The sequence below is a fragment of the Oncorhynchus gorbuscha genome, linkage group LG13 (assembly GCF_021184085.1).
Source record: "Oncorhynchus gorbuscha isolate QuinsamMale2020 ecotype Even-year linkage group LG13, OgorEven_v1.0, whole genome shotgun sequence".
Lineage (NCBI taxonomy): Eukaryota > Metazoa > Chordata > Actinopteri > Salmoniformes > Salmonidae > Oncorhynchus > Oncorhynchus gorbuscha.
Genome location: NC_060185.1, coordinates 57,268,517 through 57,340,605, shown reverse-complemented (window position 1 = coordinate 57,340,605; position 72,089 = coordinate 57,268,517). Strand labels below are relative to the sequence as shown.

General features: G+C 43.2%; 1 long non-coding RNA gene across 1 annotated transcript; it reads right to left on the bottom strand.

The window, feature by feature from the left end:
- Positions 1 to 43,359: 43,359 nt before the first annotated feature.
- Positions 43,360 to 64,430, bottom strand: LOC123993522. Its single transcript, XR_006831462.1, has 3 exons — positions 64,271 to 64,430; positions 60,895 to 60,946; positions 43,360 to 43,633 (listed from the first exon to the last, which is right to left on the bottom strand). It is a non-coding gene; the product is annotated as an uncharacterized LOC123993522 (long non-coding RNA).
- Positions 64,431 to 72,089: the final 7,659 nt, after the last annotated feature.

Sequence of the window (72,089 nt, the reverse complement as noted above, 5' to 3'; positions counted from 1 at the left end):
AAAATGCTTTTCGGCGAAAGCATGAGAAGCTATTATCTGATAGCATGTATCACCCCAAAAGACCCGCAGGGGACGTAAACAAAATAATTAGCATAGTCGGAGCTACACAAAACGCACAAATAAAATATAAAACATTCATTACCTTTGACCATCTTCTTGGCACTCCTAGATGTCCCACAAACATCACTATTGGGTCTTTATTTCGATTAAATCAGTCCATATATAGCCTAGATATCGATCTTTGAAGACTGTGATCAAGGAAAAAAATAGCGTTTTATAACGTAACGTCATTTTTTTTAATTAAAAAAGTTGACGATAAACTTTCACAAAACACTTCGAAATACTTTTGTAATGCAACGTTAGGTATTAGTAAACGTTAATAAGCGATCAAATTGATCACGAGGCGATGTATATTCTATAGCTGTACGTCTGGAAATAATGTCCGGGTAAATCTCAACCAAAATATCCAGTCGGAGACCGGAAGAACTGCGCTGCCTTGTGTCTGTTTGACCAAGAAACAAATCGTAGGCAAATGACAAGACTGTTGACATCGTGTGGAAGCTGTAGGTATTGCAACCTCGGCCCCATTTAATGTGGTTCACATTTAACAATGGGTTGAAGTGGCGATATATTTTCCCATTTCCCATTTTCAGTGATCAGATTTTCCTGCACTTTTCGATGAAACGCACGTTCTGTTATAGTCACAGCCGTGATTTAACCAGTTTTATAAACGTCTGAGTGTTTTCTATCGACACATACTAATCATATGCATATACTATATTCCTGGCATGAGTAGCAGGGCGCTGAAATGTTGCGCGATTTTTAACAGAATGATCGAAAAAGTAGGGGGTAGGAGTAACAGGTTAAAAGAGAATGTTAGAAAGTGTAAGCAGAATGAGTTGATAGGCGTAGAAATGGAAGTGAATGAGGGCGAAGTGTGGTAGGTGTGGTGAAGTTCTCGGGGGCCGAGACTTTTACCGAGGGTCAGGATAAAGATGAGTCTATGATAGTAGGAGTGAAGTTTTTGGAAAAAGTGGACCCTTGCCTTTTGGCTGATCCATTTGAGGTTTCAGGATGGTTGAAAATATTTGGGTGCTGTGGAATCGGTGAGGGTAACCAGAAGTGGTCTTGTGATAATGATATGCGTTTCTGCTGGTCAGAGGGAGCAGGTGCTCCGTGTTCAACGAATGGGGGCAAGATATGTGAATTGTTTTGCTCTCAAGAAAAGGGTGCCATTTAAAGGACTGATTACTGGGATAACAGATAATGTGAAATCTGACCAACTGAAGGGGAATATTCCCGTTTTTTTCTCGTTGTTTCGTGCGAAGCAGACAGGGTGGTGTGAGTGGAGAAACTGAAAAGTCATTGTCAGTTCTTTTGAGTTCTGATGTTGAGTCTTTCCTGGACAAAGTGATTTTAGGATATCCTGTACAAGCTTTTGTGCAGACTACATTATGTTGTTACAGGTGTCAAGCTTATGTGTATGTGGCAGCAGTGTGTTGGAGGAAGGATCCTAGGTGTGAGAAGTGTGCAGAAGGGCATGAGACAAAGGAATGTGCAGCATTGGGGAATGTAGTGGTATATGTTATTTGTAGGGGTGTCCATGGGGCTGGTGATCAGAAATGTCCGTAGTGAGAGAGGCAGGTTGAGGTTTCCAGGGATAGAGTAGTGCAGAAGTTGTCGTATGCTGAGGCAGTGAAGAAAGTAGAGGAAGATGGGGGAGGGATCCTGAAAGGAGGGGTGACATCAGAAGAGTTACAGGGTGTGTTAAGAGGTGGCATCCCATCCTTTCAGGCTGGCCCTGAAGTAGGACTAAATATATTTAAATAGTTGAGTATGGTACGTTTGAGTGTAGTCTTTGATGGTAGGGTATATTGTATTATTTTTATTTTTTGGTAGATTTTTTTATAAGGAAAAAAATTAAGCAAAGTATAAGGGAGTTATACTCCAGTCTAGGAGGTGGTGGTAAATGCAACATTTATTCGATGCCGACCGCCGTTAAACCTCATCGAAGAAGAAGTGGGTGTGTCGGGAATGGGAGACGCAATCTTGACTACATTTTGTGATTGGAAATGTTTGGTAAATGTTTTAGTTTAGTAACACTTTAGTTACTTGACTAAAACAGATTCTTAAGTTTGCATTTTTATTTGTGATTCAGAGACTGAGCCAATACATTTGATGAAATGTTTGTATATTTATGTTTAATTATGTATCCTAGCTGATTCAATTGTGGAACACATACGTCATGCCCTCACTTATTATTGACATGCCCTTACTTATTTGTCTATTATAGGTGTTGGGTTTCGTGATAACTGTATGTTAAAACTGTTTAAAATGTTTAAACTGTCGAATGAAATCAATCAACCACTCAATCAATCAAAATGTAATAAGATTGATTGTTACCAAATGTTAGCGTTAGCTTTGTTGAATACACATGGACATCTTCTCTCTGTGCACAAACATATGTAGAATGTAAGAGTAGACACATGATAAGAAAACATACACTAAACCTTTTCCCAGTAAATTTACAGCATTATGCTGGCACCAGAGTTGCCATCTTAATACTGTAATTTTGCTTAACAGCAGAGATGCTGTAATATACACTGCTCAAAAAATAAAAGGGAACACTTAAACAACACAATGTAACTCCAACTCAATCACACTTCTGTGAAATCAAACTGTCCACTTAGGAAGCAACACTGATTGACAATACATGTCATATGCTGTTGTGCAAATGGAATAAACAACAGGTGGAAATTATAGGCAATTAGCAAGACACCCCCAATAAAGGAGTGGTTGTGCAGGTGGTAACCACAGACCACTTCTCAGTTCCTATGCTTTCTGGCTGATGTTTTGGTCACTTTTGAATGCTGGCGGTGCTTTCTCTCTAGTGGTAGCATGAGATGGAGTCTACAACCAACACAAGTGGCTCAGGTAGTGCAGCTCATCCAGGATGGCACATCAATGAGAGCTGTGGCAAGAAGGTTTGCTGTGTCTGTCAGCGTAGTGTCCAGAGCATGGAGGCGCTACCAGGAAACAGGCCAGTACATCAGGATACATGGAGGAGGCCGTAGAAGGACAACAACCTAGCAGCAGGACCGCTACCTCCGCCTTTGTGCAAGGAGGAGCAGGAGGAGCACTGCCAGAGCCCTGCAAAATGACCTGCAGGCCACAAATGTGCATGTGTCTGCTCAAATGGTCAGACACAGACTCCATGAGGGTGGTATGAGGGCCCGACGTCCACAGGTGGGGGTTGTGCTTACAGCCCACCACTGTGCAGGACGTTTGGCATTTGCCAGAGAACACCAAGATTGGCAAATTCGCCACTGGCGCCCTGTGCTCTTCACAGATGAAAGCAGGTTCACACAGAGCACATCTGACAGAAGTGACTGGAGACGCCGTGGAGAACGTTCTACCGCCTGCAACAACCTCCAGCATGACCGGTTTGGCGGTGGGTCAGTCATGGTGTGGGGTGGCATTTCTTTGGGGGCCGCACAGCCATTAGGTACCGAGATGAGATCCTCAGACACCTTGTGAGACCATATGCTGGTGCGGTTGGCCCTGGGTTCCTCCTAATGCAAGACAATGTTAGACCTCATATGGCTGGAGTGTGTCAGCAGTTCCTGCAAGAGGAAGGCATTGATGACCTCCATGGGTTGATAAATTCGATTTCCATTGATAATTGTTGTGCGATTTTGTTGTCAACACATTCAACGATGTAAAGGAAAAGTATTTAATAAGAATATTTCATTCATTCAGATCTAGGATGCAGTGTATTTTACAGTACTATTTCCTTTACTGTAAAACATATTACAGAATCCCTGCTGTAAATGTACATGGATGCTGTAATGTTTTACACTAGGGAAAATAGTACAGTGAAATATATTACAGCAAAATTACAGTATTAAGATGGCAACTCTGTTGCCAGGATAATGCTGTACATTTACAGTGAAATTCTACCTGAAATCTCAATAAGAAAAACAATACATGTATTCAAATTGGTAACAATATTAACAAATGAACAACAAAATGTACAATATAAGTAACAACACGCACATATGTAACCAAAATAAGAGCATCATTACAACACTAGAGAGACAGAGAGGGAGATGGAGTTAAAATTGGGATTGGGTACAACGTAACAACCACCCTGGGGCGGCAGGGTAGCCTATTGGTTAGAGTGTTGGACTAGTAACTGAAATGTTGCAAGTTCAAATCCCTGAGTTGACAAGGTACAAATTTGTCATTCTGCCCCTGAACAGGCAGTTAAACCACTGTTCCAAATAAGAATTTGTTCTTAACTGACTTGCCTAGTAAAATAAAATAAAATAAACTACCCAGCAGCTGCTGAAAATATTATTCCACTTCATAGCCACTTCCAGAAGATATTTACTAAAACTGAGCTTCATGTGTCTCACCCAACAGCATGAGTTTGGTGCCTGAAGTTGATAATTTTAATCTACAGTAGGCATAAGCTCCGACTGTAAAGAAATACAGTATGTTAGAGTAATTTTACACGCTTCCAATTAAAGTTAACAGTATTTTTGCCCATAATGCAGTGCAATCTAGAGCAATAATGCTGTAAAACACATTCACAGTATTTTACTGTTGAAATGACAGAAAATTCTTACAATATATTGGATTGCACTGAGAGGGAATAGAAAAGTATTTCAGTGATAAACACAACCTAAAACTATTTGAATAAGCCCAACCCTACCTGGGAATCAGGCCTAGTGGGAGTGGGATGCATCATGGTGGTTCACTGCGGTGTCCTACACTGTAGACCTGGCACAGTCAGAAGGGTGAAGAGGCCTACTACCCAGTGGACTAGATTGAGTGCACAATTTGACAAGTCAAAGGTCTGCTGGAAATAGTTGCAGAGCAAGAGTTGCTCCCGCTGTTGTTGGCTGTCTTCTTGTCAAGCTTAAACTTACAGACATTGTGGTATGTGCTCTAGCTGAATGTGAATGCATTATAAAAAAGTCTCTGCAGGCCCCTAAGATCTTGTCAAGATGACATATCTTCTGATGTGCCGTACCGATAATTTAGGCTAAATGCATTCATTATCATTATTTATAGCATTGCTTGGCTAACATGCCCATTGGATGTAGCAAAGTATTGATGTAGATTTCCTTGGAATTGCTTCAGTCCACACATCTCTGTTGGAGAACATAGATGTAGCCAGTGGCACCTGGTGTCTGATGTGAGAAGAGTTTAGATTTAGGGATCAGTAGTGAGACAGGACTCTCGACTAGCGAGCAGGTGTTTCTGCTATGGACAACACAACAGGGTGCACACTCCTTGTCCATACCCAGAGGGTTGTGTTTGTCAGAGTTGGTTCAACAGTTGGTAAGCTAAGTTTTGTAAATTTTTCTGTAAATGTTGTACTGCTTACTCAAGTAAACAAAAGGCATCTGTAACATTGATTTGTGTTGCTGTGACATCTTCAATTCTGCTTTCGGGGAGATGCGGCTTGGAAGCCGGTCGTGAGTATATGGGTTGGGAACAGGGTATAGCCCGGGAACATTAAAGGTATGCATATATTACATGGGAATGTGAACCAAGTCTTTAATGTTTTCCATTTAATAAAGTATTCAAGTTTAAATATTGCTGTTATAATTATTGTTTCACTTTGCATAAAGTTCGAGAAGCCTTTCACTGCTCTCGGTGTTATTCGTTTGTGTCCGTCCATTGCATTAACATTAGGTAGCTAGGTAGTTACTTCGTTTGTCTAGTCCGAGTGGGCAAATTAGCTGGTATTCAGGCAAAAGACTTGGGATTGCCCTGGCTGGTGGACTAGTTTTAATTTTCTTTCTTATATGTTAATGAGTCTGTTTTATTTTGTCACCACTTCCCCAGAGACCTCCAGGGCTGGCTGTATTTAGGAGGGAGTGATTCACAGTATTTCAGAGAGCAGAGGAAAGTCCCATTTACACATGTGTGCAAGCTAATTATTACAAGTGTTTTCTTCTTGCCAAGAGTGTATAATCACGAATGTGCTATTCTACAAGAATTGGATGATCACAAGTGTGCTATTCTGCAAAGTATTTCAACACAAGTGTGCTATTGTTAAGAGTGCCAGTAGCAGTGTGTGGGTAAAATCACTGGGGAAGCCAAGCCAGGAAAACATTGCCATATTACAACCTACTGTATGTGTTGTGATAATTTAATTGTTTGCTCTATAACTTGTTAGTTCATATCCCTTACGACGATGATATATAGGCTTAAGGCTGAGACAAATAAAAAGACACAGTGGCAGAATGAATTTAACCACACCTTTGTTTCATCACAAAACCAGAGTGCAACATTTGTCCGGTGAAGTCCACAAAGGATATTGCATGTTACAAACAGTTACATGACCTACGGCATGGTCAAGTAAGTTAAAATTTCAGACATTTTCGCAATACTAAACAACTATTGATTTAGAACAATAGAGAGTTAGGCTACCGCAAGTCGCAAAGCAAACAGGAGCTGCCTCCACTATTCCATCACCTGAGAGAAAATTATGAAGCACAGTGAGATGAAGATAAATTATTTTATTTTGTGTTAGTTTTTTTAACCATTTTTGGTGGAAGCTTGGCTTCTTTTGGCATCCATGAATACATGCCATTGAAAAATGTTTTATCTCAAGTGTGTTATTGTTTCTTGCCAACCTGCTGTGTTTGTGTAATCCTAATATTCCCAGACAGTGGGTTGTAAAGCTGTTGGAAAGGTGACTCCTGTTTTAATTGTATTTATTACTGCGCATGACAATAAACTTCTGTACTTTGGTAAACCTTTCTGAGATCTCGATCTCTGTAGCTGGTGTGAGTAAGTCCTTAAACAGGTAAACATTCACAAGGCCATGTGGACAGATGGATTACCAGGACGCGTACTCAGAGCATGCGCTGATCAGCTGGCAAGTGTCTTTAGTGTCATTTTCAACCTCTCCCTGACGCTTTCTGTAATGTTCCAAGCAGACCACCATAGGCCCTGTGCTGAAAAACATGAAGGTAACCTGTCTAAATGACTATCGCCCCATCGCACTCACATCGGTAGCCATTAAATGCTATGAAAGGCTGGTCATGGCTCACATCAACACCCTGGGCCAACTCCAATTCACATCCTGCCACAACAGATCCACAGATGATGCAATCTCTATTGCACGCCACACTGCCCTATCCAACCTTGATAAGAGGAACACCTAAAGTATGTAAGAATGTTGTTCATTGACTACAGCTCAGCGTTCAACACCATAGTGCCCTCCAAGCTCAGCACTAAGCTCAGGACCCTGGGACTGAAACCTCCCTTTGCAACTGGATCCTGGACATCCTGACGGGCTGCCCCCAGTTGGTGAGGGTAGGCAACAACACAGCCGCAACACTGACCCTCAATACGTGGACCCTCATGGGTGTGTGCTTAGTACCCTACTGTACTTCCTGTTCACCCACGACTAAGTGGCCACGCACGACTCCAACACCATCATTACATTTGCTGACTACATGATGGTGGTACCCCTAATCACCTATGACGATGAGACAGCCTATAGGTAGGTCAGTGACCTGGTAGTGCGATGCCAGGACTACAACCTTCCCTGAAAGTCAGCCAGACAAATGAGCTGATCGTGGACTACAGGAAACAGTGGGCTTAGTTTATCCTCATCCACATCGACAAGGCTGTAGAGGCGTGGGTCAAGAGCTTCAAGTTCCTCGGTGTCCACATCACTAAGGAATTAACATGGTCCACACACACTCACACAGTAGTGAAGAAGGCACGACAACGCTTCTTCCCCCTAACGAGGATGAAAATATTTGTTATGGGTCCTCAAAAAGTAATACAGCTGCACCATTGAGAGCATTGACCTGCTGCATCACCGCTTGGTAGAACAACTGCTTGACATTCGACCACAAAGCACAACACAGGGTAGTTTGTGCGACCCAGTACATCACTGGAGCCGAGCGCCCTGTCACCCAGGACCTCTATACCAGGTGGTGGCAGAGGAAGTCACTACAAATTGTCAAAAACTCCAGCCATAGGCTGTTCTCTCTGCTACTGCACATGAAGCAGCAACAAGTCTGGAACCAACAGGACCCTTACCAGTTCCTATCCCCAAGCAATAAGACTGCTAAATAGTTAACCATATATCTACATTGACGTCCACTTTGTACTAACTCTTTTGACTTTTGTGACTTTACTTTAAATAACTGTCTTCAGATTAATGTTATCTAAATAACTGTTTAATTGATGAGAGTAGCGTAATATGATGGTTTGAGCAGAGTATCAGGATGGTGCAACTTAAATTAGCTTTTCAAATGTGCTTTACTTCATATCAAATCTAAACAAATGTTATTGGTCACATACACGTGTCCAAATCAAATCAAATCAAATCTTATTTGTCACATACACATGGTTAGCAGATGTTAATGCGAGTGTAGCGAAATGCTTGTGCTTCTAGTTCCGACAATGCAGTGATAACCAACAAGTAATCTAACTAACAATTCCAAAACTACTGTCTTCTACACAGTGTAAGGGGATAAAGAATATGTACATAAGGATATATGAATGAGTGATGGTACAGAGCAGCATACAGTAGATGGTATCGAGTACAGTATATACATATGAGATGAGTATGTAGACAAAGTAAACAAAGTGGCATAGTTAAAGTGGCTAGTGATACATGTATTACATAAGGATGCAGTCGATGATGTAGAGTACAGTATATACGTATGCATATGAGATGAATAACGTAGGGTAAGTAACATTATATAAGGTAGCATTGTTTAAAGTGGCTAGTGATATATTTACATCATTTCCCATCAATTCCCATTATTAGAGTGGCTGGAGTTGGGTCAGTGTCAATGACAGTGTGTTGGCAGCAGCCACTCAATGTTAGTGGTGGCTGTTTAACAGTCTGATGGCCTTGAGATAGGAGCAGTTTTTCAGTCTCTCGGTCCCAGCTTTGATGCACCTGTACTGACCTCGCCTTCTGGATGATAGCGGGGTGAACAGGCAGTGGCTCGGGTGGTTGATGTCCTTGATGATCTTTATGGCCTTCCTGTGACAACGGGTGGTGTAGGTGTCCTGGACGGCAGGTAGTTTGCCCCCGGTGATGCGTTGTGCAGACCTCACTACCCTCTGGAGAGCTTTAAAGTTGAGGGCGGAGCAGTTGCCGTACCAGGCGGTGATACAGCCCGCCAGGATGCTCTCGATTGTGCATCTGTAGAAGTTTGTGAGTGCTTTTGGTGACAAGCCGAATTTCTTCAGCCTCCTGAGGTTGAAGAGGCGCTGCTGCGCCTTCTTCACGACGCTGTCAGTGTGAGTGGACCAATTCAGTTTGTCTGTGATGTGTATGCCGAGGAACTTAAAACTTGCTACCCTCTCCACTACTGTTCCATCGATGTGGATAGGGGGTTTGTTCCCTCTGCTGTTTCCTGAAGTCCACAATCATCTCCTTAGTTTTGTTGACGTTGAGTGTGAGGTTATTTTCCTGATACCACACTCTGAGGGCCCTCACCTCCTCCCTGTAGGCCGTCTCATCGTTGTTGGTAATCAAGCCTACCACTGTTGTGTCGTCTGCAAACTTGATGATTGAGTTGGAGGCGTGCGTGGCCACGCAGTCGTGGGTGAACAGGGAGTACAGGAGAGGGCTCAGCAGATATTCTTGCGGGTGTAGTGAAATGCTTGTGTTTCTAGCTCCGACAGTGCAGTAATATCTAACAATGTCACAACATAAACTAAATACACAACAATTTAGGAATGTCATTAAGAATATATAAATATATGGCCAAGCAATGTCAGAGCGGCATAGACTAAGATACAATAGAATAGTACAGAATACAGTATACAGTTCAAGTCGGAAGTTCACATACACCTTAGCCAAATACATTTAAACTCAGTTTTTCACAATTCCTGACATTTAATCCTAGTATTAAATCCCTGTATTCGGTCAGTTAGGATCACCAATTTATTATAATAACGTGAAATGTCATAATAATAGCAGAGAGAATGATTTATTTCAGCTTTTATTTCTTTCATCACATTCCCAGTGGGTCAGTGTCACGCCTTGGTCATTGTATTTTGTGTTTTTGTTATATGTTTGGGTAGGCCAGGGTGTGACATGGGTTTATATATGTTGTGTTTCGTATTGGGGTTTGTAGTAATTGGGATTGTGTATGATTAGGTGTGTGTCTAGTTAGGATTGGCTGCCTGGGGCGATTCTCAAACAGAGTCAGGTGCTTGTCGTTGTCTCTGATTGAGAACCGTATTTAGACAGCCTGACTTTCGCGTTGTATTTTGTGGGCGTTTGTTCCTTTCTTAATGTTGTAGTCACCAGATAGGTTGTAATAGGTTTCACGTTTCGTTTGTTGTTTTCATATACAGTTATTTCATGTACCGCGTTTATTTTCATTAAAGTCATGAGTAATCTACACGCTGCATTTCGGTCTGACTCTCTTCATACAACAGACCAAAGTCGTTACAGAAACACCCACCACTCACAGACCGAGCAGCGTGTGAACTGGCAGGATCTAAAGGAGGACGTTATGGACGGCAGAAGCATGGATTATACGACGTGGGAAGAAATCGACTGGTGGGCGGCCGACCCAGAGAGAGTGCAGGCGCCCGCCTGGGATTCCCTACAGCAATGCGAAGAGGGCTATAGACGTATGGAGTCGAAAAGGAAAGCACGGCTATACAGAGCGAAAACCAAAAGTAACGGGGGAGAGCGCAGAGAGAGAGTGGCTGAGTCAGGAGTCAGACCTGAGCCTACTCTCCCTGTTAATTGTGAGGAGCAGCAATATGAGGATTTCTGGTCTTGGGAGATGATATTAGAAGGTAAAGGACCTTGGGCGCAGCCAGGAGAATATCGCCGTTCCAAGGAGGAAATATAAGCAGCTAAAGCGGAGAGGCGCAGGTATGAGGAGGCAGCACGGCGACGCGGTTGGAAACCGGAAAAACAGCCCCAAAAAATATTGGTGGGGGCTAGAAGAGAGAATAGTTATGCCAGGTAGGAGACCTGCGCATACTCCCTGTGCTCACCGTTGGGCTAGAGAGACCGGGCAGGCACCGTGTTATGCTATGGAGCGCACAGTGTTTCCAGTGCGGGTGCAGAGCCAGCTGCGGCACATACCAGCCCTTCCTATTGGCCGGGCTAGAGTGGGCATCGAGCCAGGTAAGCTTGGGCAGGCTCGGTGCTCAAGAGCTCCAGTGCGCCTGCACGGTCCGGTCTATCCAGAGCCACCTCTACACACCAGTCCTCCGGTAGCAGCTCCCCGCACCAGGCTTCCTGTGTGTGTCCTTGCGCCAGTACCACCAGTTCCAGCACCACGCACCAGGCCTCCAGTGCGCCTCGCCTGTTCAGCGCAGCCAGCGCTTTTCTCCTCTCCTGCGCTGCCGGAGTCTCCCGCCTGTTTAGCGCAGCCAGAGCCTTTCTCCTCTCCTGCGCTATCGGAGTCTCCCGCCTGTTTAGCGCAGCCAGAGCCTTTCTCCTCTCCTGCGCTGTTGGAGTCTCCCGCCTGTTTAGCACAGCCAGAGCCTTTCTCCTCTCCTGCGCTGCCGGAGTCTCCAGTCTGCCCAGCGCCGCCATTGCTCCCAGTCGGCCCAGCGCCGCCAGTGCTCCCAGTCTGCCCAGCGCGGCCAGTGCTCCCAGTCTGCCCAGCGCGGCCAGTGCTCCCAGTCTGCCCAGTGCTCCCAGTCTGCCCAGCTCCGCCAGTGCTCCCAGTCTGCCCAGCTCCGCCAGTGCTCCCAGTCTGCCCAGCGCCACCAGTTCTCCCAGTCTGCCCAGCGCCGCCAGTGCTCCCAGTCTGCCCAGCTCCGCCAGTGCTCCCAGTCTGCCCGGCGCGGCCAGTGCTCCCAGTCTGCCCAGCTCCGCCAGTGCTCCCAATCTGCCCAGTGCTCCCAGTCTGCCCAGCACCGCCAGTCGGCCCAGCGTCGCCAGTCTGCCAGGATCCGCCAGAAGTGCCAGTCTGCCAAGATCCGCCAGAAGTGCCAGTCTGCCAAGATCTTCTAGATCGGCCAGACAACCTGAATCATCCAGTTCCCCCAGCCAGCCAGGATTTACCGGAACCTACTACCTCCCTGAGCTTCCTCTTAGTACTGAGCTTCCTCTTAGTACTGAGCTTCCTCTCAGTACTGGGCTTCCTCTCAGTACTGGGCTGCCTCTCAGTACCGGGCTTCCCCTCAGTACCGGGCTGCTTCGGTCCCGGGCTGCCCCTCTGTCCCGGGCTGCCCCTCTGTCCCGAGATGCCCCTCTGTCCCGAGCTGCCCCTCTGTCCTGAGCTGCCCCTCTGTCCTGAGCTGCCCCTCTGTCCCGAGATGCCCCTCTGTCCCGAGCTGCCCCTCTGTCCCGAGCTGCCCCTCTGTCCTGAGCTGCCCCTCTGTCCCAGGCTGCCCCTCTGTCCCGAGCTGCCCCTCTGTCCCGAGCTGCCCCTCTGTCCCGAGCTGCCCCTTGGTCCCGCGCTGCCCCTCAGTTATGTGGGGATCAGGGTGAGGACTATTAGGCCATGGTCGGCAGAGAAGGTGGATTATCCCAGGACGCGAAGGGGAGGAACTAAGACATTTATGGAGTGGGGACCACGTCCCGAGCCAGAACCGCCACCATGGACAGACGCCCACCCGGACCCTCCCTATGCTCTTGAGGTGCGTCCGGGAGTCCGCACCTTAGGGGGGGGGTTCTGTCACGCCTTGGTCATTGTATTTTTGTTTTTGTTATATGTTTGGGTAGGCCAGGGTGTGACATGGGTTTATATAGTATTATATATTATATTTATATATATTATATATGTTGTGTTTCGTATTGGGGTTTGTAGTAATTGGGATTGTGTATGATTAGGGGTGTGTCTAGTTAGGATTGGCTGCCTGGGGCGATTCTCAATCAGAGTCAGGTGCTTGTCGTTGTCTCTGATTGAGAACCGTATTTAGACAGCCTGACCTTCGCGTTGTATTTTGTGGGTGTTTGTTCCTGTCTTAGTGTTGTAGTCACCAGATAGGCTGTAATAGGTTTCACATTTCGTTTGTTGTTTTCATATACAGTTATTTCATGTACCGCGTTTATTTTCATTAAAGTCATGAGTAACCTACACGCTGCATTTCGGTCTGACTCTCTTCATACAACAGACGAACGTCGTTACAGTCAGAAGTTTACATACACTTAATTAGTATTTGGTAGCATTGCCTTTAAATTGTTCAACTTGGGTCGAACATTTTGGGTAGCCTTCCAAAAGCTTCCCACAATAAGTTGGATGAATTTTGACCCATTCCTCCTGACAGAGCTGGTGTAACTGAGTCAGGTTTGTCGGCCTCCTTGCTTTTCAGTTCTGCCCACAAATTGTCTATAGGATTGAGGTCAGGGCTTTGTGATGACCACTCCAATACCTTGACTTTGTTGTCCTTAAGCCATTTTGCCACAACTTTGGAAGTATACTTGGGGCCATTGTCCATTTGGAAGACCCATTTGTGACCAAGCTTCAACTTCCTGACTGATGTCTTGATCTTGCTTCCACATATCCACATAATTTTCCTGGCTCATGATGCCATCTATTTCGTGACGTGCACCAGTCCCTCCCGCAGCAAAGCACCCCCACAACATGATACTGCCAGCTTCACGTTTGGGATGGTGTTCCACGGCTTGCAAGCATCCCCCTTTTCCTCCAACCATACCAATTGTTATTATGGACAAACAGTTCTATTTTTGTTTCATCAGACCAGAGGACATTTCTCCAAAAAGTACGATCTTTGTCCCAATGTGCAGTTGCAAACTGTAGTCTGGCTTTTTTATAGTGGTTTTGGACCAATGGCTTCTTCCTTGCTGAGCAGCCTACCAGGTTATGTCGATATAGGACTCGTTTTAATGTGAATACAGATATATTTGTACCTGTTTCCTCCAGCATCTTCACAAGGTCCTTTGCAGTTGTTCTGGGATCGATTTGCACTTTTCGCGCCAAAGTACGTTCATCTCTAGGAGACAGAACAAGTCTCCTTCCTGAGCGGTATGATAGCTGCGTGGTCACATGGTGTTTATACTTGCGTACTATTGTTTGTACATATGAACGTGGTACCTACAGGGGTTTGGTAATTACTCCAAAGGATGAACCAGACTTGTGGAGATCTGAAATTATTATTAATGTTTGAGGTCCTGGCTGATTTCTTTTGATTTTCCCATGATGTCAAGCAAAGAAGGTAGGTAGGCCTTGAAGTACATCCACAGGTACACCTCCAATTGACTCAAATTATGTCAATTAGTCTATCAGAAGCTTCTAAAGCCATGACATTTTTCTGGAATTTTCCAAGCTGTTTAAAGGTACAGTCAACTTACTGTATGCAAACATCTGACCCACTGGTATTTTAATACAGTGAAATAATATGTCTGTAAACAATTGTTGGAAAAATGACTTGTGTCATGCACAAAGTAAATGTCCTAAGCGACTTGCCAAAACAATAGTTGTTAACAAGAACTTTGTGGAGTGGTTGAAAAACGAGTTTTATTGACTCCAACTTAAGTGTATGTAAACTTCCGACTTCAACTGTATGCTGGCTTCGAGGCAAGTAACAGTGAAACATGCATGAGAGCATCAGCTGTTCTGGATGACTGTGTGATTACGCTCTCCGCAGCCAATGTGAGTTACACCTTTAAACAGGTCAACATTCAACAAGTCTGCAGGGCCAGACGGATTACCAGGATGTGTATTCCGAGCATGCGCTGACCGACTGGCAAGTGTCTTCACTGACAATTTCAACTTCTCCCTGTCTAAGTCTGTAATAGCAACACATTTTTCAAACAGACCACCATAGTCCCTGTGCCCAAGGTAACCTGCCTAAATGACTACCGACCTGTAGCACTCACGTGATTTGAAAGGCTGGTCATGGCTCACATGAGCATCATTATCCCAGAAACCCTAGACCCACTCCAATTTGCATACCGCCTTAACAGATCCACAGATGATGCAATCTCTATTGTACTCCACACTGCCCTTTCCCACCTGGACAAAAGGAACACCTATGTGGGAATGCTATTCATTGACTACAGCTCAGCGTTCAACACCAAAGTTCCCTCAAAACCCATCACTAAGCCAAGGACCCTGGGACTAAACACCTCCCTCTGCAACTGGATCCTGGACATCCTGACGGGCCGCATCCAGGTGGTAAGGGTAGGTTACAACACATCCCCCATACTGTGTCCCTGGTGCGCAGGGTGCTTGGTCGACTGTTGGAGCATGACCTGTAAGTCAAGGCTGAGAAATGTCTGTTCTTCCAACAGTCTGTCTCCTTCCTAGGGTACTGCATTTCAGCCATGCGTAATTGACCGACTCCCACCACAGTAAAGGAAGTGCAGCGGTTTCTAGAGTTTGCCAACTACTCCCGGAGGTTTATCTAGGGTTTTGGTCAGGTAGCAGCTCCCATTACCTCACTGCTGAAGGGGGGACCGGTGAGGTGAGGCTGCAGTGGTCGGCTGAGGCAGACAGGGCTTCTGGCTCATCATGATCCCTCTTTGGAGTTCATAGTGGAGGTGGACGCGTCTGAGGCTAGGATAGGAGCTATGCTCTCTCAGCTCTCGGGTACAGCACCAAAGCTCTGCCTCTGTGCTTTCTTTTCGAAGAATCTCAGCCCGTCGGAGCGAAACTATGATGTGGGGGACCGGGAGCTGTTGGCTGTTGTCAAGGCTCTGAAGGCGTGTTTAGACAATGGCTTGATGGGGCTAAACACCCTTTTCTCAGGCGGCATGGAAACTGAACCCTCCCCAGGCAAGGTGGGCTATGTTCTTTACTCATTTTGTTTTCACTCTATCTTACAGACCAGGTTCCCAGAACGCTAAGGCAGACAAACTGTCCCGGATGTGTGACACAGAGGAGCGGTCCATGGATCACAATCCCATACTTCGGGCCTCTTGCCTGGTGGCACAGGTGGTGTGGGAGCTGGTGGCACAGGTGGTGTGGGTCCCCAGTTCACGTCCTGGGTCTGGAGAGCATTCATGGGGGTCTCAGTCAGCCTTATCTCAGGTTTTCACCCCGAGAGTAACGGGCAGGTGGAGAGAGTAAATCAGCATGTCGGTAGGTTTCTGCGATCATATTGCCAATACCGGCCGGGGGAGTGGGCGACATTCATCCCCTGGGGAGAGATGGCCCAAAACTCACTCCGCCACTCCTCCACTAACCTCTCTCCTTTACAGTGTGTACTGGGGTATCAGCCGGTTCTGGCACCGTGACATTAGATCCAGATCGAAGCTCCTGCGTTGGACGAATGGTTCAAGCGCTCCGAGGAGACCTGGGAGGCCGCCCACGTGCTCCTACAATGGGCCGTGAGGCGGCAAAAAGTGAGCACCAACCGCCACCACAGCGAGGCCCCGGCGTTCGCACCGGGGGCCCGGGTCTTAAAGAAGTTATGTTTGTTTCTAATAGCACAAACTCAGGACACATAGAGTTTAAAGAGATTCCGAAGGGCCGTGGCAGAGGTTGCTGGTGTTATTGAGTTCGATGCACCATAAGCTTGTGCTATTAGTACGTAAAAATGTGTGCTAAATTATACATAATTAATGAGAGACTGGGTTGAGCTGAACGATCGATGTTCTTCAGGTCATGGTACCCACCGTTTGACCAAGTCTCAGACTCTCCAAAAAGCAGGTAAGGCCAGCAATACAGGCAGCTTGATGAAATGCTCCCTGTTAACCAGCTATACCAGTTGATATTGAACACCTTCAACTTTTAATGTTTCTTTTTAATTTAACCTTTATTTAAAACAGGCAAGTCAGTTAAGAATAAATTCTTATTTACAGTGATGGCTAAACCCGGACGACGCTGGGCCAATTGTGAGCCGTCCTATGGGTCTCCCAATCACGGCCGGATGTGATTCAGTCTGGATTGTAAGTCGCTCTGGATAAGAGCGTCTGCTAAATGACTTAAATGTAATGTAAATGTAATTCCAACCAGGGACTGTAGTGATGCCTCTTGCACTAAGAAGCGGTGCCTTCGACTGCTGTGCCACTCGGGAGCCCTCTTAATGCATCCTTCTTTAAGAAACTGATCTCAGGCAGACGTCGACGCTCGCTTTTAATTCACACCTTTTCCGTGTACCCCAGGATAGGGGAACACCCCCCTATCCACATCGATGGAACAGTAGTGGAGAGGGTAGTAAGTTTTAAGTTCCTCGGCCTACACATCACAGACAAACTGAATTGGTCCACCCACACAGACAGCATCGTGAAGAAGGCCGAGAGACTGAAAAACAGCTTCTATCTCAAGGCCATCAGACTGTTAAACAGCCACCACTAACTTTGAGTGGCTGCTGCCAACACACTGACTCAATTCCAGCCACTTTAATAATGGGAATTGATGGGAAATTATGTAAAATATATCACTAGCCACTTTAAACAATGCTACCTAATATAATGTTTACATACCCTACATTATTCATCTTATATGTATATGTATACACTGTACTCTATATCATCTACTGCATCCTTATGTAACACATGTATCACTAGCCACTTTAACTATGCCACTTTGTTTACATACTCTTCTCATATCTATATACTGCACTCACTACCATCTACTGTATCTTGCCTATGCCGCTCTGTACCATCACTCATTCATATATCTTTATGTACATATTCTTTATCCCCTTACACTTGTGTCTATAAGGTAGTAGTTTTGGAATTGTTAGCTAGATTACTTGTCGGTTATTACTGCATTGTCGGAACTGGAAGCACAAGCATTTCGCTACACTCGCACTAACATCTGCTAACCATGTGTATGTGACAAATAACATTTGATTTGATTTGATTGGAATGAAGTGCTGGCCATTCTACCATTCTGGTTGAGGAAACTGCACACTCGTGCTGGTAGCAAGCTAGCTACTGAAGTTAAATACATTTGTCAATGGGTGTATTAGAGGCGAAGTCAGGTGCAGGAGAGTAGAGTGATGTAAACAAGTGCACTTTTATTTTATTTCCAAAAACGAGAGCACTACATAAATCAAACGCGCTCAAAACACGGAACATAACAAAAGTAAGGTGCGTAATAAAACACCACAATAACATGAAACAATTACACACAAAACATGATGGGAAACAGAGGGTTAAATACAAGTAGATTGATTGGGGAAATGAAAACCAGGTGTGTATGGAACAGGACAAGACAAATGGATATATGAAAAATGGAGAGGCGATGGCTAGAAAGCCTGTAACGTCGATCGCCAAATGCCACCCGAACAAGGAGAGGAGCCGACTTCAGTGGAAGTCTTGACAAAATTGCACTAACTGGACAGAAAAATAAAGTTCTGAAACCAAGAACACAATTTATAATATACCCCTTCCGTCTCCTGTAATTTGAAAAAAACGAATTTGATTTGAATAATATTCAAAAATGATCAACTATCACTTTTAATCTCTAACCAACAATGTCAAAGCTTCTCAACACATAGATCCCCCTATAATGCTGTGGCACAATCCCAATACAACACAGTAGATTCATTCTCTGATCCTATTTATATGATTGGATGGACAACATGTCATGCAGGTGAAAGAGGACCCAAAAGCGACTTGGCGAAAACAGAGTCTTTAATCCAGTAAAGTAAATACAAACAAAAAACACAACTTTCACTCGAAATGACGAGGACAAACTGGAGACTCAATCTTGAACAGCAGGTGAACAGCAGGTTGCCTCGGGAAGGCACTTGAACCAGACAGACTCAGACACCTGCTCACCACGCAGCATCTGAGGAAAACACGACACGACAGGGCGATACACAAACACAGCACGGTGAATTCTAGACAAGGAACCGACAGGACAGGAACGGAACACAAAGGAAGAAATAGGGACTCTAATCAGGGGAAAGGATCGGGAACAGGTGTGGGAAGACTAAATGATTGATTAGGGGAATAGGAACAGCTGGGAGCAGGAACGGAACGATAGAGAGAAGAGAGAGCGAGAGAGTGAGAGAGGGAGGGGGAGAGAGAGGGATAGAAAGAGGGAAAGAACCTAATAAGACCAGCAGAGGGAAACGAATAGAATGGGAAGCACAGGGACAAGACAAGATAATAAATGACAAAACATGACACAACATGTCAGTTCATACTGCAAAAGCTTTGATTGGTTGGAGGATGTCCTCCTGTGGCTATAATTACCATGCATGTCTATGGTGGGGGATGAGGCCTACTAGCCTCCTAGGTTTTGTATTGAAGTCAATATAGACAGAGGAGGACAGAAGCTAGCTGCCCTTCGGCTACGCCATGGTGCTACCCTAGTGCTGTTGAAGTTACTGTAGACCTTCATTGCAAAATAGTGTATTTTAATCAATTATTTGTTAACATATGAATATATTTAGTATAGTCTTATCTAAAAAGGATCACCTTTTTAAATGTTTTTATTTTCATAAAAATTTCACTGAAGAGGATGGTCCTCCCCTTCCTCCTCTGAGGAGCCTCCACTGGTGTTTCCAAACTTTTGACCGAAACTGTATATTTATATATTTGTAGAATAGACTTGATTGGTCAACCCATAAAGCATAAGAGCCAACATAACCAGTGACTACCCGCTTATTACACCCAAGCAGAACGCACTGCATGCCAGTAAACACAGCAGAGGTGACAGTGCACATCCAATTACGATTGGCCATGAGCTGGTAGGGAGGTTTCGACAATGAACCTGCAGTCTCATACATTAATTATTCGAAGGAAATGATAAGGAATTGTCTAGGTTTAACATTTTTCAGATAGCACTGTGATTTCACACACCTAGCTGGGTGCAAGAGGGATATATAATATCGCCCCACTCTCGAACTGGTATGTACTGAGAGAGCCTGAAAATACTGAAGACTCCATTTCTGGTTCAATGTTCATTGACAGCCTGTGATATAGTGAAATAGAGGCAAACTCGGTGGAATGGATTAAACTGAAGTCGTATGTTAAGTCTGTCTTTAACTGGAGTGCGTTGGATTTGTGTTAGCAATGACTGAGGGGTTGAAAGCATATGGGTGAGATCTCAAATGCAGGCAATGAGATGAATTAAGCAAAACAGCTCTGAAGAGTAAGAAATAGCTGACATCACAAATAAGTAATGTTACAACACATTCTCGTGGCTGAGAGGAAGTTGAACAGTTAGAGTTGATTCATACTATGAACAAACGTCCCGAAAGTTTAAGCTTGTATTTGTATTTTTCACATCTTACATTAGTGTTTCTGCCTCTCCGAGGAGGCAGAAACACTAATGTAAGATGTGAAAAATACAAATGTTTCAAGTTGTGCCTCGCTGACACCAATTAGTTCATTGATAAATAAATCTGATATTCTGTCTTGATGGGTAGTTTTGAAGAGGCCATGATTAATTTTGCTATGTAATTTAGCCATCACATAACTTTTGTTACTAAGAAAGTTGTGTCTCCAACTAGGTGCATCTCCATATGGAGATTTTGGCAGACAGAGCATTTCATGTGGATTTCAACTATCTAAAGTATGGGTTGACCTTGCTTGCTGAGATAGGGCCATCATACTGAAATAACATATTCTCTGCTGCACTCCTGGAGGTACTTGTGTAAGTTCTATAGAAGGCTATGAGCATCAGCAAGAATACCTACTTCTTGATAACGATCAATGATAACATGTAAGAGCAATAACATTTCATACTAACATATGTTTAGATGGATGCTTCCTTGAAAGGTAAGATGAGGTCACTACTCAACAGGGGACTGTGCAAGCAGATCATTTCCCTCATTATGAAGATCTTGTCCATGTCTTTCCAAGTCTTTCTTTACCATGTTTGAACAAAATGTGAATGTTTATTATACCAGCTCATTTCAACATGTTTGCATTCTATAAGCCATGACATTATTTTTGCTCTGCCTCTATACATTGGCTATATGGCAGCGCTACACTGTTCTGACATGCATAACTTTATTCCCTATAAGAATGTGTCATAAACATTTCAATGTTAACAAAATGTAACTTGTTCCCTTCTAAACTTGAGAATAATATTATTGAGAACATTAATTTATAATAACTTTGGTTGACAGATCGGGAAATCACTAAAAATAAGGTCCGGGCTTTGACATACAGTATGAAATATACACAACCACATTGGATGTGTCCCACAGGTTCATTAGAGACCTTAACAGAGGCATTATGAAATAATTTCACATGTAGAGATCAAATGTTTGCAAAACCACAAGCATCCAGGCCGTTTTTTACTTGTTTTACTTACTCACCACTTACCCTATATGTAAAAGTCCCCCTAAAAGCTTGCACCCTGCATCAAATACATATCTCGTTAGCAGAAATAAATTATTTGTGTCAACTTCAAAACTGTGCAGGCCCATGCTATTCTCTTGTTGTTATTGTTATCTATGTTAAACAGACTCACCCCATCGCGACGTCCTCCAAAGGCTATCTCTCTAGCCCTCGCTATCTCCTTGCTTGCTAATTCGGCATGCTAACTGCTAGCTAGTTTATCCCAGGTCCGCTAACTACTACCTTGTTTACCACGGCCTGCTAATCTGTTAGCTTGTTAGCACAGGCCTGCTAACCGTCTGCATCGCAGTGGCCCATATGTACTTTCTATCTCTTCCCGATTTTTAAAATTTGTTTATACCTTCCGGAAACCTGCCTCACCCAATGTGATACGGAATCGCTATTATTTTTTATTTTTAGAACACACTCAAGAACCTCCAGAAGCGAACCAGCTAACTAGCTACAAGCTACTTAGTCATTGTTAGTTTTTTTTACCTGGATAACACTCGCCAGTCCAGCCCCCTTGCCCCATCCACCGCTGCCCCTGGACTCTGATCTCTTGGCTAGATAGCTGATGCATGCTGGAATGTCCATTAATCACGGTACTCCATTCTGCTTGTTTGATTTATCTGTCGGCCCCGTTGCCTAGTCAATGCCATTTTACCTGCTGTTGTTATGCTAGCTGATTAGCTGTTGTCTCACCCACTGTTTTAGTTAGCTTTCCCAATTCAACACCTGTGATTACTGTATGCCTCGCTGTATGTCTCTCTCAAATGTCAATATGCCTTGTATACTGTTGCTCAGGTTAGTTATCATGGTTTTAGTTCACAATGGAGCCCCTAGTCCCACTCCTCATACCCCTGATACCTCCTTTGTCCTACCTCCCACATATGCGGGGACCTCACCCATTACAACCAGCATGTCCAGAGATAAAACCTCTCCCATCATCACCCAGTGCCTGGGCTTACCTCCGCCGTACCCGCACCCCACCATACCCCTGTCTGCGCATTATGCCCTGAATATATTCAACCATGCCCAGAAACCTGCTCCTCTTATTCTCTGTCCCCAACGCTCTAGGCGACCAGTTTTGATAGCCTTTAGCCGCACCCTCATACTACTCCTTCTCTGTTCCGCGGGTGATGTGGAGGTAAACCCAGGCCCTGCATGTCCCCAGGCACCCTCATTTGTTGACTTCTGTGATCGAAAAAGCCTTGGTTTCATGCATGTCAACATCAGAAGCCTCCTCCCTAAGTTTGTTTTACTCACCGCTTTAGCACACTCTGCTAACCCTGATGTCCTTGCCGTGTCTGAAACCTGGCTCAGGAAGGCCACCAAAAATTCAGAGATTTCCATATCCAACTATAACATCTTCCGTCAAGATAGAACTGCCAAAGGGGAGGAGTTGCAGTCTACTGCAGAGATAACCTGCAAAGTAATGTCATACTTTCCAGGTCCATACCCAAACAGTTTGAACTACTAATTCTGAAAATTACCCTCTCCAGAAATAAGTCTCTCACTGTTGCCGTCTGCTACCAACCCCCCTCAGCTCCCAGCTGTGCCCTGGACACCATTTGTGAATTGATTGCCCCCCATCTAGCTTCATTGTTTGTTCTGTTAGTTGACCTAAACTGGGATATGCTTAACACCCCGGCAGTCCTACAATCTAAGCTAGATGCCCTCAATCTCACACAAATCATCAAGGAACCCACCAGGTACAACCCTAACTCTGTAAGCAAGGGCACCCTCATAGACGTCATCCTGACCAACTGGCCCTCCAAATACACCTCCGCTGTCTTCAACCAGGATCTCAGCGACCACTGCCTCATTGCCTGTATCCGCTACGGTGCCGCAGTCAAACGACCACCCCTCATCACTGTCAAACGTTCCCTAAAACACTTCTGTGAGCAGGCCTTTCTAATCGACCTGGCCCGGGTATCCTGGAAGGACATTGACCTCATCCCGTCAGTTGAGAATGCCTGGTCATTCTTTAAGAGTAACTTCCTCACCATTTTAGATAAGCATGCTCCGTTCAAAAAATGCAGAACTAAGAACAGATAAGAAAGTCTGGGACACTGTGAAGTCCATGGAGAACAAGAGCACCTCCTCCCAGCTGCCCACTGCACTGAGACTAGGAAACACGGTCACCACCGACAAACCCATGATTATCGAAAACTTCAACAAGCATTTCTCAACGGCTGGCCATGCCTTCCGCCTGGCCACTCCTACCTCGGCCAACAGCTCCGGCCCCCCCGCAGCTCCTCGCCCAAGCCTCTCCAGGTTCTCCTTTACCCAAATCCAGATAACAGATGTTCTGAAAGAGCTGCAAAACCTGGACCCGTATAAATCAGCTGGGCTTGACAATCTGGACCCTCTATTTCTGAAACTATCCGCCGCCATTGTCACAACCCCTATTACCAGCCTGTTCAACCTCTCTTTCATATCGTCTGAGATCCCCAAGGATTGGAAAGCTGCTGCAGTCATCCCCCTCTTCAAAGGGGGAGACACCCTGGACCCAAACTGTTACAGACCTATATCCATTCTGCCCTGCCTATCTAAGGTCTTCGAAAGCCAAGTCAACAAACAGGTCACTGACCATCTCGAATCCCACCGTACCTTCTCCGCTATGCAATCTGGTTTCCGAGCCGGTCACGGGTGCACCTCAGCCACACTCAAGGTACTAAACGACATCATAACCGCCATCGATAAAAGACGGTACTGTGCAGCCGTCTTCATCGACCTTGCCAAGGCTTTCGACTCTGTCAATCACCAGATACTTATCGGCAGACTCAGTAGCCTCGGTTTTTCGGATGACTGCCTTGCCTGGTTCACCAATTACTTTGCAGACAGAGTTCAGTATGTCAAATCGGAGGGCATGCTGTCCGGTCCTCTGGCAGTCTCTATGGGGGTGCCACAGGGTTCAATTCTCAGGCCGACTCTTTTCTCTGTATATATCAATGCTGTTGGTCTTGCTGCGGGCGATTCCCTGATCCACCTCTACGCAGACGACACCATTCTATATACTTTCGGCCCGTCATTGGACACTGTGCTATCTAACCTCCAAACGAGCTTCAATGCCATACAACACTCCTTCCGTGGCCTCCAACTGCTCTTATACGCTAGTAAAACCAAATGCATGCTTTTCAACCGATCGCTGCCTGCACCCGCATGCCCGACTAGCATCACCACACTGGATGGTTCCGACCTTGAATATGTGGACACCTATAAGTACCTAGGTGTCTGGCTAGACTGCAAACTCTGCTTCCAGACCCATATCAAACATCTCCAATCGAGAATCAAATCAAGAGTCGGCTTTCTATTCCACAACAAAGCCTCCTTCACTCACGCTGCCAAGCTTACCCTAGTAAAACTGACTATCCTACCGATCCTCGACTTCGGCGATGTCATCTACAAATCAAATCAAAATCAAATCAAATGTATTTATATAGCCCTTCGTACATCAGCTGATATCTCAAAGTGCTGTACAGAAACCCAGCCTAAAACCCCAAACAGCAAACAATGCAGGTGTAAAAGCACGAAAAAATCTAAATCGCACAAAATCGCTTCCAACACTCTACTCAGCAAACTGGATGCAGTTTATCACAGTGCCGTCCGTTTTGTCACTAAAGCACCTCATACTACCCACCACTGCGACTTGTATGCTCTAGTCGGCTGGCCCTCGCTACATATTCGTCGCCAGACCCACTGGCTCCAGGTCATCTACAAGGCCATGCTAGGTAAAGCTCCGCCTTATCTCAGTTCACTGGTCACGATGGCAACACCCATCCGTAGCACGAGCTCCAGCAGGTGTATCTCACTGATCATCCCTAAAGCCAACCCCTCATTCGGCCGCCTTTCGTTCCAGTACTCTGCTGCCTGTGACTGGAACGAATTGCAAAAATCGCTGAAGTTGGAGACTTTTATCTCCCTCACCAACTTCAAACATCAGCTATCTGAGCAGCTAACCGATCGCTGCAGCTGTACATAATCTATTGGTAAATAGCCCACCCATTTTCACCTACCTCATCCCCACAGTTTTTATTTATTTACTTTTCTGCCCTTTTGCACACCAATATCTCTACCTGTACATGATCATCTGATCATTTATCACTCCAGTGTTAATCTGCAATATTGTAATTATTCGCCTACCTCCTCATGCCTTTTGCACACATTGTATATAGACTCCCCTTTTTTTCTACTGTGTTATTGACTTGTTAATTGTTTACTCCATGTGTAACTCTGTATTGTCTGTTCACACTGCTATGCTTTATCTTGGCCAGGTCGCAGTTGCAAATGAGAACTTGTTCTCAACTAGCCTACCTGGTTAAATAAAGGTGAAAAAAAAATCTAATGTGATAAAGGAACTGCAAATTAGACATCACGACAGGACGGACAGCCTTGCATGCGCTTAGTAATTAATAAAAGAGTCTTTCTTTTTTTGAACTCATCTCTCTCATCTTGTAGCCAGTACTTGTGTTCTATTCTACTAGCCACTGAGATTTCTGAGTTCTCAATTTGAAAGGACCGGTGCTGTATTATAGAGACTTGCAGCAAAAGGCATCAGTAAACTGTCTAATACTTTCTGCTGAGGAGAATAGAGCAGGGCTGAGATAGGCTTTCCCACAGAATTAATGAGGCCTGCAGTGAGAGACAGCCAAGACTAGGAAAAAAGGATGGACCTGCAGCCCAGGGATTTCTATTCATTAAGATTTATTGCAGACGAGCAGATCCCCTCAACCACTGTTATTATTCTCAGGAAATTGCAGCATCCTCTGGGGATAGTTTGGGTATTGTGTACAGGAGACGTCTCCTATGCGTGTGTCTCTCTGCTCTGTGTTTGATGGGCTGGTGTGAAGGTAGACGAAAGAGGAGGGTTGGACGCTGCCACGTAAAACACAATTTCCAACAGAGGAGCACAAAATACTTCACTGTGGACAACAGATACACCCTGAAGGACGAGTGCAGTGGCAATTGCAGCATGTAAATCTTGGTGGGGCAAAAAAAAGAAGGTGGGATGCAAAGCCACTACACAACACTAAACAATACATTAATTGCACTATAAAGTGACAAACAGTGCTCACAAACTGTTAGGGCCTACTGTACATAAATCTGTACCAACAGCTTCCCACTGCTACACCTGGCTATCAGCGTAGCTTGTCTGGCAGAGAAACAGTTAATTCAGCCTCATTTACTGCCTTTAAAAAAAACATAGCTGATATGGCTGACTTACTTAAACAAATGTGGTTCTACTGACAACTGCGATGTGCAAACTATGGCATAAGGGGACGACAAGCAGATAAGAGGGAATCAATCATTTCGATTAAGACACGGAGGAGCGAGCCAGGACTGACTAGTCAATGTAACTATTTGTTCAGCACTTTTGAAATATACAGCGACAGAATTCAGAACGTGGGCCGTTGTTACAGTGTTACTTTCTTAGCTACAGTGTACATATCTCCATGGCATATTACATCATTTATGCAGCAGCATATAAGACATTTTTGGGCACACGTTGTTGTAATGTGCTCACTTGAAAAGGAAGGTGACGCAGCAGTCCTTCGCGGGCAAAAGAAATATAAAGGATTTACAATTCCAAGTTGGATAACCGTTCAAAACGTATTTAGCTAGTTTATTCCCGACTTCCCAGTTGCAATGCTTGCAGTTAGCCGCTGTCACTGACTCCATCCAAACCAATTTTTATAGAATTTGCGATTTCCAACTTGTTGAGTAATGTTTATGTCCAATGGCCGATGAACACCGATACGTTTTATCTATGTTTTATCTTCATTATTTATCTTCACATGACAAGGATTATAAAGGATTTGGCCGTAGATTGTCTACTTGATTCATGATGATGTAGGTGGCAGGTAGCATAGTGGTTAGAGTTTTGGGCCAGTGACCGAATGGTTGCTATATCGAATTCCGGAGCTGACATAGTAAAAATCTGTCGTTCTGCACCTGAACAAGGCAGTTAACCCACTGTTCCTAGGTTCTCATTGTAAATAATATTTTTTTCTTAACTGACATGCCTATTTAAATTAAAATGACTGCTAGCTAAGATTTTGAAATTAGGACTTTAACAGTCCAATCAAAGCAATTGTAGATATAACGTGTTTTGACGTCATTTTATCTGTGGCCAATGACCTTGAGCCTTCTTGGAAGGGCACTTCTAATGTAAGTCTATGGCAGGACACAAAGGGCTTAAATTTAAAAAAAATATATATATATATTTTATTTTATTTTTATTAACAACAAATTAATACAGGAAGTACATGTAGGAACACAAGTATATATAAATGATATGCAAAGGACAATTGAACTAGGGGGTACAATATCACATTACACAAGGACAGGCTTACATTTTTTTATGTCTACCCTCACTAAGGGCAGGTGACGTAGTGTCCCCATGAGTGACACAACACTAGGCCAACAGAAAATAGGAGCGTTGCACCAAATCCAAATCAAACCAGAAAGCACTGAGCTAGGCTGAAATACCTGCATTTTGGAGCTGCCTGTTTTTATGCGGTTTAATTAATTAACTCAATGATGAATTTTTTTTACATTGTTTGCGAACTGATATGTGACACGTATTAATGCCAAAATAACATGCAAAAGAGGCAAGCCCCTGCCCTGAATGACGGGTGTCAAGTGCATTACAGTATGTCTCTATATTGTATTTCAAACACATTCCAATTCCCAGAGACTTGTCAGTAGATGTCTTCTTCCATGCATGTAGTGTATAATACTGTCCAAAATAATACATCCAAAATAAGATACAGGAAGTCCAAAAGAACTCAATACAAAGAACTGTGATTGCTGCGTTAAGATTCAATTAAAGTTTATTTGCTAGCTTTGCTATACTGTGTATACAGCTACAGGGCACCAACATTGCTTTGTCATTTAGAAGTCTTTTTAATTAATAGTAGCTTTCACATATAGGCTACATTTTCCTAAACTGTCTACAGCATCTTCAAAAACCACATTATGTTTTGCAAGTACAATCTCATAATGTAGAATGCAAACTAAACAGAGCACCTCGACAGAGGAAAAGAGACATATCTAGTACATCAGGTCTGAAGTACGCACCAATTCTTGTGTAAAAGTGTCACACCCTGATCTGTTTCACCTGTCCTTGTGCTTGTCTACACCCCCTCCAGGTGTCACCCATCTTTGCCATTATCCCCTGGGTATTTTTACCTGTGTATTATGTCTGTCTGTGCCAGTTCATCTTGTTCCGTCAAGTCAACCAGCGTGTTACTCCTTGTGCCTGATTTTTCCTCTTCTCTGTTTTTTGCTAGTCCTCCCGGTTTTAACCCTTGCCTGCCTTTACTCTGAACCCGCCTGCCTGACCATACTGCCTGCCCTGACCTCGAACCTGCCTGCCACTCTGTAGCCTCTGGACTCTGACCTTGTTATGATCTTTTTCCTGTCTACGACCATTCTCTTGCCTACCCCTTGGATACTAATAAATATCAGAGACTCGAACCATCTGCCTCCCGTGTCTGCATCTGGGTCTCGCCCGGTGACCTTATATAAAAGTGTGATATTGAATCAAGCTGCCTGGAGATAGGAAAAAACAAACTACTATAGTGGGTACATTACTCATCTGCAATGATAACCTCCCCATGGGCACAGATGAAACTGACCAGATTGTCCTAAGTTGGGATCATTGTGCTAGAAAAGAGTGCCAGCTGTGATGAGCTATCAAGTCTGGCTAACAAGTTACTTTAATATCTGAAGACAAAAGTATATGGTTCAAGGGCTGCACACAAACTGTGCAAAATGAAAGGCTTTTATTACTCTATTAACCCCTTCTACTGACTGAGCTTAATAGCCCTAGGACTCAATTGGCAAACATATGGTCAACAATATTGACAAGCAAAGCGATTAGATACTGTTTATAAAAAGTTGTTCATGATAAGGTTACACCGTTTCAAAGCATCACTCTGCAAACATGTTGCACAGGAAAATGAACCAGCTACAGTAACTTATTGAATTATCAGCATCCGTGACGCATATAAGGCATGTCATATCCCGGAGACATAAACCTTCCTTAGTTATGACAAGATGTAGAGAGGCCGCCTCTTCACCTAGCTTCTGTTGAGGTATGCTGCTAACTGCTCTGCACTGCTATGCAGTTCAGAGGAATCACATAGAAAAGGTAGATCACACACTGCGTTTGCCTGAGACAGCTTTGAGCATTGTTTGTCTTCTATTACATAACGGGCTCAATCCTAATTGCCAGATACATGCACAAGATGAAAGCTTCATTGGAGATGCGCAACAGTCAGAGGAGCATTCTGATAAAAAGGAAATGGAAGGTACAAGGGGAGGTGGTGGGAGGGGGAAGGGGTTTACAAAGATCAAAATGTGGCATAGCAAGGTAGGTCTGTGAGTTATTTAAAACATTCCACAGGCAAGTGATTCCAGGATATGTCATGAGTGTCAGAGAGGCAGCGGAGGCAGACAGTGGTGCATTAGGTACATGGGGATTATGAGGAGGTACAGAGATTGGACAGGCAGTTTCTGAATTGAACCATTCTACCCCCTACAGTGGGGCAAAAAAGTATTTAGTCAGCCACCAATTGTGCAAGTTCTCCCACTTAAAGGTATGAGAGAGGCCTGTAATGTTCATCATAGGTACACTTCAACTATGACAGACAAAATGAGAAAAGAAATCCAGAAAATCACATTGTAGGATTATTAATGAATTTATTTGCAAATTATGGTGGAAAATAAGTATTTGGTCACGTACAAACAAGCAAGATTTCTGGCTCTCACAGACCTGTAACCTCTTCTTGAAGAGGCTCCTCTGTCCTCCATTCGTTACCTGTATCAATGGCAACTGTTTGAACTTGTTATCAGTAAAAAAGACACCTGTCCACAACCTCAAACAATCACACTCCAGACTCCACTATGGCCAAGACCAAAGAGCTTTCAAAGGACAACAGAAACAAAATTGTAGACCTGCACCAGGCTGGGAAGACTGCATCTGCAATAGGTAAGCAGCTTGGTTTGAAGAAATCAACTGTGGGAGCAATTATTAGGAAATGGAAGACATACAAGACCATTGATAATCTCCCTCGATCTGGGGCTCCACGCAAGATCTCACCCCGTGGGGTCAAAATGATCACAAGAACGGTGAGCAAAAAAATCCCAGAATGACACGGGGGGACCTAGTGAATGACCTACAGAGAGCTGGGACCAAAGTAACAAAGCCTACCATCAGTAACACACTATGCCACCAGGGACTCAAATCCTGTAGTGCCAGACGTGTCCCCCTGCTTAAGACAGTACATGTCCAGGCCCGTCTGAAGTTTGCTAGAGAGCATTTGGATGATCCAGAAGAAGATTGGGAGAATGTCATATGGTCAGATGAAACCAAAATATAACTTTTTGGTAAAAACTTAACTCGTCGTGTTTGGAGGACAAAGAATGCTGAGTTGCATCCAAGGAACACCATACCTACTGTGAAGCATGGGGCTGGAAACATCATGCTTTGGGGCTGTTTTTCTGCAAAGGGACCAGGACGACTGATCCGTGTAAAGGAAAAAATGAATGGGGCCATGTATCTTGAGATTTTGAGTGAAAACCCCCTTCCATCAGCAAGGGCATTGAAGATGAAACATGGCTGGGTCTTTCAGCATGACAATGATCCCAAACACACCGCCCGGGCAATGAAGGAGTGGCTTCGTAAGAAGCATTTCAAGGTCCTGGAGTGGCCAAGCCAGTCTCCAGATCTCAACCCCTAGAAAATCTTTGGAGGGAGTTGAAAGTCTGTGTTGCCCAGCAACAGCCCCAAAACATCACTGCTCTAGAGGAGATTTGCATGGAGGAATGGGCCAAAATACCAGCAACAGTGTGTGAAAACCTTGTGAAGACTTATAGAAAACATTTGACCTCTGTCATTACCAACAAATGCTATATAACAAAGTATTGAGATAAACTATTGACCAAATACTTATTTTCCACCATAATTTGCAAATAAATAAATAAAAAGTCCTACAATCTGATTTTCTGGATTTTTTTTCTAATTTTGTCTGTCATAGTTGAAGTGTACATATGATTAAAATTACAGGCCTCTCATCTTTTTAATTGGGAGAACTTGCACAATTGGTGGCTGACTAAATACTTTTTTGCCCCACTGTATCATGCCGAAACACTGAAAGAATGAATGGGTATTGCCTCGTCAGCTTGTTAAACCTCCTCCTCTCTCTTCTTTGCATATTGCACAGAAATTATAAAGTTGTCAAGAGGACAACAAGTTGTCATTGTAGGGGTGATCTGGAATTTGTCATCTGTCATTGTGATTTGATTAAACAGGCTGTCCTGTGAGGACTCACAGACTGCAATTGACTAGCATCTGGAGACAATGGACACATTCATTGGTGAACTCTTAGGTAATGCTTTGGAGAAGCTTGTCCAGGGGACAAATCAATGGAGCTTTTATTTTGGGCCAGTTACATGCCAACATTTAGCCCTGCGCTGTAACTAACGTTCGGGCACAGCAAGCCTTCACCGATGATTATCACAATACAGTAACAGGTCCGAATGCTGCTGGCCATGCTCAGAGGAGAAGGCCTAATTAATAAGACTATAACCCGGGCCAGGAGGGGGCTGCTGAAAGAAGAGAGAAAGACAGAATGACGACCGCAGGGCCAGAGAACTCCTCAGAGCTCACACTGCATACTGCTGCTGGAGTAAATTCTTTTTTTTTAATCAACTTTCCATCTCAACATTTGGGTCAGCGCTGATTATTATACTTTAAGTAATTGTTTAACTAAACATTTTTATTCCATTAAATACATATTTTATTCCAGGCAGTAGGAATGCAGAGAGAGAGAGAAGCTCAGAGGAAGTGAGCTGATAATCAGCTACTTGTCCCCGAAGACACATTTCACTGTGCCAAAACGTTCATCACATTTGCATTAAAATGCCTAAATCTCCTGAAAGACATGGATGTTAGGGAAGTAAAAGGCCCTCCCAGGCCATTGACCATGACAAAGTAAGCTTCGAGGCTGCTTTTCCAGGGACTGTTATGTGGATTCACTCATGCGAGTACTATTGCAGCTGTGATTGACATTCCTTAAAGGGAGAACCAACATAATTTAAGAGATATATTGGTTCAAACTCCATTATATCGTCTGTCCCTCAAAATAATATTGAACTGACATTTAAATGTCAGAGCGCTCCCATAACAAATACCTGAACGACACAGAGTGCACAAAACATTAGGAACACCTTCCTAATATTGAGTTGTACCCTCTTTTGTCCTCAGAAATTTGTTGGGGATGGACTCTACAAGATGTTGAAAGCATTCCACAGAGGTGTTGGCCCATGTTGACTCCAATGCTTCCTTCCTACAGTTATGTCAAGTTATCTAGATGTCCTTTGGGTGGTGGACCATTCTTGATACACACAGGAAACCGTTGAGCGCAAAAAACCCAGCATCGTTGCAGTTCCGTATCCCGTTTAAAGGCACTTAAATCTTTTGTCTTTTACATTCACCCTCTGAATGGCTCACATACACAATCTATGTCTCAATTGTCTCAAGGCATAAAAATGCTTATTTAACCTGTTTTCTCCCTTTCATCTATACTGATTGAAGTGGATTTAACAAGTTACATCAATAAGGGATCATAGCTTTCACCTGGTCAGTCTATGGCATAGAAAGAGCAGGTGTTCCTAATGTTTTGTATACTCATTGTATATAACTTGGTAATATTGTAATATATTACAAGTTATATTCCTGAAGCAGTCTGCAATCATGTCACACAACAGTTCTGTGCATACTAATGCACAAAAAAGCTATATTGTGATAGAATACAACTAAAGAGAATGCAAGTGCAATGGATGTGTATGTTTTTTTTCTATAATAATATGCAAAATGACTGTGATAATTCTTTAGTTGAAGCACATCCTCAGTTTTCCACTTTACAAATTCACTTTTAATAAAAAAAAATGGTCTGTCTGAGCAATTTAGTTGTTTGCAGAGTGCTGTGTGGCAGAACATATGGCATCATTTCAGACGACAGTGGCATGCGTATTGACGCTCTTTTGATACATTATTATTTGTTTTTTCATGGAGGCTCTACTTTGATGTTGCCATGGCAGCTGTAGATTAATTACTACCTGCCAGCAGTTCCTTAAAAAATGTATTTGCGGAAGCATCTCCATGTATGACATCTTGCTAAATAATGCCGAAATGGAAGAAGTCTCCTTTTTCAGCTGTTGCAGGGCCAAACCCAAAAGAGAAAGGGAAGAAATTGATAAAATAAACTTCTAAGTTTCAAATCCCTCCTTATTAATGTGTTCAAAAAGGCAGTGAATAATGTGGTAAAACTTCAGATGAGAAAGCACGGTCCTAGAAGTGGACCACTCAATGTCTAATTATCCCAACCCGCCAATACCCTAATTCTTCTGGAGGCAGAGCCTTTGCTCAGATCCCCTTGATGAACCTAATGAGAGGGTGGACATGACAATTTCAACAATCACATTACCACTGAGTGGGTCACAACAACCACTCACAACCTCCTGAGAATTAGTGACGAGAAAACATTCAAGTAGATAGTAACCAGAATTGGAGATCAAACTGGTGTTTCTTTGCTCATGTGACAACAGGTAGAGTTCTGAGGATATTTTTATGCCTCCATAAAAAAATGACGCTTCGATTTTCAATGGAGAAATATTATGAATCAAGAAAGATCATTTTGAACCTTACTTTGCATGAAGACATGATGTAGCATTGTCCTGCCTTCACTGTGACTCAGTTCGCAGGGTGTCAGTGGGGCAGAGTGATAACACATAATGATTGTGTTGACCAGTACATTCGCAGTGTTCCTGGGTGCTGTCAGCAGCTGCGGAGTGTTCTCTCTGCTGAGTGTTTCATTAGAGATAACGGCGGTGTGGAACGCTATGGATGGAGCTTCACAGTAGTAGCCACCTGCTATAGCACCAATATATAGTGTTCTCTAGCCACCTTTCATATCGTCCTTTCCTCGCTCCCTTAATTACACTTACAGTTACAGAGTTTAATGGTTGTTATAGGAGAAAACTACAGTGCCTTGCGAAAGTCTTCGGCCCCCTTGAACTTTGCGACCTTTTGCCACATTTCAGGCTTCAAACATAAAGATATAAAACTGCATTTGTTTGTGAAGAATCAACAACAAGTGGGACACAATCATGAAGTGGAACGACATTTATTGGATATTTCAAAATCAAAAACTGAAAAATTGGGCGTGCAAAATTATTCAGCCCCTTTACTTTCAGTGCAGCAAACTCTCTCCAGAAGTTCAGTGAGGATCTCTGAATGATCCAATGTTGACCTAAATGACTAATGATGATAAATACAATCCACCTGTGTGTAATCAAGTCTCCGTATAATTTGTGTAGGAGAAATCGCTCTGTTTTGTTCATCACGTTTGGCTAAGAAAAAACCCCGAAAATTCAGTCATTACAACGCCAAACTTTTTTCCAAATTAACTCCATAATATCGACAGAAACATGGCAAACGTTGTTTAGAATCAATCCTCAAGGTGTTTTTCACGTATCTATTCGATGATAAATCATTCGTGGCAGTTTGGTTTCTCCTAAACCAAATGGAAAAATGCATGCAGCTGGAGATTACGCAATAATTTAGACGGAGGACACCAAGCGGACACCCGGTAAATGTAGTCTCTTATGGTCAATCTTCCAATGATATGCCTACAAATACTTCACAATGCTGCAGACACCTTGGGGAAACGACAGAAAGTGTAGGCTCATTCCTTGCGCATTCACAGCCATATAAGGAGACATTGGAACACAGCACCTCCAAAATCTGGGGCATTTCCTGTTTGAAATTTCATCTTGGTTTCGCCTGAAGCATCAGTTCTGTGGCACTCATAGATAATATCTTTGCAGTTTTGGAAACGTCAGAGTGTTTTCTTTCCAAAGCTGTCAATTATATGCATAGTCGAGCATCTTTTCGTGACAAAATATCTTGTTTAAAACGGGAACGTTTTTCATCCAAAAATAAAATACTGCCCCCAGAGTTTCAAGAGGTTAAACTCACAGACATTATTTTAACGGTTTTAGAAACTTCAGAGTGTTTTCTATCCAATGCTTCCAATGCTATTATATGCATATCCTAGCGTCTGTGCCTGAGTAAGATGCAGTTTACCTTGGACATGTCAGTCATCCGAACTTCCGAAAACTGCCTACTAGCCTTAAGAAGTTTAACACTATAGCCTCCATTAAGTATACAGTACATCAAATCCAATCATATTGTCTAGAATGATATTCACTCTATGAAGATTCAATGCATTCATATCAACCATATCATGATGAGATAGCATTGTGTGTGGATGCTTGAAAACAAATAAAATTACATAGACATAGCACATGTTTCTAACACATATTTTAATCCTTAAATGTCTAAACCGAGGAGAGGGGGTTCTACTAAGCTAACATCTGTAATTGTTAGCTATTTAATTTCTTATTTTAGGACCCTTTTAGGTAAACAATAAATGCATTTGATGAAACATTGAATTTGGTCTTACTGCTATTATCCCATAGAAGCACATGGAAAATAGCTAGTGTACAAAAATTAATCTGAATAAAGCTTGTTTTTAAAGTGTCTATCCTATATCTGAGAGAAATAAGGAAATTATTATACTTTTTACCCATAAATATTTAAAAAATGGTACCGGGCTACCTTCAGACAAGTCTTAAGAGGCTTAAGGGCGTCCTAGAGCAAAACAACTGACATGTATGTGTTTGTGAGAGTCAGTCTCACCTTTCAATAGAGGGGTCATACCAGTGTGTAGGCTAAACTGTTCGGATGCTACAGACAGATGTTGTCAGATCGGCGGTACTGATTTCCGACGAGTCCTGTGACTCTTGTGGGAGTTGTAGTGGAAACAGAAAACACCACCGTGAGAGTCTCATCATTTGTGTGATAGTCTCATCTTTCCAAAGTTTGTGGATTTAGTTTATGGTATTAGTTTGATGCCCATTGTCGTGCCATTCATCTGCAACCATCACCTTATTTTTCAGCATGATAATGTACTTTATTTTTTTTTTAAATGTTTTCACTTTTATTTAACCAGGTAGGCTAGTTGAGAACAAGTTCTCATTTACAACTGCGACTTGGCCAAGATAAAACAAAGCGGTGTGACATAGACAACAACACAGAGTGACACATGGAGTAAACAATAAACAAGCCAATAACACAGTAGAAAAAAAATAAAGTCTATATACAGTGTGTGCAAAATGCATGAGAAGGTAGGCAATAAATAGGCCATAGGAGTGAATAATTACAATTTATCAGATTAACACTGGAGTGATAAATTAGCAGATGATGATATGCAAGTAAAGATACTGGTGTGCAAAAGAGCAGAAAAGTAAATAAAATAAAAACAGTATGGGGATGAGGTAGGTAGATTAGGTGGCCTATTTACAGATGGACTATGTACAGTTGCAGCGATCGGTTAGCTGCTCAGATAGCTGATGTTTAAATTTGATGGGTGAATTAAAAGTCTCCAACTTCAGCGATTTTTGCAATTTGTTCCAGTCACTGGCAGCACTGGCAAAAAGCTTTATTTAGCATAGACTTATAGATGACCTGGAGCCAATCTGTCTGGCGACGAATATGTAGTGAGGGCCAGCCGACTAGAGCATGCAGGTCGCAGTGGTGGGTGGTATAAGGTGATTTGTTAACAAAACGGATGGCACTTTGATAGCCTCCTCCAGTTTGCTGAGTAGAGTATTGGAGGCTATTTTGTAGATGACATCGCTGAAGTCGAGGATCGGTAGGATAGTCAGTTTTACTAGGGTAAGTTTGGCGGCATGAGTGAAGGAGGCTTTGTTGTGAAAAAGTAAGCCGATTCTAGATTTGATTTTGGATTGGGGATGTTTAATATGAGTCTGGAAGGAGAGTTGACAGTCTAACCAGACACTTAGGTATTTATAGTTGTCCACATATTCTAGGTCGGAACCATCCAGGGTGGTGATGCTAGTCGGACGGGTGGGTGCGGGCAGCGAACGGTTGAAGATCGTGCATTTGGTTTTACTAGCGTTTAAGAGCAGTTGGAGGCAACGGAAGGAGTATTGTATGGCATTGAAGCTTGTTTGGAAGTTTTGTTAGCACAGTGTTCAAGGAAGGGCCAGAAGTATACAGAATGGTGTTGTCTGCATAGAGTTGGATCAGGGAATCGCCCGCAGCAAGAGCGACATCATTGATATATACAGAGAAAAGAGTCGGCCCGAGAATTGAACCCTGTGGTACCCCCATAGAGACTACCAAAGGTCCGGACAACATGCCCTCCGATTTGACATACTGAACTCTGTCTGTAAAGTAGTTGGTGAACAAGGCGAGGCAGTCATTGAGTCTGCCGATAAGAATACGGTGATTGACAGAGTCGAAAGCCTTGGCCAGTTCGATGAAGACGGCTGCACAGTACTGTCTTTTATCGATGGAGATTATGATATCGTTTAGTACCTTGAGCGTGGCTGAGGTGAACCCCTGACCGGCTCGGAAACCGGATTGCACAGTGGAGAAGGTACGGTGGGATTCGAAATGGTCAGTAATCTGTTTATTAACTTGGCTTTCGAAGACTTTAGATAGGCAAGGCAGGATAGATATAGGTCTGTAACAGTTTGGGTCTAGGGTGTCACCCCCTTTGAAGAAGGGAATGACCACGGCACCTTCCAATCTTTAGGTATCTCTTTCAGAACATCTGCTATCTGGTTTTGGGTGAAGGAGAAGCTGGGGAGAGTAGCTGCAGAAGGGAGCGGAGCTGTTGGCCGGGGTTGGAGTAGCCAAGAGGAATGCATGGCCAGCCGTTGAGAAATGCTTGTTGAAATGTTTGATTATCATGGATGTATCGATGGTGACTGTGTTACCTAGCCTCAGTGCAGTGGGCAGCTGGGTGGAGGTGCTCTTGTTCGCCATGGACTTTACAGTGTACCAAATCTTTTTGGAGTTAGAGCTACGGGATGCAAATTTCTGCTTGAAAAATCTAGCGTTTGCTTTCCTGACTGACTGCATGTATTGGTACCTGACTTCCATGAACAGTTGCATATTGCGGAGAATATTCAATGCTTTTGCAGTCTGCCACAGGATGTTTTTGTGCTAGTCAAGGGAAGTCAGGTCTAGAGTGAACCAAGGGCTATATCTGTTCTTAGTTCTGCATTTTTTTAAACCGGGCATGCTTATCTAAGATGGTGAGGAAATTACTTTTAATGAATGACCAAGCATCCTCGACTGACGGGATGAGGTCAATAACCTTCCAGGATACCCGGGCCAGGTCGTTTAGAAAGGCCTGCTTGCTGAAGTGTTTTAGGGAGCGTTTAGCAGTGATGAGGGGTGGTCGTTTTACAGCGGACCCATAGCGGATACAGGCAATGAGGCAGTGATCGCTGAGATCCTGATTGAAAACATCAGAGGTGTATTTGGAGGGCAAGTTGGTCAGGATAATGTCTATGAGGGTGCCCATGTTTATGGATTTAGGGTTGTATCTTGTGGGTTCCTTGAGGATTTGTGTGAGATTGAGGGCATCTAGCTTAGATTGTAGGACTGCCGGGGTGTTAAGCATAACAAAAAGAACAAACTCTTAAACTAGATGGGGGCGATCAATTCACAAATGGTGTCTATGGCACAGCTGGGAGCGGAGAGGGGTCGATAGCAGGCGGCAACAGTGAGAGACCTATTTCTGGAGAGATTATTTTTTTAAATTAGAAGTTCGAACTGAGACCTGGAAAGGATGACAGAACTTTGCAGACTATCTCTGCAGTAGATTGCAACTCCTCCCTCTTTGGCAGTTCTATCTTGATGGAAAATATTGTAGCTGGGTATAGAAATCTCAGAATTTTTGGTGGCCTTCCTAAGCCAGGATTCAGACACAACACAAGGACATCAGGGTTGGCGGAGTGTGCTAAAGCAGTGAGTAAAATAAACTTAGGGAGGAGGCTTTTGATGTTGACATGCATGAAACCAAGGCTTTTTCGATCACAGAAGTCAACAAATGAGGGTGCCTGGGGACACGCAGGGCCTGGGTTTACTTCCACATCACCCAAGGAACAGAGGAGTAGGATGAGGGTACGGCTAAAGGTTATCAAAACTGGTCACCTAGAGCGTTGGGGACAAAGAATAAAAGGAGAAGATTTCTGGGCGTGGTAGAGTAGATTCAGTGCATAATGTGCAGACAGGGGTATGGTGGGGTGCAGGTACAGTGAATGTAAGCCCAGGCACTGAGAGATGATAAGAGAGGTTGTATCTCTGGACATGCTGTTTATTATGGGTGAGGTCATCACATGTTTGGGAGGTGGGACAAAGGAGGTATCAGAGGTATGATGAGTGGAACTAGGATTACGGCCCTATGTCACAAAGATCTGTTCACAATTCCTGGAAGCTGAAAATGTTCCAGTTCTTCCATGGCCTGCATACTCAGACATGTCACCAATTGAGAATTTTGGGGCTATGGATCTTGATTGATGTGTACAACAGTATGTTCCAGTTCCCACCAATATCCAGAAACTTTCCACAGCAATTGAAGAGGAGTGGGACAACATTCCACAATCAACATCCTGATTAAGTTTTTTCTAAGGAGATGTGTAGTGCCCCATGAGGCAAATGGTGGTAACACCAGATACTGACTGGTTTTCTGATCCACGCCCCTACTTTTCTTTTTAAGGTATCTGTGACCAATAAATGCATTGCTGTATTCCCAATTATGTGAAATTCATAGATTAGGACATAATGAATGTTTTCCTTATATAAACTGTAACTAAGTAAAACAGTTTAAATTTTTGTTCATTGTACATTTTATATCTAAAGACCATTGGACAGTTCATACTCACTGCTGATAAATTGGACTGTCCATGTTCAAAATCAACAACCATTATTTGTAGACCCATCTGAGATAACAGCTAAGTGTTTTCTAAGTTGTCCTTGAATAAGTGTGAACGATGGAAAACATACTTCAGAAAGTGTTAACAAATCCTATCATTCTATCCATTATTTTAGATCAGCACTCCTCTTCTCTAAGTCCCCTGACCCAACCATGTACACTACCGTTCAAAAGTTTGGTGTCACTCAGAAGTGTCCTTGTTTTTGAAAAAAAATCTCCTTTGGCGTACAGAGGCCCATTATCAGCAACTATCACTCCTGTGTTCCAATGGCACGTTGTGTTAGCTAATCCAAGTTCATAATTTTAAAAGGATAAATGATCATTAGAGAAATGAAGGCTATTCCATGTGAGAAATTCCCAAATTCCCATCTCGTACAACTGTGTGTATGTACTACTCCCTTCACATAACAGCGCAAACTGGACCTAACCAGAATAGAAAGAGGAGTGGGAGGCCCCGGTGTACAACTGAGCAAGAGGACAAGTACATTAGAGTGTCTAGTTTGAGAAACAGACACCTCACAAGTCCTCAACTGGCAGCCTCATTAAATAGTACCCACAAAACACCAGTCTCAATGTCAACAGTAAAGAGGCGCCTCCGGGATGCTGGCCTTCCAGGCAGAGTTTCCCTGTCCAGTGTCTGTGTTCCTTTGCCCATCTTAATCTTTTCCTTTTATTGACAACTCTGCCTAGAAGGCCACCATCCTGGAGTCACCTATTCAATGTTGATGTTGAGACTGCTTGTGTTTCTAGCTCCGACAGTGCAGTAATATCTAACAATGTCACAACATATACCCAATACACACAAATCTACAAATATAATTAGGAATATATAAATATTTGGATGAGCAATGTCAGAGCGAAATAGACTAAGATACAGTAGAATAGTACAAAATACAGTGTACTGTTGAAGTGGGAAGTTTACATACACCTTAGCCAAATCATTTAAACTCAGTTTTTCACAATTCCTGACATTTAATCAGAGTAAAAATTACCTGTCTTAAGTCAGTTAGGATCACCAATTTATTTTAAGAATATGAAATGTCAGAATAATAGCAGAGAGAAATGATCTATTTCAGCTCTTATTTCATTCATCGCAATCCCAGTGGGTCAGAAGATTACATACACTCAGTTAGTATTTGGAAGCATTGCCTTTAAATTGTTTAACTTGGGTTGAACATTTCGGATGGCCTTCCACAGGCTTCCCATAATAAGTTGGGTGAATTTTGGCCATTCCTCCTGACAGAGCTGGTGTAACTGAATCAGGTGTGTAGGCCTCCTTGCTCGCACACGCTTTTTCAGCACTGCCCACAAATCTTCTATAGGATTGAGGTCAGGGCTTCGTGATGGCCACTCCAATACCTTGACTTTGTTGTCCTTAAGCCATTTTGCCACAACTTTGGAAGTATGCTTGGGGTCATTGTCCATTTGGAAGACCCATTTGTGCCAAGCTTTAACTTCCTGATTGATGTCTTGAGATGTTGCTTCAATATATCCACATCATTTTCTTTCCTCATGGTGCCATCTATTTCATGAAGTGCACCAGTCCCTCCTGCACCCCCACAACATGATGCCACCCCCGTGCTTCATGGTTGGGATGTTGTTTTTCAGCTTGCAAGCCACATTTTTCCTCCAAACATAACAATGGTCATTATTGCCAAACAGTTCTATTTTTGTTTCACCAGATGACATTAATCCAAAAAGTACAATCTTTGTCCCCATGTGCAGTTGCAAACCGTAGTCTGGATTTTTTATGATGGTTTAGGAGCAGTGGCTTCTTCCTTGCTGAGGGGCCATTTTGGTTGTGTCGATATTGGACTCGTTTTACTGTTGATATAGATACTTTTGTACCGGTTTCCTCCAGCATCTTCACAAGGTCCTTTGCTGTTGTTCTGGGATTGATTTGCACTTTTCGCATCAAAGTACAAAGTCTCTTGGAGACGGAACGAGTCTCCTACCTGAGCGGTATGGCGGCTGCGTGGTCCCATTGTGTTTATACATGCGTACTATTATTTGTAGAGATGAACTTGGTACCTTCAGGTATTTGGAAGTTGCTCCCAAGGATGAACCAGGCTTGTGGAGGTCAAATTGTTTGAGGTCTTGGCTGATTTCTTTTGATTTTCCCATGATGGTCAAGCAAAGAGGCACTGGGTTTGAAGGTAGGCTTTTAAATACTTCCACAGGTACACCTCCAATTGGCTCAAATTATGTCATTTAGCCTAACAGAAGCTTCTGTTAGGCTAAATGCCATGACATAATTTTTGGGAATTTTCCAGTTTAAAGGCAGAGTCAACATTGTTTATGTAATATTCTGACCCACTGGAATTGTGATACAGTTAAATACTTTACCTGTAAACAATTGTTGGAAAAATTACTTGTCATGCACAAAAAGTAGATGACCTATATGACTTGCCAAAACTATAGTTTGTTAACAAGCAATTTGTGGAGTCATTGAAAAATATGTTTTTATGACTCCAACCTCAGTGTACGTCCTGGTGAGACATTAGTTGTAGTCATTGATGACAGCAGAATGTTAGCACTCTCACCTTAAAAACTAACTGCCAGTTGTCAGTCTCAGGTATAAGCCATGTGCCCTCCTTTCCCTCTGCAGTAAATAACTCATCCCCTCTCACTTCCGTTTTTTGTCCTGTAGCCAATTTAATTCCCTTTCTGTCGCAGCTGTTTACTCTCCTTTAACCAGCAGTGCTGTAGCTGTGCATCCTCTCTCTTATTAGAAAGAGCCTACGAGTTCTGTCCAGACTTCTGCACTGCAAAGTGATGACACTTGCCATTTGGCTCACTATTATAGTAGAATAGAGTGAAAAGTGAGTCTGCCTGACCTCACCAGGACTTTCAGACATAAAATGGTGAACCTCAGTCGAGTCAATGCTCCTCCGCACAACATACACACAGCACTGTCCCCTGGAGAAGGAGAGAAAGAGGGAGGGAAAAAAGAGAACCAAGAGAGTGCAAAGGGCTAAGGGCTTGGCTAAGATTAATGACATCTCTTAATGTGAGACACTGGAGTGACAGACAGGAAAATAACCATCAATATGACATTGCGCCTAGAACACAACCCATTTAAAGATTGCCAAAAACCACTGGTGGAGAAGACCCCAGTACAATATTTAACATAATGTTACAATAGGAGACCTTACTTAGCCAGCTTAATTGTACACAAACTTGTTTACTTTGATTAAACAGCCCCAAAATACCTTGATCTGTTTCAATGTACAATCATGGGTCAGAAGACAGTTTCGAAGTAACAAAAGTTTATTACAAAAACGGGGGCAGGCAAACATCAGGTAGGCAGAGGTCAGTACTCCAGCGCAGAGTCTGAAAGGTACAGAACGGCAGACAGGTTCGGGATCATGGCAGGCTTAGGTCAGTAATCCAGGGAATGTGTGACAGGGTACACCTGTCCTCCGAGCCATAACCCTCCCAGTCAACCAGGTACTGGAATCCCTTGCCCCGCTGTCGAACCCTCGAAGGCACATCACCGTGTACGCCAGTTCCGGTTGGCCGTCGATGAGATGGGGAAGAGAGGTGGGCCTAGAAACTGGAGACAAAGGGCTGTGAGACATAGGTTTAATCCTAGATGGAGGGTATTGGGCCACATAAGACAAACCGCAGAGGTGCTAATAATCTTGGAGATGGGGAAAGGGCCAATAAAACAGGAGCCAGTTCGTACTATCATGGCTCAGGACAAGACCCAGATGCAGACAGTTCTGAAGTAACAACAGTTTATTACAGAGACAGGGGGGCAGGCAAACGACTGGTCAAGGGCAGGCACAGGTCAGTAGTCTAGAACAGAGTGCGAAATGTACAGAACGGCAGGCAGACTCAGAGTCAGGGCAGGCAGAGGTCAGACAATTCAGGGTGGTGTGACAAGGTACAGAATGACAGGTAGGGTCAGGGCAGGCAGAATGCTCAAAAACTGGGAAAGCTAGAAAACAGGAAGTAGAGAAAGACAGTAGCACGGGCAAAACACTAGTAGGCTTTATGAAATAAAATGAACAGGAATCAGACAAATGGAGAACACAGGTATAAGTACACTGGGGATAATGAGGAAGATGGGTGATGCCTGGAGGAGGGTGGAGACAAGCACAGGTGAAACAGATTAGGGTGTGAGTACTTCTGTATGTCTACAAATCAATAATTCATTCACAGCATGTACATGTCGGCTTAAGCCTTATAACACCCAACAAACAATTCACTCTAGGACAAATTATTAAAATGAATACTTTCTGCGGTGATAAAAAAAAATGGGGATGTTTTTGCAGTACTTTCTCACTCGGTAATCATTAAACTTTTTGAAAGGCAACTATTCACACAAACCGAATGATCGGATTCCGTTACTCTAAATTTGCCATTTTACTTCATTCACAAATGCAGAGCATATATAGCATCTACCTGGAATCAACCTGTGCCACAAAAGCCAAATGGCTCATTTATTTATGATAGTTCTCACCCCAATTGGTAAGCAGCACTTGCTGAATTACAAAACCTGAATGTCAGAGGAATTTCACTTCAAAGCAAAGGTGCACTGAGTGGCTCACTGTTCAGCCTTTCAAATGTCAGTCACAGCTGTGCATGGCTTCTGGTCTCACAACAGGCAAAGGCAAAGGCAAAATAATGCATGCTTTGACTTTGTTGTGTTTGATAAAAGTATATATGTATCAGATAGAAAGAGCGCAAGTATGGGATGTACGGAACAGAGCACATGGTTTCCATTCCCCAGGCAGAGTTCTCTAAAAGCTCTCCCCAGTGCACAAGGCCATGATACCAATTACAAGAGCTAGTCCAGTGAGCATGTCCAGTAGAGACTAAAAACATATGCTTCAGTTCTTCTCTGGCTGGACTGCTCGTCCTCATAAAGCCCCACAGAGAGGCTAGGGGTCAAACTTGGTCGGTTTGGTTAGGTTTTGTATAGCAAAGTTGGTCTAATTCGGGTTGGAGCTAGCGTTGCCAAGCATGGCCAGGTACAGGACCAGCTCCAGGGTCTGTCTGCATTTGATCTGTGACCTTGAGGAAGCGGACACTGCCATTTCCTTATTCTTTCCCTATTGTTGCATAGAGATCGAAAGGTTCTACCTGTCTCAATGGATGTATAGAGTTTGCAAAGTTTTATCTGTCTCAATGGTGCTGCCTGTGTGCTCACTGATGCCATAATGGGACAGACACAAAGTTGCAATCTCTATATCGGGGTGGCAGGGTAGCCTAGTGGTTAGAGCGTTGGACTAGTACAGTTAACCCACTGTTCCTAGGCTAACATTGAAAATAAGAATTTGTTCTTAACTAACTTGCCTAGTTAAAAAATATATATATATATATAACATCAAGTACTATGTATAACTTTGTAAAACTAACCACCCAGTTTCAGATAAGTTAGAAGGTCTATTCCCCTGCTTTTGAGAGGACCTGGCTACTGTACCAGCAGACTTCCAGCATTGGTGCTAAGCTAACCATGTGCTAACTCCAATTATCTCCAAACTGCATGCAGAGACAAACATTTTATCCATGAGTTCTCTGACTTTGGGAAAATAGGAAGGAGGGTAAATAGGAATGAGAGTTGAATGGCATTGAAGCTGGTCTGGAGGTTAGCACAGTGTCCAAAGAAGGGCCAGAGGTATACAGAGTACCAGAGAATGGTGTTAATGAGATGAATTTTGTCATTAAGATGGCAGGATGATCATTTGGGGATGGAGAGATGTGGTTATAGCAGAGAGTGTGTTCTGTGCTTTTAAGGTAAAGTTTGAAGTGAGGATAAGTCCTCGCCTCACGATACTGACGTAGACAGTGCTCTACCTTAGAGCTCTGCCCTAGATCAGGCTGGGCTGAACTGTAAGTGGGTAAAGGGGGATTATAAAGAACAGGTCAATGTTATCAAATGAACCGGCAATGTCTTCCACAGCAAGACAAACTTTCTCAACCTGAGTTTAGCATACATGATTCCCAAATGGAAATATCATGGAAAGAAGGACTTGCTACTATGGTAGCAGAGGAATATTAAACATGTTTATTCAAATAAGACAAAATTTCCATGGAAATTCAGTCCCTGAGGGGTTTTGTATTGAGACTGCCTGCCAACAATTTTTTATCAGCTTCAGTAAAAAAACATTTGCATTTCAAAAGGCTTGTTTCACCATTCACCTAACTACAGAACATGAGGTGTGAACAGACAGACCAAATAAATGTAAGCGTGTATAAGAAAATAAAAAGATATACACGTACTGAAACTGCCAAACAGGATGCAACAATGGCAGTTCCTCTTGATAACTGAAGCCCAATTTACTCAGTTGCAAACATGCAATGTTTGGGTTAAAGGGAGACAGGATGGAGTGGTGACGGTGTGAGTTAGTGTTTTAGAAGGTAATTTAATGGAAAATATCAAATTAAGTTACTCCACGCATTGCCTGTGGGGAGAGGAAGTACCGTTTTAGAACACAATGGAGGGTCAAAATGAATTCATCAATCCCAACAGACAGATGAAGAGAAAAAAATGAAGAGCTAATTGGTTGTGTAACCACGCTTCCTACCCCGCCTCCAGGTGGACTCATTTTGTTTGGATGGAGATAAAAGTCTTGCTATTATCCCTATTTGCTATGGTAAAATGAAGTTGGGCCTAATGCATGTCATGAGGGCAACTCTGTTATCGATGCAGGGTACATTTGGGTGTGTTATTTGTCTGATTCATGCTCTTGTTTTTAATGGATTAATGGCCAATGCAGACGCTAGAAACATTACAGACAAACCATCCTGTTTAACCAGTTGAATTGCAATAAATAAAAAAATAACAGAGATGTGCAACCTGATCATTAGTCACATTGGATCCTTTTTGGATTGCAGCTTTGTGTGTTTACCGTTACTGTTGGTTTTAGTTAACACCCCGGCCATACTACAATCTAAGATTGATGCCCTCAATCTCACACAAATTATCAATGAACCTACCAGGTACAACCCCAAATCCGTAAACACGGGCACCCTCATAGATATCATCCTAACCAACTTGCCCTCCAAATACACCTCAGCTGTTTTCAACCAAGATTTCAGCGACCACTGCCTTATTGCCTGCATCCGTAATGGGTCTGTCGTCAAACGACCACCTCTCATCACTGTCAAACGCTCCTTAAAACACTTCAGCGAGCAGGCCTTTCTAAACGACCTGGCACGGGTATCCTGGAAGGTTATTGACCTCATCCCGTCTGTAGAGGATCCCTGGTTATTCTTTAAAAGTGCCTTACTCAACATCTTAAATAAGCATGCCCCGTTCTAAAAATGTATAACTAGGAACAGATATAGCCCTTGGTTCTCTCCAGACCTGACTGCCCTTGACCAGCACAAAAGCATCCTGTGGCATTCTGCATTAGCATCGAATAGTCATTTACATTACATTTAAGTCATTTAGCAGACGCTCTTATCCAGAGCGACTTACAAATGTGATAGCCCCAGTAACATTCAGGGAAGTTTGGAACAAATATACACAGGCAGTTAGGAAAGCTAAGGCCAGCTTTTCAAGCAGAAATTTGCATCCTGTAGCACAAACTGAAAAAGGTTCTGGGACACTGTAAAGTCCATGGAGAATAAGAGCACCTCCTCCAATCTGCTCACTGCACTGAGGCTAGGAAACACTGTCACCACCGATAAATCCACAATAATTGAGAATTTCAAGAAGCATTTTTCTACTGCTGGCCATGCTTTCCACCTGGCTACCTCGATCAACGGCCCCCACAGCAACTCGCCCAAGCCTCCCCAATTCACCTTCACCCAAATCGAGATAGCTGTTGTTCTGAAAGAGCTGCAAAATCTGGACCCCTACAAATCAGCCGGGCTAGACAATCTGGACCCTCTCTTTCTAAAATCATCTGCCGAAATTGTTGCAACCCCTATTACTAGCCTTTTCAACCTCTCTCTCGTATCATCTGAGATTCCCATAAATTGGAAATCTGCCGCGGTCATCCCCCTATTCAAAGGGAGGGACACTCTAGACACAAACTGCTACAGACCTTTATCTATCCTTCCCTGCCTTTCTAAGGTCTTCGAAAGCCAAGTTAACAAACAGATTTCCGACCATTTCAAATCCCACCGTACCTTCTCCGCTATGCAATCTGGATTCAGAGCTGGTCAATGGTGCACCTCAGCCACGCTCAAGGTCCTAAATGATATCATAAACAACATCGATAAGAGACATTACTGTGCAGCCGTATTCATCGACCTGGCTAAGTCTTTTGACTCTGTCAATCACAACATTCTTATAACCTCCATGGTTTCTCAAATGATTGCCTCGCCTGGTTCACCAACTACTTCTCGGATAGAGTTCAGTGTGTCAAATCGCAGGGCCTGTTCTCCGGACCTCTGGCAGTCTCTATGGGTGTGCCACAGGGTTCTATTCTCGGGTTGACTCTCTTCTCTGTATACATCAATGATGTCACTCTTTGCTGCTGGTGATTCTTTGATCCACCTCTATGCAGACGACACCATTCTGTATACCTCTGGCCCTTCTTTGGACACTGTTAAAACTTGTTGGGGATAGGGGGCAGTATTTTCACTTTGGATGAATTGCGTGCCCATAGTGAACTGCATCCTAATCTGTCCTAGATTGCTAATATATGCATATTATTATGACTAATGGATAGAAAACTCTGAAGTTTCTAAAACGGTTTGAATTATGTCTGTGAGTATAACAGAACTCATAGGGCAGGCAATCTTCCAAAGAGGAAGTGAAATTCTGAATCCAAGTCTAATTTCAAGTCATCGCCTATTCACTAGGCAAGTCAGTTAAGAACAAATTATTTTTTTAAATGACAGCCTAGGACCTGTGGGTTAACTGCCTGTTCAGAGGCAGAACGACAGATTTGTACCTTGTCAGCTCGGTGATTTGAACTTGGAACCTTCCGGTTACTAGTCCAATGCTGTAACCACTAGGCTACTCTGCCACCCCACCATGTCATATTTATTGCCTTATCTCCCTTATCCTACCTCATTTGCACATGCTGTATATATACTTTCCTAATAATTGCTCTCACAGTTGATTTCTTCAAACCAAGCTGCTTACCTATTGCAGATTCAGTCTTCCCGGCCTGGTGCAGGTCTGCAATTTTGTTTCTGATGTCCTTTGACAGCTCTATGGTCTTGGCCATAGTGGAGTTTGGAGTGTGACTGTTTGAGGTTGTGGACAGGTGTATTTTATACTGATAACAAGTTCAAACAGGTGCCATTAATACAGGTAACGAGTGGAGGACACAGGAGCCTCTTAAAGAAGAAGTTACAGGTCTGTGAGAGCCATAAATCTTGCTTGTTTGAAGGTGACCAAATACTTATATTCCACCATAATTTGCAAATAAATTCATTAAAAATCCTACAATGTGATTTTCTGGATTTTCTTTCTCATTCATCTGTCATAGTTGAAGTGAACCTATGATGAAAATTACAGGCCTCTCTCCTCTTTTTAAGTGGGAGAACTTGCACAATTGGTGGCTGACTAAATACTTTTTTGCCCCACTGTATATTCATACATGTAGCTCTTATAGTACAGATAACCACATCCTGCTGTGTGTGTGTGTAACTCTTGTGAGGCTACCTTATTCACCTCTAACCGGGGGTGGGGTCAGTTGGACACCGACCAGAAAACAAGTAGAGCCGTGTCACTCTCTTTCATCCACAAAAAAATGGTCAAAATAGCCCTATTCTGGAGATCAAGTAAAACGTTCTGTCTGTGTTCAATGTACAGTATCATTACCAACGTGAGCATATGTATTTGCCCATGATGCCTTTCAGAACAAATACTGTAGATCTGGAAAGTCTTTGTGATGAAATCTCCTGTTTATTTTCATGTACATGGCATATTTTAAAAGTATATTCCTGTCATAACAATTTAGGGAGGAGACAGGCATTTGGAAACTACTGTAGATCCTTGAGAAGTACTCTCCAGAAAAAAAGCTCACATTCATATTGCATACACTGACTGGTGGAAGCTAGAATACTAAAGGTTGTTTCCTGTCAACATGTGTTGCATTGTATGCAACCCTCATCTTTTTTCTCATATTGGGGTAATTTAAGTTTATATACTGAAGCCGCTCTTAGAACCTGCTGTAGGAATTGGAGCCACAGGTGACTTCAGATGATCATCTGGAAATCAATAACTGTCAGTGGGGCCTGTTTCCCCGACTCTTTATTCATCACAGGAATCTGAAAAAAGTGGCACGGATGAGAGAGTTGGGGGGTCATCATCATGCAGCTATGTCTCTTGGCTGGCTGGCTGGCTGACTGGTTTGCTGTGATGCTAATGAGCTGGAAAGGCTTCTTTGTGCAATGTTGTCATGTTTTGTCTTATATTGTCTTGTCATTTTGCTTTTCCTTCTGTTCGTTTTCCCCCTGCTGGTGTTTTTAGATTCGTTCCCTTTTTTCTCTCTCCCTCCCTCTCTCTCTTCTCTCTATCGTTCCGTTCCTGCTCCCAGCTGTTCCTATTCCCCTAATCAATCATTTAGTCTTCCACACCTATTCCCTATCTTTTCCCCTGATTAGAGTCCCTATTTCTCCCCTTGTTTTCCGTTTCTGTCCTGTCGGATCCTTGTATATTGTTCACCGTGCTGTGTCTTTGTATCGCCCTGTCGTGTCGTGTTTCCCTCAGATGCTGCGTGGTGAGCAGGTGTCTGAGTCTGCTACGGTCAAGTGCCTTCCCGAGGCAACCTACAGTTTATGATCGAGTCTCCAGTCTGTTCTCGTCATTACGAGTGGAATTGTTTTTTATGCTTTATTTACCGCTCCGATTTGTCTAGGAGTATTGCATATTTCCTTTACTGGATTAAAGACTCTGTTTTCGCCAAGTCGCTTTTGGGTCCTCATTCACCTGCATAACAGAAGGATCCGACCAAAGAATGGACCCAGCGACTACAGACGCTCGTAACACTGCCGTCGAGATCCAAGGAGCCTTGCTCGGCAGACACGAGCAGGAATTGTCTGCTGCTCGTCATGCCGTGGAGAACCTGGCCGCTCAGGTTTCCGACCTCTCTGGACAGTTCCAGAGTCTTCGTCTCGTGCCACCTGTTACTTCCTGGTCTGCCGAGCCTCCGGAACCTAGGGTTAATAACCCACCTTGTTACTCCGGGCAGCCCACGGAGTGCCGCTCCTTTCTCACCCAGTGTGATATTGTGTTCTCTCTCCAACCCAACACATACTCTAGAGAGAGAGCTCGGGTTGCTTACGTCATATCACTCCTTACTGGCCGGGCTCGAGAGTGGGGCACAGCTATTTGGGAGGCAAGGGCTGATTGTTCTAACAATTACCAGAACTTTAAAGAGGAGATGATTCGGGTTTTTGACCGTTCAGTTTTTGGTAGGGAGGCTTCTAGGGCCCTGGCTTCCCTATGCCAAGGTGATCGATCCATAACGGATTACTCTATAGAGTTTCGCACTCTTGCTGCCTCTAGTGACTGGAACGAGCCGGCGCTGCTCGCTCGTTTTCTGGAGGGACTCCACGCAGTGGTTAAAGATGAGATTCTCTCCCGGGAGGTTCCGTCCAGTGTGGACTCTTTGATTGCTCTCGCCATCCGCATTGAACGACGGGTAGATCTTCGTCACCAAGCTCGTGGAAGAGAGCTCGCGTCAACGGTGTTTCCCTGCTCCGCATCGCAACCATCTCCCTCCTCTGGCTCAGAGACTGAGCCCATGCAGCTGGGAGGTATTCGCACCTCGACTAAGGAGAGGGAACGGAGGATCACCAACCGCCTGTGCCTCTATTGCGGACTTGCTGGACATTTTGTCAATTCATGTCCAGTAAAAGCCAGAGCTCATCAGTAAGCGGAGGGCTACTGGTGAGCGCTACTACTCAGGTCTCTCCATCTAGATCCTGTACTACTATGTCGGTCCATCTACGCTGGACCGGTTCGGGTGCTACATGCAGTGCCTTGATAGACTCTGGGGCTGAGGGTTGTTTCATGGACGAAGCATGAGCTCGGAAACATGACATTCCTTTCAGACAGTTAGACAAGCCTACGCCCATGTTCGCCTTAGATGGTAGTCATCTTCCCAGTATCAGATTTGAGACACTACCTTTAACCCTCACAGTATCTGGTAACCACAGTGAGACTATTTCTTTTTTGATTTTTCGTTCACCTTTTACACCTGTTGTTTTGGGTCATCCCTGGCTAGTATGTCATAATCCTTCTATTAATTGGTCTAGTAATTCTATCCTATCCTGGAACGTTTCTTGTCATGTGAAGTGTTTAATGTCTGCCATCCCTCCCGTTTCTTCTGTCCCCACTTCTCAGGAGGAACCTGGCGATTTGACAGGAGTGCCGGAGGAATATCATGATCTGCGCACGGTCTTCAGTCGGTCCCGAGCCAACTCCCTTCCTCCTCACCGGTCGTATGATTGTAGTATTGATCTCCTTCCGGGGACCACTCCTCCTCGGGGTAGACTATACTCTCTGTCGGCTCCCGAACGTAAGGCTCTCGAGGATTATTTGTCTGTGTCTCTTGACGCCGGTACCATAGTGCCTTCTTCCTCTCTGGCCGGGGCGGGGGTTTTTTTTGTTAAGAAAAGGGACGGTACTCTGCGCCCCTGCGTGGATTATCGAGGGCTGAATGACATAACGGTTAAGAATCGTTATCCGCTTCCCCTTATGTCATCAGCCTTCGAGATTCTGCAGGGAGCCAGGTGCTTTACTAAGTTGGACCTTCGTAACGCTTACCATCTCGTGCGCATCAGAGAGGGGGACGAGTGGAAAACGGCGTTTAACACTCCGTTAGGGCATTTTGAGTACCGGGTTCTGCCGTTTGGTCTCGCCAATGCGCCAGCTGTTTTTCAGGCATTAGTTAATGATGTTCTGAGAGACATGCTGAACATCTTTGTTTTTGTCTACCTTGACGATATCCTGATTTTTTCACCGTCACTCGAGATTCATGTTCAGCACGTTCGACGTGTTCTCCAGCGCCTGTTAGAGAATTGTCTCTACGTGAAGGCTGAGAAGTGCTCTTTTCATGTCTCCTCCGTTACTTTTCTCGGTTCCGTTATTTCCGCTGAAGGCATTCAGATGGATTCCGCTAAGGTCCAAGCTGTCAGTGAGTGGCCCGTTCCAAGGTCACGTGTCGAGTTGCAGCGCTTTCTAGGTTTCGCTAATTTCTATCGGCGTTTCATTCGTAATTTCGGTCAAGTTGCTGCCCTTCTCACAGCTCTTACTTCTGTCAAGACGTGTTTTAAGTGGTCCGGTTCCGCCCAGGGAGCTTTTGATCTTCTAAAAGAACGTTTTACGTCCGCTCCTATCCTCGTTACTCCTGACGTCACTAGACAATTCATTGTCGAGGTTGACGCTTCAGAGGTAGGCGTGGGAGCCATTCTATCCCAGCGCTTCCAGTCTGACGATAAGGTTCATCCTTGCGCTTATTTTTCTCATCGCCTGTCGCCATCTGAACGCAACTATGATGTGGGTAACCGTGAACTGCTCGCCATACGCTTAGCCCTAGGCGAATGGCGACAGTGGTTGGAGGGGGCGACCGTTCCTTTTGTCGTTTGGACAGACCATAAGAACCTTGAGTACATCCGATCTGCCAAACGACTTAATGCTCGTCAAGCTCGTTGGGCGTTGTTTTTCGCTCGTTTCGAGTTTGTGATTTCTTACCGTCCGGGTAGCAAGAATACCAAGCCTGATGCCTTATCCCGTCTTTTTAGTTCTTCTGTGGCTTCTACTGATCCCGAGGGGATTCTTCCTTATGGGCGTGTTGTCGGGTTGACAGTCTGGGGAATTGAAAGACAGGTTAAGCAAGCACTCACGCACACTGCGTCGCCGCGCGCTTGTCCTAGTAACCTTCTTTTCGTGCCTGTTTCTACTCGTCTGGCTGTTCTTCAGTGGGCTCACTCTGCCAAGTTAGCTGGTCATCCCGGCGTTCGAGGCACTCTTGCTTCTATTCGCCAGCGCTTTTGGTGGCCGACTCAGGAGCGTGACATGCGCCGTTTCGTGGCTGCTTGTTCGGACTGCGCGCAGACTAAGTCAGGTAACTCTCCTCCTGCCGGTCGTCTCAGACCGCTTCCCATTCCTTCTCGACCATGGTCTCACATCGCCCTAGACTTCATTACCGGTCTGCCTTTGTCTGCGGGGAAGACTGTGATTCTTACGGTTGTGGATAGGTTCTCTAAGGCGGCACATTTCATTCCCCTCGCTAAACTTCCTTCCGCTAAGGAGACGGCACAAATCATCATCGAGAATGTGTTCAGAATTCATGGCCTCCCGTTAGACGCCGTTTCAGACAGAGGCCCGCAATTCACGTCACAGTTTTGGAGGGAGTTCTGTCGTTTGATTGGTGCGTCCGTCAGTCTCTCTTCCGGGTTTCATCCCCAGTCTAACGGTCAAGCAGAGAGGGCCAATCAGACGATTGGTCGCATACTACGCAGCCCTTCTTTCAGAAACCCTGCGTCTTGGGCAGAACAGCTCCCCTGGGCAGAATACGCTCACAACTCGCTTCCTTCGTCTGCTACCGGGTTATCTACGTTTCAGAGTAGTCTGGGTTACCAGCCTCCTCTGTTCTCATCCCAGCTTGCCGAGTCCAGCGTTCCCTCCGCTCAAGCGTTTGTCCAACGTTGTGAGCGCACCTGGAGGAGGGTGAGGTCTGCACTTTGCCGTTACAGGGCACAGACTGTGAGAGCCGCCAATAAACGTAGGATTAAGAGTCCAAGGTATTGTTGCGGCCAGAGAGTGTGGCTTTCCACTCGCAACCTTCCTCTTACGACAGCTTCTCGTAAGTTGACTCCGCGGTTCATTGGTCCGTTCCGTGTCTCCCAGGTCGTCAATCCTGTCGCTGTGCGACTGCTTCTTCCGCGACATCTTCGTCGCGTCCATCCTGTCTTCCATGTCTCCTGTGTCAAGCCCTTTCTTCGCACCCCCGTTCGTCTTCCCTCCCCCTCCCGTCCTTGTCGAGAGCGCACCTATTTACAAGGTACGTAGGATCATGGACATGCGTTCTCGGGGACGGGGTCACCAATACTTAGTGGATTGGGAGGGTTACGGTCCTGAGGAGAGGAGTTGGGTCCCGTCTCGGGACGTGCTGGACCGTTCGCTGATTGATGATTTCCTCCGTTGCCGCCAGGATTCCTCCTCGAGTGCGCCAGGAGGCGCTCGGTGAGTGGGGGGTACTGTCATGTTTTGTCTTATATTGTCTTGTCATTTTGCTTTTCCTTCTGTTCGTTTTCCCCCTGCTGGTCTTTTTAGGTTCGTTCCCTTTTTCTCTCTCCCTCCCTCTCTCTCTTCTCTCTATCGTTCCGTTCCTGCTCCCAGCTGTTCCTATTCCCCTAATCAATCATTTAGTCTTCCACACCTGTTCCCTATCTTTTCCCCTGATTAGAGTCCCTATTTCTCCCCTTGTTTTCCGTTTCTGTCCTGTCGGATCCTTGTATATTGTTCACCGTGCTGTGTCTTTGTATCGCCCTGTCGTGTCGTGTTTCCCTCAGATGCTGCGTGGTGAGCAGGTGTCTGAGTCTGCTACGGTCAAGTGCCTTCCCGAGGCAACCTACAGTTTATGATCGAGTCTCCAGTCTGTTCTCGTCATTACGAGTGGAATTGTTTTTTATGCTTTATTTACCGCTCCGATTTGTCTAGGAGTATTGCATATTTCCTTTACTGGATTAAAGACTCTGTTTTCGCCAAGTCGCTTTTGGGTCCTCATTCACCTGCATAACAAATGTGGCCTTTAGAGAGGAAAGGTCATGACCATTTTAATAGCCACTGCAGTCAAACCTGTGAACTTTTTGAGTAGTAATGGAAAAACAACTCCCGATAAGGGCAGCTAAACTCTAATCTCTAAGACATTCTTTAACTGAAAGAAGAGCCACCAAGTGACTCATGCAACAAAAAAACTGAGTTATTCTACAACAGTGAATTTAATTATACTTATTCTCAACACTGTAAACATTTAGTGGAATCACATTAATCTCTAGAAATCAATGCAGAGAGGAGTCTTTGCAATCCTCCTCCATCACACCAGCTAGCACGGAAGATAAGACCATAAGAATGAGTCGAGGCTTTAATCCCGGAGCATTGGAGAGGGGCTTACACAGTGTTGTTGATGAAGACAAACTCCTTGTGCATCCCTGAGCTAATGAGACAGACTACTGGCAGTCAGAGCTGTAATGCTGCCTTGTACCCAGGCACCAGCAGCCAGTAAAGGGTGCTTTAGTTTTCAACTGGGCCTGGCTAGTTGACTGATGGGAGGATGGCTGGCCTGGGAAGCAGCTCCATCCAGCAGAGCCCAATAAACCCCACTTTGAGAGGAGCCAAGGCCTGGCAGCGTGTTAATCCCACTGAGCCTCATCAGGCAAAAGACAGTTTAGCTCAGCCTGCACTGCAGCGGCTGCAGGCAGTTTTGCCAAGTAGAGAAAGCCCATCCAAAGCCATCTTTAAAGGAAGTCACGGACACAAGATAATCTGTTTTATTTGTCAATCACTGCCTAATAAGTCACCCTTTTCTTAATCTGTCCGCATGCAGAGACATACCTTTTAAACCAACAATCGCTGCCTTTATGCACACATACTTCTAAGATGTTTCCCTTGAGGATATGTTCTTCTTAATATCCAAGTGTAAAGTATACGGCAGCTAGTCCCTACCTGAGAGGACATTTCTTGTTTGTTTATTTGTTTGTGATGGAATCTCTGTAAAGTTTTCCTTTAGCTGAGCAATTTATGCATTGGAAAATAAGCAGTGTTTGTTTTGATTATTAAGGGTAACTAAATTAATTGTTTTGTATTCTGCCAGTTCTTTAGTTTACCCTCCTGTCCCTAATGTCCCCATGGGTTGGTGGAGCATTTATTCCAATTGTTACATTTCTACTTGTACAAAATGGCTTGAATGTCAACGGAGTCAATTTAATTAAATTATATTTTGCTCAGTCTTGTGGAGAACTGTTTACATCAACTTTATGCTAGATTATGGTAGTTGCAGTAGTCAGGGTAAAAAATATTAGGAGTACGAAATACCTCAGTACAACAGAAACACACGGCTCATGTAGGATTTATTGTCAAATCGAGAGTAAAGAAACTCTTCTTTTAACTATGACAGGTTAAGGGTTTCCTATTTTAGAGTCTTTTAATTATTATTCTTCATGGGATATTACCCCATTACCTCATGGTATTCAGTCTGCTTCCAGGATCCTATGAGCTTTTCAGAACACTTGCCCTGGAATGATTTATAATCCCAAGTAATTTAGGACAGACAAATCCCCAAAATTGGCTAAAATCAAGTTCACAAAATGTTCTACAACTTCACCGCTAAGGACAGTTTCACCTGCAGATTCTTGGCTTGGAACAGCTTTGCTCTCCTCCCAGCATTAGCTACAACTTCCATTTTTATTGGGGAGGATCAACTCCTTGCCCAGTCTCCACTCTAGTGGACTAAACACATGACACTTTCATAGATTTCTCTCTTGGCAAGCATGGCAAAAGGCCTGTCTGCATTGCCCTTAAAAGTATTTCTCCTTTCTTCCAAGACCCCCTAGCAATGCATCGAAGATTACTCTACCAATTGTTCCATTATTTGGCAGAGTCAGGGGCATAGGAGTGACTGACATTGGGGTTACCACATTTCGCTTAAAGGGGTCAATGGGATTTTGTTGTTGAAAAACATGATTTTAAATAGTAATTTCTAGTTACTTTTGTCAAAAGGATACAGACAAATCTTAATTTACAAGTGCAAATTTACAAGGCTAAGGGGGGCCTTGCAGAGGGGCACTTACTCTCGTATAATCAAATCAGTTTTAGGACCATGGCCATTCATACTGTACTGAATACCAGTGTGACTTAATGTGGATATATTCAATTAATCAACCATGCTCTCTCTGCTCCTGTATGATTCATTTCCTAGTATTTTTCTCACTTTCCCTATATCAGGTTGATACAACTGCTGCTCTACATACTGTATGGGATGAAATTTAATATGTTCAATGTATAACCCTTATTATAAGGTAATAAAATCAGAAACATACACAGTTAAAAACTGTGTATGTTCATCATGGATGCCATCATGGATGGATATCATCATGGATGCCACTTTCCTGCATGAAGTTAAGATTCTATCATTTTATCAGATATCATTTATGATAATTCAGATTGATTCACACTATGACAGATCATCAGCCTATAAACTCTATCGGCTTGGAGAAGCACTTCTCACTATCTTACCTGTTGGTTTGTGGCCTCTCTCTCTCTCCCTCTCTGTCTGTTCATGGCTGTTACTCTTCATGGCTGTCACACTTCTACCATGATCACAATCAACAAACAAATTCTTAACACATAGAACATTCCTTCATGACCCATAATCACTTTGATGAAGTTAAAGTATTGAAATGTGCCCGCTTGTTTGCCAGGGTTGGTGTGCGGGCAGTTGCCAAAAACATTACTTACGGTAATTTTCACTCCTTTGAACTTGCTGACCTGATGATGAAGACTAAAAGACTGTGATTGTGCAAGTCACTCTGGAGCTAGCAAGAATTCCTGGATTCAAAACATTCACTATCAGTTTTTCACACAGTCAGAACTACCCAGCGTTAGCTAGTTAGGTAAAACCTGAAACAGCTAAACATGACTAAACTGTCAGTGTAAAGTCAACTAACAACTTGCCAGGTTCATTCTAATGTATCAAAAGTTTATTCATATTCATACATCTGTCATGACTTTACTTTCATTAATCTGATGACTGTTATGTATTTAATCCACTAATTATGGTTAATTGTTACCCAATTAAATGAATCATGTAACAATGAACTGATTGGGATGTGGGTTACCACAGAAGAAGTGGTTTAGAGAGTTACCATCTCCCAAATTAAACTCTGATGTATTTACCTATGACATCCATAACACAGTCAACATATTAATCATAATCTCTTATCAATTCTCATTCTGAACTGTCATAACCCTCTTGGATCTGCAAACACCCCAGTGTTGCTCATTATTCAGTAATACACACACTGGTTTAATTATTTATTATCTATTTATGAACTGTTTATCTTGTTTTTCTAATTTCAGCATGTTGAATCAGTGAGATCTTAGTGACTCAGAAATCTATGCATTCATGACAAGCAATTTCATATGAACAGTAGAATCATTCACTGCCCATTCATAGAGCAATCAAACACCAATTCCACTCATGTTGTGTGAGAACCTAATTGTTATGATATCTGAAGAAGTTAAATTGAAAGCAAATTGCTACTTCTGACTCATTTAATTTCATTATGACTTGAATGATTCAGTTGTAGGCCTACTCTGTGAGTTCACAATACATTATTACAAACAGATACAATGGTTCCTCCTTTAAAAGAGGTGTCATACGGTGACACGCCTTACATGCTGCCGCAGCATTCTGTGGCACGTCATTTAATTTTCAGCAATTTTTCCTGTTACTGCTAGTTTGGCCACCAGAGGATATCTTTGAGAAGCATTTGATAGTATTCCGTTTGGCATTACCAGAGAATTGAAAACTTTTCTGCAATAAAATAGAATATGGGATTGATTTTAAGAAATTTGGCTCAATTAATTTGATTAATATTATGGTGTTCAGAGAAAAACAAAAACTAAACCTTCAGGGTTTCGGTTAGGATGGAGTGGAAAATATGGCGCTGTGCAACGTGACAGTCGGGAGTAGGCTACCGGGTTGGAGGATTCTAAAATGTTTGCCTTCATCGTGTTCATTTTCAACATGTGAGTGAGTCACTGATTATTCAAGCCATTGACACACTGATAAATGAAGATGACAAGCGATCGGCAAAGGCAATCTGTAATCTGCGGGCATTACGGCTGGGTACGAAATGTTTTTTTTTTTTTTTTCATTCTCAGAACATTAAATGTTTGTGTGTTCGCTTGTTTTGTACTGTTCTGTGTTTTGACCCACTGATTTGTTTGACGAACAAAAACTTTACGTCCTGCAGGCCCAGTCATGGATCAAAGCTGGCGAGACGTTCAATAACATCTTCTTCACAAACAAATCAACCGCGGCCCTTGAGCAATTTGCTCAAAATTGCTACAGAAAATCAAGAATATTAACGAAAGCATAAAGATGATGAAAAAATGCTATTTTGAGTTAGAAATGTGACACTTTAGAATACTTAAACATTGAATACATTGCAAGTTGAGGGATTTTCACAACAGTAGCCGGGCTATAAAAAGTCTATTGTCCTGCCAATAGGAATCATTTGCATGATGGGCTACATTCTTTATTGTAACCACAATGTCATACATAATTTGTATCTACCTTTCCAATTACTTTTAAAGTTTGGGAATTACAAATGTGCGCTTTTTATTTATTTACATTGATTTAGTTCGAACGTGCAGACTTTTTTCCATTAAATGATTGTTTATGTAGGATGCTACATTTTTAACAGTTGCAATTGTAAGTAGGACTAATTTTAAAAATCCTACTTCTATTAGGCTGTTTAAGCCTCATAGCCTACCTCAGACAGTTAAGTTATTTTATATAGGTCTAGGCTCCGAAGAAACAGACTCCAATTAAGCCCTCTTGTTGTTTGTAAATTCAAAATTCAAAAGGCACTCACACACCTGAGCTATCTTTATTGCAGGTGCATGACTACAGCCGGATAAGATGAGAAAAAGAGGAAGGAACCCGCACACTCTTCTTGATCGTATTACTGAGGTTTTGTGAGTTTTTTTATTAGCACCTAGCCACACCCACATCTGTTCCATGCATGGAAAAGGGTTGGAGGCGACGGAAAAACAAATAAGTGCTACCAAATATAACAACATGCATTTCATAAATATTCAAATGCAGTGTGTACATAAAACATATTAAACACGTCTGTAAAACCACAATGAGGACATCAACTTACCAAGGAATTTTCAAAAATCATTGGGTACAGTGTAGAAACAAGTCAGAGTAATCTGTAATAGGGACACAATTCATGTTCAAAGTTACAACACAACATACATAGGCATTTCATCACTTAGACCTTTAGGAAATAACGTCTAGACAGTCTGGCTGATTTTATTTTGTGGCTGGCAGTTGGCATAAAACATGCCATGATTCTTTAGCTTTAGCAGGTCTTTTTTGTAGCAGTTCATCGCGTGTTCCCCCATGCCAAATTAAGAGCTTCATCCACACATTGTGGAGAATAGCCTCTTCTTAGAAACCTATTGTGCATCTCTGCTGCTTTTTCTAGATAGTCCTGAAAATGATTTGTTGCAAGTTGGGGAGGAGGGGGGGTTTCCACACCTAGCACAAGTTGGGGAGGGGGGGTTCACACCTAGTTCGGCTATTATACAATTATTTTGTAAAGGTTGAATAGTCTATTGTTCAGCTAATAGCCATCCTGATATGCTTGTGAAAACTAATAATTATTATTTTTCACCTTTTCACATTAAAGATTCCAATTGACAAAGTGTTTTTAGCCACAATGGGCCCCAACCCCATTTAATACATTTGGGCACAGTCAATAGTGTGCTGGACATTGGGCTAGAATGTTGAGGGTTCGAAACCTGCTCCCTGCTTGCTAAATGCATTTTTGATACACCTGGTATTGGACATGGCTGAAAAAAACTTGCTAAATTGCGATTTTCATAAATTAACTTCATGACAAAAAAATATACACAATTGTTTGTCACTACATAAAGTAACATATTCCTCTCATTTGTATATTTTTTGGTCAGAACGTGTGAGCTCTGAACGCAACGAGATTGAAACGCTCTGAATTTAAAAACGCACCGTGTATAACTAGAAAAAAACATTTTCACTCAACCTCCTTGTAGAGAAACGCCAAATGCCATTCTCCTCTCTCCACATGTCGCCGAAACAGTCTATGACTATGTCATATAGAACAAGCTTTCAGTTTTTGTTGTCCTAGGCTACCTGGCTAAAATGTTGTTCTCGCTGACCTAACTTCCTTTCATGGGCAACGATGAGCCAGCTAGTTAAAACCTCTTAAGAATCAGACCATTTAAAAAAAAATCTTTCAACTAAAATGACATACCCACATCTGGAAATTATAATAGCCTAACTAATAGTCCTAATTAAATTAGAGATGCGCATGGTCATAAAGTGTATGGCGAATACAAGAATATAAACTCATCATGGCCAGAAAAGGTGAGGAATTTATTCTGCAATGGTTATGTATGTCACGTTCTGACCTTTTATTTCCTTTGTTTTGTATTTATTTAGTATGGTCAGGGCGTGAGTTGGGTGGGCAGTCTATGTTTGTTTTTCTAGGTTTTGTCTATTTCTATGTTTGGCCTGATATGGTTCTCAATCAGAGGCAGGTGTTAGTCATGGTCTCTGATTGGGAACCATATTTAGGTAGCCTGTTTTGTGTTGGGTTTTGTGGGTGATTGTCTATGTTGATGGCTTGTTTCAGCGCAGCTCGCATTAGCTTCACGGTTGTAATTTTTTTTTACTGTTTTTGTATAGTGTTTCAGTGTTCAGTTCTTTCTTGAATTAAACATTCAAAATGAACACATATCACGCTGCATTTTGGTCCTCCGATCCTTCTCGCCTCTCCAGATGAAGAGGAGGACGACCGTGATAATGTATCATGTTTAAAAATGTAATATTGTCTACGCAATAAATTTCACATTACAGTACTCAGATGTAACCTACAAATGTTAATGGTAACAGTGAACCATCTGTTCTAACTTTAAACTGTGCATCGGATCACATAGAGCAACTAGGCTACGTCAAATAACTTATCTCCTCCTCTGACGAAGAGGTGTAGCAAGGATCGGACCAAAATGCAGCATGGTAATATTCATACATGGTTAATAACGAATAAACACGAACAATACCGAAACAACACGAAAACTGAAACTTCATTCATACTTGATACATTCATACTTCAATAATTCATACATTCATACTTCAATAATGGTATATTAATTTAACTAAACAAAAAAGAAAAAAACCTCAGGGAGCATCTTCCCTCCCCGTCATCCTACAAACTACCTTTCCCCATCTCCCTGTCCCTAATCTATCCCCTTACAAATCTAAATGACACCCAGCCCTAAACCTCCCTTCCAACTCTCCCGGGCAGCATGCTGCCCCCACTTCCTCTCCTCCCTCTTCATCCTCCCCCTCAAATCTCCTTCCACCCTCCTCACTATCCCTTCCACCCCCCCAATCTCTCCCTGTCTTCACCATGTTCTGCCTGGCTTCCCACAGCCCCCGTTTAAAGAGACGCATGAGAAGCCAGAGCAGAAACCTGTCCCTATCCGTCCCTCTCGCTCTCCCTACACCTCTCTGTAACCTGGCCCACGTCAATACAAAATCCCCTCTTACCAAACCTAACAACACTCGTGCCCTAGCCCATGCTACTCCGGCAAAGGCACAGTCCCAAAAGACATGGCGCACAGTCTCCTCCCTGCCACAAGAGGATCTTGGACAGGTGGGGGATTGCGCCAAACTATGCCGGTACGTACCGGCAAGCACTTGTGGAGGCTCAACCAATTCAGGTCCTAGAGCCTGTTGTCAAGGCCTCGCGCCTGCACTCCCTCCCAGACCACTGCCTCAGGGTGCGCACGCAACCACTTGTTCGCATGGCCCTAACCGACTTAAAAAACATAGCAGAACAAGTCTCATTGTGGCGCAACCCCCCTGGAGTTGCGCCATGTAGGACCGGCCATTTTCGGAGTAGTGTGCAGGCCACCATCAACCAGACCATGGCAAGCCATTAGCACGGTGATGGCGCCTGCACTGCTATCCCCCTATTCCTAAATCTGTATTCAAATCCCCCCCTATCACTAATTTCCTATTTGTGACACACAGGGGCGCCAGACAGTCCATCATCTCCCTCCTGTCTGCCATCACCTGTAGCCCATACACCACCACTAATCTAAACTTACAATCCCTTATCGTGACATCCACCCCAATAACCCTCCCCTGCATCACCACAAAAGAACCCTCCACTTTTACCTCCCTGTGCCCACACAAAACCCCTACCCTGATGAGTGCACCCCCCCCAATACCCCAAACCGACCCCCCCCTTGTCCCACTCCCTCTTAAACCTACCAAGATCCCCTCCATCCCTCAGGTGAACCTCCTGTAAAAAAAACAACCCTCCAAATAACTAAAAACCGCCCTCCTCTTAACAAAATCCCTTAAACCCCTTACATTTAAACTAACAAATGTAAAATTAGACCCCATGAAAGAATACAATAAAAACATGTAATACACTCAAATACTAAACCCAGACAGAAAAAAAACTAAAACAGGAGACTCACCCGATGCTCCTCTGCTTCATATCTACCGGTGATAACACCATCCGTACTCCCGACGTCTCTTCCTCCATCTCGCAAACCCAGGATGCAGGAATATTGTTTGGCTCCAGGTTGCCCTGCAACCTGGGTCTACTCCCACACTCCTCCCCCGCGCTGCAGCTGGTTTGGAAAAAAATAGGGGAGGCTGAGTCCCCAAACAAAAAACTCCCCACCTCCTCCTGTACCCAGTCCTGGGTCTTGTTAGGTGTGTCCCCATCCTACAGAAGTTGAGGGCCTGGGGAAACCAGCAGCAACCCAGAGGTTTCTCCCACCCCCACCGCTCTCTTGGCCATCCCCTCTCTCTCACTGTCGGCCAATCGCACCCTCCTCTTCACTCTCTTCTTTGGTGATGGCGGCAGTGGAGAAAAAAAACCAAGACTAAACACACCACATAAATAAACCCATGTCACACCCTGGCCTGACCAAAAAAATAAAGAAAACACAAAATACTTAGACCAGGGCGTGACAATCTATTTACTACTGTGAAGTGGGTCCAATTAAATGAGAGATGGGAAGAATGGTAGTCTATCCTAACTTGTTGTAGGCCTACAGGCTATTTCGCACGTAACCTACAAAACCATCACAGTCAGGAAAGGTAAGGAATTTATTCTGCAATTACCATGGAATTTAAAAAAATATATATATATGTATATTTCAAAGATAAATAGATTTTCGCTCTTAACACTAATGGCAAATGATATGCATATTTTTATTATACTTAGCTCAACCTGTTTTTTGTTATGAATTAGAGTCATCATATATTCCCAAATTGCACTAGGCTACTATTAGGTTACGTTTGCCTTCTTGCAATGCAAGAGTTCAACCACTAGAAACTGTGCATATGCATGGTCTAAAGTTTGTGTGAGGATAAGCACATTCTCGCTTCAAGTTCAGTTTTTATAAATGCCAACATTTGTGTGAAAACCTGGGGCACGCATGTTTTGGGGCATATTTTGTGCGTACACAACATTTATAAGTGAGGCCCAAGGTCCTTTCAATTGAGACACACTTTCTCTGGACAGTGTGGGAAAGGAAGCTGGGGCTTTGAGTGCAGGCCCTTTTACAATCCCCTCTCCCTGATTCTGCAGGCCTGTGAATGAGAGGCTACCTCCACTATCTTTTCTTATTCAATGACTGGCTTTTGTGCTCTGACCAGAGTACCTTGCCTATGAAACTGCTCAGCTTGCACTTCTGCTATTCACTTCAGCTTCACACACATGTGCAGTCTGCCAGATATGGACACAGAACATTTGGATGTCCTTTAGACTGCCAGTACCATCATTACCTACTCTTTATAAGATCAACCCTCTACTCTGTGAGAATAAAGATGAGTTTGGCTTGCTTTTCTCTGGTTGCCTCTGAGTTTATCTCTGAACATCCCCATACAGTCCTATGCCACCACCAAACTAGAGTATAAAGCCAAATGATCAGAAGAAATGTCTACTTTAGAGAGATGCAGGCCTTACAAATTCAGATTGAAGACGACTACAAAATACTCAAATGCTGCTCTCAAGTAAATAACTCATTAGACATTCTTAAAGTTGATGAGAGACAAATTACCTCAAAATAAGAAATATTGTTTCATATGTTTGATGCTTTTACAAATTCCCCATGGCTTATTCGTATTTGGGATTTAATATTTTGAGAGGCATTGCACACTACCTGGTTCAAAAATAGGGGCAGATTTTTATCAAATTAATTATTTTGTATACAAATGGAATGGTATGCATTTCACCTGGGTTATTTTTGATTTAACTGTATGAAATAATTGAAGGTAGGGAATAGGTCATGAAATACAGTAGGATCATTTTCTTTATAACAATGTTTTAAGATGCCATTAAATTGTTAATGAAACACCGATAGTATCCTTAATAAGAATAACACATTTAATATTAAACAGCTATTCTGAGTGTGAACATCAGCCACCACCATTGAGAGCAACACAAAAAATGCACTGAGAATGGATGTCATGAGTTCCTTATGTTATGAAATAACAACACTATCAAACACCAGCTGTCTGGAGGGGTCGTGGACTCGGATAAAGAGAGATTGTTGTGCTTTCGTTAGTAACTAGATTTGACTGGACTGTCATTATCACTCAGGCACAGAACTGCAAGTCTTCCCTCCAGGGGCCATGACGAGTCTCAGTGGCTCCATGGTTAACAAAGTAAGACAGTGTCCACACTTGTGCTCCTTTTAAATGAATTAGACACTCTCCACTGTAGCCTCCTCGAGCAGTGCCACCCCATTACCCTTCACCATCAGAGATTCAGATCAACTTTATTATCCCACCAGGAGAAAAATAATTTGGTCATGGGTTTAAAAGACGGTATGTTAAACATAAAAACTACACAATATAAGTCATTCAAAGTGCAATAGCTACACATTTAAAGTGAAAGTGTAATATGCTGTGTACTTGAAGGACCAACAGACTATCTATTATACTGTTGGAATTAAAGAGTCTCTATATCTGTTTTAATTTTCTTTTGAAGAAATCTCTTTCCCCTTGTCCGGATGATGTTGTGACTGCATTTTAAGTGAAGGGAGGATGAGTTTTGTGTACAGGCTGGTGGTTGATTCTTGACACCAATTATTCTTCTCGCCGTCTTAATCAAGCGCTGAAGCTTGACTTGGTCTTGCACTTCCATGTTTCCAAACACGCATATCAGACCAAAGGACAGCACACTCAGCAGGACAGATACAGTGGGGCAAAAAAAGTATTTAGTCAATTTTGCATGTTCTCCGACTTAAAAATATATTTATATTTTACCTTTATTTAATTAGGCAAGTCAGTTAAGAACAAATTCTTATTTTCAATGATGGCCTAGGAACAGTGGGTTAACTGCCTGTTCAGGGGCAGAACGACACATTTGTACCTTGTCAGCTCAGGGGTTTGAACTTGCAACCTGCAGTAATGAACTGTGGCATATAAACACCACTGGGGGCAGAGGTAGAGCGGGCAACTTGGCACCGGGAGCACCGGGAGCTATCACTGTGAAAGAAAACATAAAAAAATATTTGTATTTTATGAGCCTTTTATCATCACATAAAATAAACAGATATGTATTGTATAGAGCAGAGGGAACAGTCACTAAGGTGAAGTGCTGTTCCATTCAACTCCGGCCATTGTTGTGTTTGTTGTTGATTGCTCTTCTCAAACAAAAGCATGGGATTTATTCTCTGCAATAGCTATTTTAAATTGGAAAACGTAGTTTGATTACCAAGATTCTAATCTTTTGAAGGGTGTAAGACACTTGCATTTTCAAGAATGTTTAACATCTTGCAACTCTCAAACCCGGATCCAGGAGCGTAATCATCGCCTCAAAATAATTAGCATAATGCAGCGGACATAAATCTTCCTAGAAAATCTTCCTATTCATGAAAATCACAAATGAAATATATTGAGACACAGCTTAGCCTTTTGTTAATCTCACTGTCATCTCAGGTTGTCAAAATATGCTTTACAGCCAACGCTAGACAAGCATTTGTGTAAGTTTATCATGGCATAATGCCATGCTAGGCTCTGCTAGCAGCAGGCAACATTTTCACGAAAATAAGAAAAGCAATCAAATTAAATCATTTACCTTTGAAGAACTTCGGATGTTTTCACTCAGGAGACTCCCAGTTAGATAGCAAATGTTCCTTTTTTCCAAAAATATTATATTTGTAGGCGAAATAGCTCCCGTTTTTTCTTCACGTTTGGCTGGGAAATCGACCGAAAATGAGGTCATTTACAATGCCAAACTTTTTTCCAAATTAGCTCCATAATATTGACAGAAACATATCCAAAGGTCTCCATTATATGCATAGTCAAGCATCTTGTCGTGACAAAATATCCCGTTTAAAACGGGAATGCTTTTTATCCAAAAATGAAAATACTGCCCCCTTGTCGCAAAAGGTTAATGTTACGAAGTTGTATTTTTAGTTGTTACTCTGAAATTTCCCCTGATGTTGATCCCTGTATGTGGATCGCAGCCATAACAGGTTAAGACTACCAATAAACACCCTGTGTGATCCATATTTAGCCCTCTGCTGTAAAAGGTTAAGCTGAGCAAGAGTGGCAAATTACAGTTCTACTTGTTAGAGGATATTCTTTGATTGAATATACATTATCTCCCCCTCTAATTTCACGAGTGCTAGTCAGAGAAGCTTGAGAATCATGAAGGTCATGCACATACAGTCAAACTTGATTCCCATTCAATCTCTCCATGGTGCAAAATAGTTAGTAGTTAATTAACCCTCAACATTATAGCCACAATTATGAGTTCATGACACTAGACAATATGACCTCGTTAAATTAATTAGATCTAAATATAATTAGTGTTGATTACACAAGACACACCTTATTGGTTAAATTAGGCTTGGCAAATTAAATAAAAGAGCAGCGAGATGGCAAAGCTAGCTCAAATAGCCCATATTCAGGTCAAGAACCCATATCCCACAGCAAGCTGTATTACTGTACTTAAATAAGGCATCCCAGCGTAAAGATATAAGCCAAGAACCCATATCCCATAGCAAGCTGTATTAAGGTACAGTAAGGCATCCCAGTATAAAGATAGCAGCCAGTGATGAGGGCTCTATAAAAGGAATGATGTCAGGAAGGGAAACATTTAAACCGCACATGGAGGAAGAGAAAAGAACAAGAGAAGAATGAGGAAAGGAGTTCAAAGTGGCTCCAGCGACCCAGAGCAAGCCAAGGAGGAGCAGGCAGCACTTTGGATTTGATTCCTTCCTAAAGTGGAGAAGGAGGAGGGGGAAGGAGAGGAAGGGGGAAAGGGGGGGAGGGGGATGGGGGTGGATGGGAGAGGCAGCCATACTTTCGTTATGCTGAAAGGCTTTATGAGGGGGGGTGCTATTGTGAAGATGTGTGTGTTTGTTAGAATGATTGACTGCATTTGTGGGGTTGCACACTCCACCAAAAAATAATCACAGCATAAAATATATATATATATATATAAGTTGTGGCTAAAGCACACAGACCTGAATACATATCCCATCCTGAATGACAGAGGTTTATATACACAGCTGCCAGAGAGCGCACTTGTAAAGCAATCTGATGTACTCGGTGCTAGAAAATACCTCAGTGCCTTTACGGGATGACACCTCATCCGTTTCAGAGTGATATAAAGGTGGTGGAGGGCACAGGGCAATCCATGATCTTGTTCTGTGCTAAATATATGTCCCTGTCATGTAGGCTCCATGGTGGTGGGATATGAGAGAACATGACAGAGCTGAGCAGAGAGTCTAGGTCTGCTACTGCTTACCAGCACTGCTCTCTCCATTCAATCACAATGATGCTTTAAGAAGAGCATTTTAAAGGGAGGGCTCATACTGTCCATTCTAAACCTTAAGAAAGAAATGAATCACACTGATCAAATCTGTTTTACTGTGCTTTGTGTTAACGGGAATAAATGTGTAACATTACAATAATCCAGGCGACACAATAATATGTTGTAATTGCAAGATAAAAAGACAGACTGAGCAAACCCATTGGTCTGAGTTTATGTAGAGTTTAAACTGTACCAGAAATCCAAAAATGCTAGACTTGAATAGTTTGACGTGCTCTACATCGTATACTGTATTAATGAGACACTATATTACATCAAACAATATAATTTATGACCCCTTTTTTCTTGTTTTTCTTATAAATCAACATTAAACAGACCATTAAATCCAGCAGCATATCACCGTGCCTCCCACTGCTGGCTTGCCTCTGAAGCTAAGCAGGGTCGGTCCTGGGATGGAGACCAGATGCTGCTGGAAGTGGTGTTGGAGGGCCAGTAGGGGTCTCTCTTCCCTCTGGTCTAAGGAGATCCCAGTGCAGTAAAGGGGGCATTGCCCAGTGTAGGGTTCTCTTTCAGATGGGATGTTAAACGGGTGTCCTAACTCTCTTATCGTGAGAGTAGGGGTGTTAAGCCTGGTGTTATGGCAGAATTCCCAGCTTGGCCCCATTCCATCATGGCCATGTGTGGTGAATGTTCTGGCACAAATAATGGTTGCCGTGATTCACATTTGTGGTGGATAAGGTGAGGTTCCACCTACTATGTAAAGTGCTTTGAGTACTTCAGTTGGTAGAAAACTGCTATATTAACTCAACCAATAACTATCTGATAAAGGGATTCACATGTAATTTGCCATTTCATTTATAAAATGCTGGCATATACAGATGAATCAAGCGATGGAACCACAATACTATAATGGTAAGGCTCCAGTGAGTCAGTGATTTAAAAATACCTTAATAATTGATCTGCTGACTCGTTAAAATAATCTTTGTCGTCTATAAACTTGTCCCTCCCTGCATGTCCCAAACAAATACCCATACCCTGACCTCTACATCTAGTGAGTTCCAAAGCAGCCATTTCAGTATGTTGGCAAGTGTCCATCAGAGTCGGCATGGCATAAATCAGATTGTTGCCCTAGTCATCGATTCTCTTCCAACTGTCCAACAACTTTTCTTTTTTGGTTAACCTCTTAAAATTCTTTGCATGCTTCACAGGGGTTTTGGGATGATCAAACACTGATGATGTGCTTTGCAGTTTTGCTGGCAACAACATAATTCTTTAGCCGCACAATTTATATCACTGCTGACACGGGGAGTACATGATATAATGCTGATGACTCCGCCAAGTCTTCCAAGCTAACATGAAAGCCCATTATTGAAAGGATGAGGGAGGACTAAGGAAATACAATTGCTTTATAGGTAAATTGTACCTGATTGATGGCGTTTGAAATTGATGATACAGTGGGGCAAAAAAAGTATTTAGTCAGCCACCAATTGTGCAAGTTCTCCCACTTAAAAAGATGAGAGAGGCCTGTAATTTTCATCATAGATACACTTCAACTATGACAGACAAAATGAGAAAAAAAATCTAATTTCTTCAAACCAAGCTTCTTACCTATTGCAGATTCAGTCTTCCCAACAATTTTGTTTCTGGTGTCCTTTGACAGCTCTTTGGTCTTGGCCATAGTGGAGTTTGGAGTGTGACTGTTTGAGGTTGTGGACAGGTGTTTTTTATACTGATAACAAGTTCAAACAGGTGCCATTAATACAGGTAATGAGTGGAGGACAGAGGAGCCTCTTAAATAAGAAGTTACAGGTCTGTGAGAGTCAGAAATCTTGCTTGTTTGTGACCAAATACGTATTTTCCACCATAATTTGCAAATAAATTCATTAATAATCCTACAATGTGATTTTCTGGATTTTTTTTTCTGATTTTGTCTGTCATAGTTGAAGTGTACCTATGATGAAAATTACAGGCCTCTCTCATATCTTTAAGTGGGAGAACTTGCACAATTGGTGGCTGACTAAATACTTTTTTGCCCCAGAGTATGTGTGCAAAAACAAAGCATTGACAAAAACTTGACTGTAAACCAAGGCAAATGGGCTTCGCCTACTACAGTACCACACCTCATGAGTTACCAAATTAGTTGTGAACTCATGAAAACGTTTAGAACAGACAATTACTTTCTAAAGCCATGTAGTTAAGCATATTAGAAGATAAATACATGTGGCATTTAGCATCTGTTTACAGACAAATTAACTTCAGAGTGTCAAACAAACTTAATTAGAATCATGAATTGGCCTTCTCATTTAGCTAACGAGCCCATCTTGTTAGCTAAGGTCAAATTGAAGAGACATTACAGAATGATCCCCATCTTCATCTAGAAAACAGGAAGGGCTAAATACTAATTTCAGGTATGACAAACTATGAAATCCCACCACTGTTTATGCCATTTCAGACTCCAGTATATTAGAATGCCCATTTCAGGCTCTCCAATCATG